This window comes from Schistocerca americana, chromosome 3, assembly GCF_021461395.2.
Source record: "Schistocerca americana isolate TAMUIC-IGC-003095 chromosome 3, iqSchAmer2.1, whole genome shotgun sequence".
Classification (NCBI taxonomy): domain Eukaryota; kingdom Metazoa; phylum Arthropoda; class Insecta; order Orthoptera; family Acrididae; genus Schistocerca; species Schistocerca americana.
The window spans coordinates 768,017,485-768,089,573 of NC_060121.1; the positions used below are offsets into that span (position 1 = coordinate 768,017,485).

At 43.0% G+C, this 72,089-nt stretch overlaps 1 protein-coding gene across 1 annotated transcript; it reads left to right on the forward strand.

Moving 5' to 3' along the window:
- Positions 1 to 7,316: 7,316 nt before the first annotated feature.
- On the forward strand, positions 7,317 to 60,697 carry LOC124606386 (UDP-glycosyltransferase UGT5-like). Its single transcript, XM_047138367.1, has 6 exons — positions 7,317 to 7,502; positions 17,179 to 17,363; positions 30,264 to 30,723; positions 49,942 to 50,164; positions 50,257 to 50,476; positions 60,206 to 60,697. Exons 1-6 carry the CDS (start codon positions 7,317 to 7,319, stop codon positions 60,480 to 60,482), a joined length of 1,551 nt encoding a protein of 516 aa, XP_046994323.1. The 3' UTR covers positions 60,483 to 60,697.
- The last annotated feature ends 11,392 nt before the right edge of the window (positions 60,698 to 72,089 follow it).

Sequence of the window (72,089 nt, forward strand, 5' to 3'; positions counted from 1 at the left end):
GCGGGCTCAATTCCTGTTAACAGCTCAGTCCGACAAGGGTGCCCACTCTCCATGATGCTGTCTGCGATAGCGCTTGAGCCGCTGATGTGTGTTATGAGGCGCTCACTTACTGGGATAGCGCTTAATGAGAACTCTTTCGTTTGTCGCGCATATGCGAACGACCTAATCCTTCTTGTCAGATCAGGACATGAAGTGCGTCAGGCTGTTGAACATCTAGACCCTTACGGGACGGCGGCAGGCAGTGTCGCTAACATGAGGAAATCCGAAATTATGCACATTGGACGGGGTCTGGAAGTCGTACCGGGAACGTTTCAGACGGTGGAATCGCTGAGATGTCAGGGGATTATATTTACCCGTTCACTACGGCGGTCAGCGGCGGCGAGTTCTCGGCGGCTTCTGCAGAATGTTCGTCTGCGATACGCAACAACTCACTGAGAGCGTTTGACATGATCCAACGTGTGGCATACACTAACGTGCACATAGCGTCACGACTGCCCCATTTAGCTCAGATCCTACCAATACCGAAGGATATTGCAGACCGCCTCATGGCTGCCTTTGGTTACTATTTTAGTACTGGGATGTTATTTAAGATCAAATATGATACGTTAACGCTACAGTTCCGGAACGGTGGCCTCAACCTCACAAACGTGCGAAACAAAGCTCTGGCGCTTTACATGCGAGCGATGATACGAAATTGGCAACGAAGAATGCATACCATAACGTCAGCTCTGATAGAAGTACTTGTTCCGCCTTCGTAGGAACCCCCTATTGCGGTGGGCAATATTTTGCCTTCTCTTGCACACATTGCCTCATTTCTTGTTGATTACAGTTATGTTCTTCTGAAAGTACCTTCGACGAGAATACCCACGACTCGGGAGATCTATAGATGCTTGATGAATCACCTTGGCCGAAACATAATGGAATTCAAATACCCGTCGAGAACGTGGAACCACATTTGGTGTGCAGTGCATACTCCATTACTGTCAACAGCAGCGAGATCGATGTGGTATATTCTTATAAATCGTAAACTTGTAACCAGGAGTCGATTACATACAATTCATATGGTCGATTCTCCTCTTTGCACAAACTGTGGACTGTTAGCAACGGAAGAACATGGTTTAGTGTGTGGCGCAGCGAGGGACGTCTGGATGCTGACGCGTCAAATACTGGCCTTCCTTCGGCGCACTAACAACACAGAAATCACATCGGATGTACTTTTTCCACCGGACAAGACCTTTTTTCCCAAACAAAAGACGTATGCGGTCAATTGGATCGCTGGACATGCGACGAAATATTTGTATTCGTACGATATTAAGTCCGTGATGGATTATTGGATGTATTTACAAGAACAACACGAGCTCATACGGAGTCTGGCTCAAATTTTCAACTCTTCCCATAGATTTAAATCGATGTCCACAGGCAGATAACATCCTTAATTAATTTGTGCCTTGATTCACCGTGGCTGTCCGAAAGAACAGATACCACACATATAATTAATTTAACACTCAGCGATACTGAGGGCAATTAAAGAGAGGAGAGACGGGAAGATTTGATTGCTAAAAACAGATACATTCTTTATCATCTAGGGTGTTTCAAAGTCGTTGAAACAAACGTATAGCGCACAAAATGCTCGCTGACGCTTCCCGACGGCACTAGTTATCCCTCCATATCGGTTATTTCTCTTGAGAGGCTGGTGGGAGTAAGCACTCTGAAGCCTGCTTCGTACACAATGTGTGTTACCTACCATCCAGTCATGTGCTCCACGTGAAAGCAGGTAGCCCGAGCAAATTTATGTTCCTGATTCACTTATAAAGTGTCGTTCTTCGTTTAGAGACACTCATTCTTATGATTTTCTCGTTGAAAATCACGTTGTCAACAGACTGGGGCAGGTAGTATGTGCACACCTGGTTAGTAGACAGTACTAGTTCAGAGAAATCTCGGCGTCTCAGGGCCGGCGAATATTAAAGGACTCCTAGCGTCACTGGAAAGCGTCTGTGAACGTTTTATGTCTAAACAAGAGTTGTTCCCCGTGACGTGAATTATCACCCCTAGACGTTTGTCGCAAACATTCTGAGACATCCATCAGGAACCAATACATAGGAAATGATGAAAACCATCTATGATCTTGAAAATGAAATGCTGTAGGGAGGTGGTGTTGAGTAGTAGGATACTGGGCCATAATTTTATTAACAAATTTAATAAAAAGTAAACCATTTTACTGTCACATCAAAAAGATATAAAAAAGTCTCAGCAACTACCACCAGAATTTAATTACTAGTGACCTTTTGTTTTGGAAGAACGGCAACTGATGGCAGAATTTACATAAGCGCTATAGTAACATTTAAGAAAAGATTTTAAGAAAACAATCTTAAGAAAAATTTTATGAAATGCTGACATTAAATCCAAGTCTTAACACAGATGTTTAATATCAACAATATGGCCTTTAGCAACACGTTCCAAATTTAAGATTTAGAAACCTATAGAAATAGTTAACAGTCCCTTAACATCGGACATCCATTGGCAAGTGAAACAGATGGCATATAATTTGCAAATACAAGCCATCCAATTAAATAGGCTTATGGATCGTTCAGATCAGGTGCCCGTGTAGGGCCAAAACAACATTCAGATTGATTGGTCAGCTGAGGTTTTAGGCTCTCGCTTTAGTACGATTAAAGAAAGAAGCAACTGCTTTAGAATGAACCATTTATTTTATTCGAGACCCTTTCAGCGGAGCTCACCATATAAACCACATGTGTACTCGAGCCATTCTGCAACATATAAAATACCATTTAACATGTTTAGAAAAAAGTACAGCACAGAAGACATTGGAGAAAATTCAGAAAAAGCCAGTCGCACCCTGAAATCACGTTATGTGCTGCTTAATTTAGATAACACCAGTTAGTGCGGCCAAATCCAGGCAAGAGGTTTCCAAACCGCCAGTTTAATAGTTTAAATTACACAGTTAAATGACTTTAATAAGATCACTTCAAAAGTTCACAAAAACTGCTTTACAGACGACGATGTGTAACCAAAAAGGTAAGTAAGAGAATGGTCTTTTCATACAGCAATAGTAACTGAATGCCTACGATAATTCCCAGGGAGCAGGAACATTAGTCAACAATCGTCCAATCAACAGCAAAGATGGCCGCCGAGTGAGATCACAGGTATTTTCTTCGTCCGCTAAAAGAACTTACTTAAGAGGAAATAGTGCCAAATTTAAATTTTCTTTCTTTTGTATACTTGCTGTAGTGTCCGTTCTTGCCACACAACTGAATATTAGCGCCCCAGCAGAGCTTGTTCTTGAAAAAACTTGTTCTTTAGCTGAATAATCGCAACATAACCAGAAATTTTCCGTGACGTAAACACAAAAAATTCTATTCAAGTTTTCTCGATCGTGAAAAATTCGTTTAAAAAGACAGCTGCTAGTTTCATCAGTATCTATTGTCGCAATATAAATGTAATTAAACGTTTCTAAATTGTACTTAACTAACACGTTTCGTATTGTTTACTAGTTAGATAGACGCGATCTAGTCCTAAATTTTCTGAGTTATAAACATTTAAAAACCTGACCAAACACGCCTGATAACCTAAATTCACTAAAAGCAAATTAATTACAAATTCATTCTTCTGTCATTGTGTCTCTAAATCAGTACAAAAACAACAACCACCGCACATAAGACCATTGTGTAGTTTTTTGTTTACAAACAGCCAATCTCGCGTTCTTGACAAATTTAAAACATTATTTAAACTTAATTATTCTTTCGAAACTGACCATTAGTGAGAAATGTGGGAGCTGTTATAGGGTAGTGAGTAAAGGGATTTGTTGCCAATCTTTTAGGAAATATTTTCACTGGGGCGGATGCAGTGGGGAGAATGTTGGGAGGAGAGAAGAGACTCTCTCCTGGAACTGCAGAGAATGCAGTAGGAACATTTTGATAGGGGAACAGGAAAGGAAAATCTGGGCCCTTCAGGCACAGTTGGAGGAAGTAAGGAAGGAACTCATAAGGATCAAGGGAGATGAGGGGGATTGCTCCTACTAACTTTCTTGAATATTGGTGTGGCCTGTACTACTTTTTACTGTCTTTGAGTATGGATCTTTCGTCGAGCGAGAGGTTGTATATGATTAAGTATAGAGCTATTGCATCAGCATGTTCTGAAAGGAACATAGTTGGTACACAGTCTGGACTGGAAGAATTGTTTTTATTAAGTGATTTAAGTTGCTTCACTACCCAGAGAATATCTACTTCTAAGCTACTCCTGTTGGCACGTGTTGTTAGTTAGATTTCGGAAATATTTACTTCATCTTCTCTGGTGAAGGAATTTCGCAAGGCTGTGATTAGTAACTCTGGTTTCGCAGCACTCTGGTCAATAGTATTTCCATTGCTATCGCGCATAGAAGGTACTGACTGTGTCTTGTCGCTACCATACTTTACATACGACCAGAATCGCTTTGGACTTTCTGTTGGATTTCGAGATAAAGATTCGTTATGGAAACTATTACAAGCTTTGAATTCCGCTCTAAATTTTGAGGTTCTGAAAAACTAATTTTTTGAATAGGTGTATTTTTCGTTTATTTTTAGGAGATTTGGGAGTTACAATTTTCAATATCGTTACGACGACCCTGTGTTTACTAATCTCTGTATCCGTTTTCATGTTCGTTATTAGCTCAGGATTATTTGTTGCTAAGAGGTCAACTGTGTTCTCACAACTGTTTACAATTCGCGTGGGCTCATGAAAACTTGCTCGAAATAATTTTCAGAGAATCCACTTAGCACAATTTCGGATTATGTTTTATGTGTACCTTCGGGTTTAAAGATTTATTTTCGCCTATATATCGAGGGTAAATTACAGTCACCAACAGCTATAATTATATGAGTCCAGTACGAGATTGAAATTAAACTCAAGTTTTCTTTGAAACATTAAGGAATTATATCATCTGAGGTGTGTGGTCGTAAAAGAATCCAATTATTATTTTATTCCGTTTGCCAAGAATGACCTCCGGCCATACTAACTCACAGGAACTATCTGCTTCAATTTCGCTACAAGGTAAACTACCTCTAATAGCAACAAGGACGCCACGGCCACTGTGTTTAGCCTGTCCTTTCGGAACACTGTTAGGTCCTTCGCAGAAATTTCGGCTGAGTTTATCTCTGCCTTTAGTCAACTTTCAGTGCCTATAACGAGTTGAGCATCAGCGCTTTCTGTTAGCACTTGGAGCTGTAGTACTTTTCCAACACAGCAACGACAGTTTACAACTGTTATACGGATGGTTCTTATACGTTCATCCTATGTTCGACATTAATCCTTTGAGATTGAAGCCCTTTTTGGATTTTCCCGAGACCCTCTGACCAAAAAAACCGCCTCGCACGCCCCTGCTAGCTATGTAACCCCGTCTTGCGTGTGGTGGACTCGTGACCTATTCAGCAGAACCTGAACCCAACTAACCTGTTGCGCAAGTCGAGGAATCTGCAACCTACATGGTCACAGAACCGTATGAGCCTCTGATCCAGACCCTCGATTCAGCTCGGTTCTGTACCAAAGGTCCCCAATTCCTCCTGTCGACTATGCTGCAATTTATGAGCTCTGCCTTCATCTCGCAAGCAAGACTTGCAGCCATTACCACTTCTGTCAGCCACTCGAAACCACAGAGAATCTCTTCTGATACAAAGTGACACATTTCATTGATACCGACTTGAGCCACTACCTGCAGTTGGCTGCACCCTGTGCTCTTCATGGCATCTGGATGAAAACTGTTCCATGTCTGGACTGACCCAACCTGGTATGCACACAGAGTGCACATTGGCTTTCTTGCCCTCCTTGGCAACCATGTCCCTAAGTGGCCCCACCCTGCATAACATGGGAGCTTCCAGCTGCCAATAATCCCACTCTCTACAATCGCCTGGATCTTGCAGGCCAAGAAGTTCCCTGTGAATAAGGAGAAACGACTGCATATGGCTGAGGAACAATGCCAGCCACAGACAGCACCTGAAATCTGTTTCTCACACTAACCGGCGAGTCCTTACATGTGGTCCGCTAGGAAGTCTTTCGCCACCTGCCACGCTCTGAGGCGACTTCCCACTCGACCACAGTGTAAGCAGTAAGTGGGTTGGTCACTGGTGGCGGCCGATTCGCGGACTCAGACGTGCTGGACATCCGTTGGATGCGCGCTGCTGGTCCATAACAGTGATGCCCATCCACTGCAGCTTCAAGCTGTGTAACCCAAGCCATCACAGCCTGGAGCTGACAACGAAGTGTCATCAACTCGGCTAGCAACCACATACAGCCATCACAGTCCCTAGCCATACTAAAGGCCATGGAAGACTACGCTACACAGACAAACAAGTACAATCGACATGCGCTATGGAACTCAACTGTGGATACGGAGGAAAACGCAAGAATCGTGTCCAATAAATTATATTAACAAGCAGAGAATCAAAAACTGAGCTACCAAAGCACTCAGGTGAGACTAAATAATTCGCTCCTGATTAGGAAATGGTAGTATGCCACAAAATCTGTTTACTTTCCGACGCAAACGAAAACGTGAGAACTGTGTCCAATAAATATTAAATTAAGATGCACAAACTCAAGAAACTAACCTATCAAAGCACACAGATGAAACTATACAATTCGCTCCTGGTTACGAACTCGTAAAATGTCACAAAATCGGTTACTTCCCTGTGGCTGCTTGTGTCTCGGTAGGCTACTACGACGTATTACCTGACTAACGCCAACAAGCTGTGACTAGCTTACAGAACAATTCTGTTCTGATCAAAATTCTTCGAGGTAGCACTCTTTCATTCCAGTAGATGTACGTCTTCTGTTTTCTCTTCTCTTGCTTTTCCTGCTACTGAATTCCACTTTTCTGACCCCTCTCATTTTGGAATTTTGTACGACCGTTTGTTTTACGATGTGTTATGTGCTTGTGAGCTGCACACTATTTGTTGTTGACACTTTGGAAAGTCTGCGTTACTACACCAACAAGACAGAAAACTTCATTCACAACGTGGTCATGGGCCCATCCGAACACAGTTACTCCTTTCTGCCATACTGTGACGTGTTCACATGGACTCATCTTACTGTGTTCATTCCATACAAACAACCAGTACAAACACACCTTTCCAGTGCCACGATTTACTATAGTCGGAAGCGTCACATGAGCGCCTGTTATCGGTTTTATATCACCTATGGTGCTCCAAATCATCCTCGCTGTTTTTTTAAGCAAGAATTTTATATTTTGTTATGTGAGCTTATTATTTTTATGTCATTGTTACTGTACATAGTGCTTTCTTCTCCGCCACCATTGGCAGCTGGCGATTATGAGGACAACGTTGCTGCTGACAGCCGCCTGCCTGCTGGCGCTGGGTGACAGGTGTCTGGGGGCCAGGATCCTGGCAGCGGTGCCGACCCCCTCCATCAGCCACCAGCTGCCACTGAGGACGGTGCTGCTGGAACTGGCCAGGCGGGGCCACCAGGTCACGTTCATCACGACCCACCCACTTCACGTAAGCCAGCCAGCATTCTGTGAATTCGTCTTTAACAAAATTCGACTTTTCTCAGTCTGTATGAGGGAAAAAAAATCAAGAGATCCATTAAATATTCCTTATGCGACAGTAACAAATGGCATTTAATCTGATGGAATTACATTTTCCTCGAGACATATGATGGCTGGCTCTGAGCACAATGGGACTTAACATCTATGGTCATCAGTCCCCTAGAACTTAGAACTACTTAAACCTAACTAACCTAAGGACAGCACACAACACCCAGCCATGACGAGGCAGAGAAAATCCCTGACCCCGCCGGGAATCGAACCCGGGAACCCGGGCGTGGGAAGCGAGAACGCTACCGCATGACCACGAGATGCGGGCGAGACATATGACCCTCAACTTTATCTTTATGATGGAAGCTGAAGAGATGAATTAAAGGATTTGAACCCAGGTCGTCTGTTTATTATGCAGATTGATAAACATTACATCACCATAACAGTATGGCTAATACCGCTGCATTGAACACTCTATATATATAATATATATATGTCGCACGGAAAATATAATTTCATGAGATCAATAGATCTGCTGGAATTACGTACAAAGCTGGGGTTGTGTTCCAATACTAGAGAAGCTCAGCAATGATGATAGTTTAAGAAGTGGGAAGTGACCTGAAGGCGTGAACTTGTGTTTTTGGAGAGCATTGGACTTGGGGGAGTCCACGCAGTTCCGTTAGCTGCACTGCTACGGTGGTATAATGGTTAGCTTATGCGTATAATAAACTGGGGCGCTGGGTTGCACTCGCGGCCATGCAACAAATTTTAGTCAAAAATTCCTAAGGGACCAAACTGCTGAGGTCATCAGTCCCTAGACTTACACGCTACTTAAACTAAGCTAAACTACCTTATGATAAGAACAGCACACACGCACCCATGCCAGAGGGAGGCCTCGAACCTCCAGGGAGTGTGGCCGCGCAATCCGTGACATGGCGACTCAAACCGCACGGCCACTACGCGCGGCAAATTTTAAACCATCTTAAGCTTCTATCATTATCTAATTCGCATTTGATTATTATAACGTATCCAGGAATAGGTCAAGATGTAATCTGCGTTGATTGACGCTGTGAGCAACAAAATACGATTGGAGAATGAGAGGTAACTTTACATTACCATTATGTTATAAAAGTCATATAGATGCCGTTAACAAATTTTAATCGGAAATGAACACAGGAGCTACTGCAGGCAGTCAAAGAATTTAATACATGAACAGAATGTTATATAACGATTTTAATTACACGCTGCAGGAAAAAAGTAGTAAACCCTTTTAGAGATTCCCAATTGACTCAAAATTTATTGTTGCAACAGTGACCATGGAGAACATTAAATTATTACATTTACAGATCAGTAGCACAACGAGTTCTGAGGTACCTGAAACAACCATATTAGTACGTGATGTGGCCTCCACGGGCGGCAATGCAGACGCTGACTTTGGCATCCAGGCGATCGTACAGATGGCCAATACTGTCCTGGGATCCGTTACGCCACGCCAGCTCGACCAGTTCACGTAGTTCTGTAAGAGTTGTTGGGTGGCGAGTCACGCGACGCACTACGTTCCCCATCATATCCCATAAGCGCTCAATTGGAGCCAAGTCCAGAGATGATACTGAACATGGAAGTTGTTGCACGTCTTACACATCATGTTGAGTTTCACAGGCAGTGTATGGCAGAGCATTGTCTTGTTACAACAACACATCCACTTCCTATAGTAAGAATGGCAAAAGAATGGGTCTAACAATTCTGCACGTACCGAGCGCTAGGTAGTATTCCTCCAGAAACACCGAAAGTGAAAGAGTTTTAGCTTATCGCATCCCAGATCATAAGGCCTGATGTGGGGCAGTATGTCTTGGACCAATGCACTTTATGAGACAGCGCTCACCAGGTTTACATCGTAAGCACAAACGACCATCACCTGCGTGCAGGTAAAATTTGCTTTCATCGCTGAAGACCACGGCTCGTTGATCCCTCTTCCAAGTGATCCTCTGACGGTACCTATGGACCCATGCAAGTCCATGATGTGGCAAGAGTGAAAGACGGTCTAGAGATGTGCATGCCTGAAGTCTCACTGCTAATAACTGGTTCGCAACAGTTCGTGTTGACACGTCTGGGCTCACAAGCCCTTCTATCCGTGCTGTGGTAGCTGTACGATCTGCCACAGCTGACCTTACAATACGACGAGCATGGCGAGCATCTGTGGAGCGTGGACATTCAGAACCTCGTCTAGGGGTGTGAAAATGCTCACGTGACCTCTGATTACAGTATCGTTTCGCAGCTGACACAGCACGTCCAACCTGTGTGGCAATTTTCCGAAAACACCATCCCGTCATTTGGAAGGCCTTAATTTGACCTCTTTAAAACTCGCTTGTTTGGCAGTAGGATACACGAGTGCGTGTCTGTGGCATGATTGCCTTCTTGCTTACACTTTTCCAGCACGCAGAGTCTTCTGGTTGTGAGCATTCCCTATTAAATGGTAGACATATATGTCGCCCTGCTAGCTATGCCACTACGCTATCAGTTGGCAGACGACATTGGAACCATTATCATTACACTACTATACTTCAGATGGCTTATTCCACCATTGGACCAACATCGATGTCTTCTCTCCGGGTGCACGAATATTTTTTCAGTAGTGCATAATCCTTAAAATATCAGTGATGCTATCAGTTAGGTATCATTATGAATTCCTTATTACTGTAGTAACGTATCGTGAGCAACGTACACAATGTCACTTGACGTAGTACACTGTCTGTTGCAAAGTATCAGGACACTCCTACGTGAAGCGGAATGAACCAGTAGATGTGACGAGAGGCGGACACATCAATATAAAAGGAGGTGGGATGTTGTGTGTCGTCAGTAAGGTATCGGTCGGTCGGGTGATCTCGGTGACTTTGAACGTGGACAAGTCATTGGATGTCACCTGAGCTACAAATCCAGTATGGACAACCAACCCTTTGAAAGATGTCCAAGTCGACTGTAGGTCATGTGACTGTGAGGTGGAAACGAGGAGGAACAACCACAACTACACCAAAACCAGGAAAACCATATATGCTCAAAGAGATGGACCGTCGAGCACTGCTGAAGGTGGTTGTAAAAAATCGCTTGAAATCAGACGAAGGAATCACTCGTGTGTTCCAGACTGCTATTGGCAGTCCAGGTTACACAACGACTGTGCGTAAGGAGTTAAAGCGAACGGGGCACGATTATCGAGTAGCTCCTCATAAGCCACAAATTTATGTAGTCGTTGCCAAGCGGCGCTTGAGGCTGTGTAAAGAGAGACGTCACTGGAAACGAGTGGTTTGCAATGACGAATCACACTATACTCTGTAAAATCCAAAGGAAGGATTTGGATTTGGGGAAGAATGATATCTGATATCATGTGTAGTGTCTAACAACCGTACCACAACAAAGGTCAAAAATTAATTATGATTGTAGTGTTGCTCACGCTGCTAAATATTGCATTTTCGGGCAACTATAAAGTGTCTTTAGAGCACAGTTAATAAAGTCATTTCTTGAAATAATGGGTAAACTGGGCACTCATCTTTTCGTGTTTCCCACGCTGGTCTCGTTGTGAACTCATGGCTCAATCGTCGAAAATCTAGGTAGTGGTGATTACAAGCTCGGGTACAAAGAGGCCTAGGTGTTATTCTGCGATATTCAAAAGTTTTATAGATGTGTTTCATAAACCATTCTTGAAGATTAAACTTTTGCAAGTTAGGACAATAGTGATGTAAAAAAGTAATCAGCACTCCGAATTTAAGTTACACTTATTTTTTATTACTTTTGTTGGAACATCACTTCACAATATAAAACATACTTGAAAATACCTTCCTCACTGTTAAAGTTCACATTTCATGAACTGACTACAATTTGCGTCTTTTCAACATGACGACCAAGACTTAACTCTCTAATAACCGCTTACGCGCCCAAAAATCAGGGTTACAAGTACGTCAAAGATCATAGTGACAAAAGAAAGAATACACATAAGAATAATATCATTGCAATATAAACATATCGATGTATCAAAGTACCTCTACACTAATGAAATCAAATCTGAATGTTATCACAGAAATATGTTAACTATTTTACAGAAACACAGTAGAATATTGCTGGTATCGAGAGGTTGAGGAGAGGTGCCGTAATGGTTACGTAATTCAAGTACCGTTACAAGTGGCAACAGCGAAATACGGGGTGGTGTAACGTTATGGTGCTGTTTTTCGTCGTTAGGTAGTAGTTTCCCAACTGCGTTTGAGAAAACGTTGAATGTGGGTAGATATGAACACGTTCTACAGCACTGTGTCTCCGTCTAGTAGAGGAACAGTTCGGAGACAATGACTGAATCAGCATGACAGTGCACCCTGTCATAAAGCAACATCTGTGGACAGTAATACTCCTTAAATGGATTAGCCTGCTTAGAATAGTGATCTGAACTCAGTGGGACATCTTTTATGTCGACTTTGCTCCAGATACCAGCGTCCAATATCACTAATCGTCTAGCTTCGGTTCTTTAGAAAGAAGGTTTTGCCATTCCTCCACAGACATTCAGACACGTCACTGAAAGCGTACCCAAGAAATTTCAATTGTGGACACATACCATATTAATGTCCACTAATATGTGTCCAGATAATTTTTATCAAATAGACCCAGCGGTTTACGCCCTCTGAGTCACACCTCCAGTGGTCCTGGACTACAAGTGCCTCTGCCACCGCGATCCAGAACGCCAATCGGCTGACACAAAGCTCACTCGCACTCAGAGCCGCTTTGCTATGAGATGCTACGCAGATGTGCCGCTACGCAGATGTGCCGCAGCTCTGACACCGCCCTTCGTGCTTTAGTTCAGAGAGCCTCATCGTTTTACTGTTGTAATAGCTGGAATTACTTCCGCCACATTGTTTATAATGACTCTTCGTATGCTTGCAGAAGTTAAACTTAAGTAAATCTTCTGTTTACCGTGTTAACTGGTTCACTAATTATTTTCGCTGCTGTCCAGCTTTCCTATGACGCACCATTCTGTAGCCCACCTTTCCTTACGTAGCATTCGAAGTCGTACACAACACTGGTCACGAGCCAACTGATGGTGAGTTAACAGAGACGCACATGTGGCCGCCCGCTGATGTTTGTGAGTTTGCCTGAGAGCATGCTGTACCTATACATCCTATTTTTGAACCTTCCCCGCTGCATGCAAATGTCGCACGATGGTGGAATGATCCCAGTTCATTACATTTGCCAGTTCTCGAGCACACTGATCTGGACCATTGGGGATTATTGTGTTTCAGTGATCTTCATTAAACTTCCAATGTCTTCCTGAACGCGAAGCCCCTTAAAACCAGAAAATCATCTCCTGTTGTGCTCCGTCCATACACGTACTCTGCCCATACACGGCACAAATATTTTTGGCTATCTCCTCTGCTGTCCCGCCCGCGCTGTCGACGTCCCTCTATTGAACTCAAATAGAAGATTATGTCGGAAATGTTATTTATTAATTTTTTTATCTTACGTGCCTAGTTCCGTAGCGTCAAATTTAGGAGTAAATCTGCGTGGTCATGGAAAGTGTCAGTACATGAAATTGCAACAGAAAAGTAATAATAGATAAACTAAAATATTTATAAAGCCTAAAAAGACGACAAACTATAAGTTTATATAAATGCAATCAACACAGGAATCAACTTAATTTTTCAAGGAAATTCCCGACAGAATAGAAGGAGTGACTCGTGACTAAAATATTCAGTTTTTATTTGAAAATTCCTGGGTTGCTGCTAAGATTTTTGAATTCTTGTGGTAGCTTACTGACAATGGATGCAATGGAATAATGCTCACCTTTCTAGAGAAGAATCAAAGAAGTTCGATCCAAACGCAGATTTGTGTCTCGTATTACCTGAGTGACAGCTGATAATTCTTGGGAAAAGCTGATAATGTTAACAAGAAACGGCAAAAACCCAGACTAATGAATAGGGGTCGATAAGAAGTTCGCGAACTTACACGAATTATTGCCATAATCACCCGTTTCTGAGCCAAAAATACTCTTTGAGAATGGAAAGAGTTACCCAAATATAATACGGTACGTCATAAGCGAATGAAAATAAGCAACGTAGACTACATATCGTGTTGAACTATCACTTACTTCAGATACCTTTCGAATAGTAAAAATTGCAGCATTAAGTCTTCGAACAAGATCTTGAATATCGGCTTTCCACGACAGTTTGCTATCTGAAAACCTAGAAATTTGAAATTTTGGGTCTAACTAATCATATACGCATTAAGTGTAATCAAAACGTCAGGTTTTGTTGAATTGCGTGTTAGAAACTGTAAAACCTGAGTCTTACTGTGATTCAGTGTTAGTTGATTTCCTACATGCCATGAATTTATTTTTTGAACTACACTATTTGAAACAGTACCAACATTGCACACACCGTCCTTTACAACCAAGCTAATGCCACGACCAAACAAATATTTCAGAATCTCGTGTGGTGCTAGAAGGCATATCATTTACGTAAATAAGGAAGGGGACTGGCCCCAGCACTGATGCCTGGGGCATCCTATTTAACTGTGCCCCACTCGGATCATTGCCATTCTCAATACTGATGAGAATGACCATTTTCTGTCTGTTCGTAAAGTAAGAGGTGAACTAATTGAGAGCTACTTCGCATATTCCATAACAGTGCATCTTCTGGAGCAATATTTTGCAATTAGCGCTATCAAACGCCCTAGTTAATTCAAAAAAGATGCCTAGCGTTCGAAACCTTTTGTTTAATTCATACAGAAGCTCACAGAGAAAAGATATTATAGCATTTTCAGTTGTTAAATCACTTCTAATACAAACTGTACATATGACAGCAAATTATGTGGAACGAAATGATCAGTTTTCCCTACATAGACATCCTTTTAAATTACTTTAGTAAACACTGATAGCGTAGAAATATGTCTAAAATTGTCTAAATTATCGTTCTCTCCCTTTTCATAAAGCGGCTTCAATGAGTGCTTTAATCGTTCAGGAAACCGACCACTCCTAAAGGAAGATTTACAAATATGGCTAAGTGCAAGGCTAACATGTGCAGCATAGTATTTTAGTACTCTGCTAGAAACTCCATCATATCCACGGGAGTCCTTAGTCTTCAGTTATTTAATTATTGACTCAGTTTCCCCCTTTGTCATTGTCATGGAGGCGTATTTCAGATATCAGTCCCGGAAAGCCGTTTTCCAAAACAGTTATATGATTCCCTGTAGAAACTAACTTTTTATTTACTATGTTCAAAAAGTGATTGTTAAATACACTGCGGATTATGATTTATCAGTAACAGAAACGTTATTAGTACATAGTGACTTTGTATCCTCGGTCTTGTGCTGCTGACGAGACACTTCCTTAACGACTGACCATATGGTTTTAATTTTATCCTGTGAATTAGTTTTTCTTTTTGCATGCCACATACTCTTTGCCATCGTAATAACAATTTTAGCACCTTACAGTACTGTTTGCGTTGGGCTACTGAAGCTCGATTGTTACTGCTTTTAACATTTTGATATAATTCCCACTTCGTTCCACATGGCATCCTTGTCTGACCAGTCAGGCTCCCGGGCTGCCTTTTACTACTACTACCATGCTTTCAAATTCTGCAGGTGGCAGGGGTAAAATACAGGCAGCGAAAGGCTATTTACAATTTGTACAGAAAGCAGATGGCTGTTATAAGAGTCGAGGGGTATGAAAGGGAAGCAGTGATTGGGAAGGGAGTGAGACAGGGTTGTAGCCTATCCCCGATGTTATTCAATCTGTATATCGAGCAAGCAATAAAGGAAACAAAAGAAAAATTCAGAGTAGGTATTAAAATCCATGGAGAACAAATAAAAACTTTGAGGTTCGCCGATGACATTGTAATTCTGTAAGAGACAGCAAAGGACCTGGAAGAGCAGTTGAACGGAATGGACAGTGTCTTGAATAGAGGGTATGAGATGAACATCAACAAAAGCAAAACGAAGATAATGGAATGTAGTCGAATTAAGTCGGGTGATGCTGAGGGAGTTAGATTAGGAAATGACACACTTAAAGTAGTAAAGGGGTTTTGCTATTTGGGGAGCAAAATAACTGATGATGGTCGAAGTAGAGAGGATATGAAATGTAGAGTAGCACGGAGAGCTGCCTCAAACCAGTCTCAGGACTGAAGACCACAACAACAACAACCCTGCTTTGAATGTTCTAATGGCAAGCAGCAATCAAAGAGCATGAGTAATGTGTCAAGGAAAGCAGTATATTTATCATTTATGTTATCAGCACTATAATCATTCTGCCACTTTTGTTCCTTAATGAGGTTTAAAAAACTCTCTAATGCCACTGGATTAGCTTTTCTACGCATTTCATCGTTATATACATCGTTTGTTTGAGTACAAAAGCCTTTTAGTGTTAAAATTTGTGCATCATGATCTGAAAGACCATTTAAATTTTTACGCTTTTGCGCAAGAAGAATGAATAGAAATATTGCGTATGGTTGCGCTACTGTTCCCTGCGCCCTAGTTGAAAAAAATACATTCTGCATCAGATCATATGAATTTAGATGATCCAACACCCTTTTTCTTGCTCAATCACATACAAAATTAATACTGAAGCCACCACGTACAATTTATTTTCGGTCTTCCTATAAAGTGAACAAAGAACCCTGTCTAACCTGAGCAGAAACGCTCTGAAGTCAGAGTTAAGAACTTAAAAAATAATAACAATTGAAAGTTAAGTCTCATTAAATTTAGCTATACCTGCACAACATAAAAATGAGTGTTCAGAGCAGTGGTTTGACACATCTATGGACTCAAATGGAATACTGCTTTTACTTACATGGCCACTCGCCCATTCTGCAAAGAACTTCTTGAAAAAGAACCAGCTAATCTGTACTGGTTAATAAAGCCTCTGGACTGTCATATTATTCAGGTGGTGCTCTTTTATAGCAATAATGTCAGAGTCAACATCTATAAGCAGTTCACTGTCTCAAATACCTCTCATATTTTGATGAAATATGCCAATTCCTTCACTACTTGGATACCTGACTTTCTTTGAAGGTGGTTCCTTTGTTAGAGAGACTTTCTTTAAGCAGCTGACTTTAGTCTAAAAAATGTGCATCTATAACACTAACTACTACAGGAATTTTCCCATGACTGGTACCACCAACACACACTACACTATCACCTGTAAGCTTTACGACCAAGTCCCATACCTACTGATGTGCAGGCCATGCCTAGTGAAACCCAATCTATAGATTTCCCCAATTGCTACTCCACTTCCTAGTGTCCACAGGTCCAATCACTATCTCCAAGCGGCAAAATAACAATATGTAAACTCAAACAGCAACAGTGAACTACAAATAAAAAAAACAATAGGTAAATAAATCCACAGCATACAGTATACCAAACTGCAAAACAAAAAATTTACGAAGTTTTGAACCAACCTTTAAAAATTTCGTTCTGCTGCTACAATATAGTGAAATAGTACATAACCGCATTTCAGAAACACGTCTGTAGACGAGTACAGTGAATAAATTAGTTATATATTGTACTGAGTTAAATTGCATAAAACATTTTTTTTAATATGTTGGTATATTATAGTTGATTGTTGTGTTCTCATCGTCTCAACTCAATATACATTTCCCTATTTGTTTCAGGCTACCATTGCAAACTACACTGAGGTTGACCTTTCAGAAAGTTATAGAAACTTCATAGAAAATTTTGACCTCAATGAACTGCCCGATCCAACGTCTCCTGTGGCATTTTTTCAATTGCTTCTTGATGGGGCGAGATATGGCTGCCAGTTTCAGTTTGGTTTGACACCTATGAAAGAGTTCTTGAAGTAAGTTCAATGATCTTTGTTTGCTGTTCTGCAAAAAAATAAAACATGGGACATCGGTAAGGATAAATGAAGTGTTCTGAGAGTCAAAATAGACCGTGCCCTGTTCCTCTACATGTTGTTGTTGTGGTCTTCAGTCCTGAGACTGGTTTGATGCAGCTCTCCATACTACTCTATCCTGTGCAAGCTTCCTCATCTCCCAGTACCTACTGCAACCTACATCCTTCTGAATCTGCTTAGTGTATTCATCTCTTGGTCTCCCTCTACGATTTTTACCCTCCACGCTGCCCTCCAAAACTAAATTGGTGATCCGCGATGTCTCAGAACATGTCCTACCAACCGATCCCTTCTTCTAGTCAAGTTGTGCCACAGGCTCCTCTTCTCCCCAATTCTATTCAATACCTCCTCATTAGTTATGTGATCTACCCATCTAATTTTCAGCGTTCTTCTGTAGCACCACATTTCGAAAGCTTCTATTCTCTTCTTGTCCAAACTATTTATCGTCCATGTTTCACTTCCATACATGGCTACACTCCATACAAATACTTTCAGAAACGACTACCTGACACTTAAATCAATACTCGATGTTAACAAATTTCTCTTCTTAAGAAACGCTTTCCTTGCCATTGCCAGTCTACATTTTATATCCTCTCTACTTCGACCATCATCAGTTATTTTGCTCCCCAAATAGCAAAACTCCTTTACTACTTTAAGTGTGTAATTTCCTAATCTAATTCCCTCAGCATCACCCGACTTAATTCGACTACATTCCATTATCCTCGTTTTGCTTTTGTTGATGTTCATCTTATACCCTCCTTTCAAGACACTGTCCATTCCGTTCAACTGCTCTTCCAAGTCCTTTGCTGTCTCTGACAGAATTACAATGTCATCGGCGAACCTCAAAGTTTTTATTTCTTCTCCATGGATTTTAATACCTACTCCAAACCTTTATGTTATGGCTGGGTGTTGTGTGCTGTCCTTAGGTTAGTTAGGTTTAAGTAGTTCTACGTTCTAGGGGACTGATGACCATAGATGTTGAGTCCCATAGTGCTCAGAGCCAAACCTTTATGTGGTTTCATTTATTGCTTGTTCAATATACAGATTGAATAACATCAGAGATAGGCTACAACCCTGTTCCACTCCTTTCCCAACCACTACTTCCCTTTCATACCGCTCGACTCTTATAACTGCCGTCTGCTTTCTGTACAAATTGTAAATAGCCTTTCGCTCTCTGTATTTTACCCTGCCACCTTCAGAATTTGAAAGAGAATATTCCAATCAACATTGTCAAAAGCTTTCTCTAAGTCTACAAATGCTAGAAACGTAGGTTTGCCTTTCCTTAATCTTTCTTCTAAGATAAGTCGTAGGGGCAGTATTGGCTCACGTGTTCTAACATTTCTACGGAGTCCAAACTGATCTTGCCCGAGGTCGGCTTGTATCAGTTTTTTCCATTCGTCTGCAAAGAATTCGCGTTAGTATTTTGCAGCTGTGACTTATTAAACTGATAGTTCGGTGATTTTCACATCTGTCAACACCTGCTTTCTTTGGGATGGGGATTATTATATTCTTCTTGAAGTCTGAGGGTATTTCGCCAGTCTCATACATCTTGCTCAACAGATGGTACAGTTTTGTCAGGACTGGCTCTCCCAAGGTTGTCAGTAGTTCTAATGGAATGTTGTCTACTCCGGGGGCCTTGTTTCGACTCAGGTCTTTCAGTGCTCTGTCAAACTCTTCACGCAATATCATATCTCCCAGTCCATCTTCATCTACATCCTCTTCCATTTCCATAATATTGTCCTCAAGTACATCGCCCTTGTATAGGCCCACTAGATACTCCTTCCACCATTCTGCTTTCCCTTCTTTGCTTAGAACTGGGTTTCCATCAGAGCTCTTGATATTCCTCTACATGTGGGTGTGTTTTTCGTGTTCTCCAGTTCAGTATCGCCTCAAGGCCGGTAAATGCCAACCAAGAACAGAAATAAATAATACAGAGATGTCACGCTGATACCGTGTACACCCCCTCCACCCTTGATAACGCCCTCAGTTAGGAGAGGAAGAGAGTCGACAAGTTTCTTCACGTATGTCATATCCGGTTAAGGCCGCTTATTGATGCTTATAAGGGAACCTCCCCATTGTACCCCCCTCAGATTTAGTTATAAGTTGGCACAGTGGATAAGCCTTGAAAAACTGAACACAGATCAATCGAGAAAACAGGAAGAAGTTGTGTGGAACTATGAAAAAAATAAGCAAAATATACAAACTCAATAGTCCATGCGGAGAATAAGTAACTACATGGAGAGCATGGGTTCCTAGAGCGCCGTGGTCCTGTGGGTAGCGTCAGCAGCTGCGGAACGAGAGGTTCTTGGTTCAAGTCTTCCATTGAGTGAAAATTTAAATTTTTTATTTTCGGACAATTATTATCTGTCCTTCCGATGTGAGGTAACTGCGACGTAGTATGGGGACGCTACATCTAAACAAACATCGAAACACACGACGTCAGTCGACTACAGCGCACGGAAGAGAGAGTATTCCTGCTAACGAGGCTCCCTGGCTGGCAGTTGACCGTTTGCTACTATGGACGGGAGTGCATTAAATACGTGAGATGTATTCCGTGGGCAATATGAATCCAGAAAATATAGCTCGCGACCTCAATAACAAGGTCAATGAATATTTTCCGAACTGTAAGTGTGCGGTGCGGTAGCAAAACACAGACACTAAACTTATTACAGTGAACAGAGACGTCAATGAACGAACGGACAGATCATAACTTTGCGAAAATAAAGAAAGTAAACTTTTCACTCGAGTTAAGACTTGAACCAAGGACCTCTCATTCCGCAGTTGCTCACTCTAACCACAGGACGACGGCGCTCTCGAGCTCACACTATCCTTGATGTTGCCTATCTTGCACATGGACTACTCAATTTGTATATTTTGCTTATTTTTTCATAGTTCCACACAACTTCTTCCTGTTTTCTCGATTGATCTGTGTTCAGTTTTTCAAGGCCTATCCACTGTGTCAACTTATAACTAAATCTGAGGGGGGTGCGATGGGGAGGTTACCTTGTTAGACCCGATCGAGCTGCCAGACTGAGAGGATGTTGACTGCTGCGCTTCTGTCTAGATAGTCCAACATTTTCTGTGGGATTAAAATCGGGTGATTTAGCGGTACAGTCGAGACACGATAGATTGACTGAGTAGTTGTGAGAACAGAAGCCTTTGCACGCCGATATGTGATCGTGGCAGTTGTCATCTTGGAAGATGGGAGTGTCCAAAGCATACTCGTCATGAAGATGCGTAAGGAAGGATAACACTTAGTCGCCGAAAATGTTGAAATAAACGCTCTCGTTTACGTTGCTGATTTTTTTACTGGTAAGTCGGATTTAAACACAGATTTTGACAATCACTTTCCGAATATAGCAGGTGAATTTCATAAAAACCTAGTTTCGGCAAAGAATCTTAGAAAATGGTTTTCCGAGACTGCCTTCTGAAGCTCTGTGATAATGACAAAGGGGAGATTGAGTCAATAATTAAATCCCAGAAGAGTAAGGACCGTCACGGATAATATATGGTATCTAGCAGTGTACTAAAGCACTGTGCTGCATATTTCTTTAGAAATGATCGGTTTCCTGAACGATTTAAGTACTCAGTAGTGAAACCGCTTAACAAAATAGGAGAATGGGACAATGTTGATAATTGTAGATGTGTTTCTGTATCATGGGTGTTTGCAAAAGTTGTTGACAGGGCTATGTGTATGTGGGCAATTCATCATTTCGGTGTACATAATTTGCTGCAGACCTACAGTTTGGTTTTAGAAGCGGTTTAACAACCGAACGTTGTATTCTTTTCTCTGTGAGGCACTGCACGGGTGAAACAAAATTACCGGCAAATTTACCGGCCGCTAAGCCCCTATGCTGTTTCGAATCCCGCCTCGGGCATGGATGTCTGTGATGTCCTTAGGTTAGTTAGGTTTAAGTAGTTCTAAGTTCTGGGGGACTGATGACCTCAGATGTTAAGTCCCATAGTGCTCAGAGCCATTTGAACCCCTATGCTGTTCATACACTCTAACGTCTTTGCGGCTTCATCCGTTGATGGCAATGAAATAAGATGTGGCTGATGTGTTGCCAAACCATTCAAACCTAGGTTTGTGCAGCATTCAGCATCCAACCATCCTCGAGCTCTAAAATGATGGTTGGGTGTCAATGAGACTGACGCCATAACCCGTGAGCGAGGACTGTATAAAGTTCTCTGAAGGTATACAGTGATCGTGCTGATGGATTGTGTTTGTCCAGCTGTAGGAGGCGGAGTCTTGCTGCCATGGAGCAACTAGGCAGAGCTGTCTCCGCTTATTGATGCTGTAGGGCACATAGTTAAAAAAGTGGTCAATGCTGTCCCTTCCTTCTCCTCGTGTAGGCTCTGCTCTTTACTAGACATTATACTGTCTTCCGGCCACCCAGAGAAATTAAAGAAATGTTGTGACCGGTCAAGGATAACCTCGGCCTGAGAGTACCGGGAATACAGGGTGGTTCATTGATCGTGACTGGGGCAAATATCCCACGAAATAAGCGTCAAACGAAAAAACTACAAAGAGCGAAACTTGTCTAGCTTGAAGGGGGAAACCAGATGGCGCTACGGTTGTTCCGCTAGGTGGCGCTGCCATAGGTCAAACGGGTATCAACTGCGTATTTTTAAAATAGGAACCCCCATTTTTATTACATATTCGTGTAGTACGTAAAGAAATATGAATGTTTTATTTGGACCACGTATGAGTACGTGGTATCACGTAACATTCCGCCAGTACGGACGGTATTTGCTTCGTGATACATTACCCGTGTTAAAATGGGCCGTTTACCAATTGCGGTCCAGGAAAAACTTTAAATCACGATATATTTTTTCCCGTGCTCCGCTTTGGATGAAATAAAGCCTATACGTTGCTAGAGCTATGCTCAACTTACCGGTGAAAACCCCATAATAATTTGTGTAGTATGTTTATAGCTTAGCGTATTCAAACAGACAAAAAGGCAGGTACGACAGTTTTAGGTAAAACTTTAAATCGCCATACCTTTTTATTAACCAAAGCCTTTGCATTGCCGCAAGCTACCCTCAAGTTACTTGGGTTTTCACAAGTAACCTGAAACCCCATAAGAATTCATCTAGTAGTACTGGTGTTTAGCATGTTCAAACAGACAGACACGATGGTTTTAGATAAAGCTTTAAACTACGATATCTTTTTATTTCCGTGATCCGATTTAAATGAAATAAAGCCTGTACACTTTCCGAAGCTAAGTTTAAGTTACCAGTGAAAACCCAATGGTAGAGGTTTTGGAGATTAGCGTGTTCAAAGTGACAAACAAACAGACACGAAAGTCTTAGAGTTTTAATATTAGGATAGAGCACAAACTTCTGGAGTACTCTGCATTCGAACGGCATCAACTTGCTACTACGTATAGTTAACTTATTTCGTAAGCCACAGCAATAAATTGTCACATCAGTGTTCACTGTAAGTACTTCACAGCACTCCAAGATGCAGGCAGTACTCTCGTTGAAGAATTTAGGATTTTTCAGAATTTTCGCAGTGATGCTACACAAGTCAGGCCACATTGTGCCGAAGTTCAGACAATACTCTAAACTCATTACTGTTTCATATCCTTTACTATTTGCAAATGTATCTAAAAGTTAAATCTATCTACCATAGGGTAGTGAAATTATTCTTTTGCTATAGGTTATCATTGCAATCATTGCAATCAACAGGAAAAAAATAAGTAGACCCTTTTAGAGGTTTCCAATTTACTCAAGATTTATTCTTCCAACAATGCATATGGAGCATATGAAATTACTGCATTTACAGAACAATACCAAAGCTGTTCTGACGCACCAAGTATCAACCTATACAGAAACACCCACATTAGTGTGTGGTGTAGCTCCATGGGCGACAATGCACTGACACCGGCTTCTAGTCGATTGTTCGGATGGCGAATACTGTCTTGGGATATGTTATGACACGACAGCTTGGCCTTTTAACGTAGTTCTGCCAGAGTTGTTGGCTGACGAGTCGCACGAGTGACTTCTCGTCCCATCTTATCCCACACGTGTTCGATTGGTGACAAGTCCGGAGATCGTGCTGGCCAAGGAAGCTTTGCACGTCCTGCAGAGCACGTTGACTTGCACGGGCAGTGTGGACGAGCATTATCCTGTTGGAACAACGCATCACCTTCCTGTTGGAAGAACGACAGAAGAACGGGTCTAACAAAATCCTGCACGTACCGAGTGCTGGTTAACGTCTTATGCAGAAAGACCAAATGTGAACGACAGTTGTAGCTCATCGCCTATGGCGGGGCAGTGCGTCTTGGACGAATGCACTCTACGAGACAGGGCTCACCAAGTCAACGTCGTACGCACAATCGACCATCACTTGCATTCAAGCAGAATCTGCTTTCATCGCTGAAGACGACAACTCACTAGTCCAACTTCCAACGACACCAGTCAAACCGCTCAAGTCGATGCTGTAACGTTTGAGGAAGACGGCTAGAGGTGAGCTTGCTCGCAGTACCAGTGCTAATAACCAGTTCGCAACATTTCGCGTTGACACGTCTGAGCTCATAAGCCCTCTTATCTGAGTTGTGGTAGCGGTAAGATTTGGCAATGTTGGCCTTACGATCCTGGTGGGCGTCTGTGCTGCGTGGACTTCCGGAGCCTCGTCTACAGGTGTGAGAATGCTCACGTGACCACTGGTACCAGCGTCATTGCACAATCAATGCAGTACGTCCAAACTGTGTGGCAATTCTCCGAAAGGACCATCCCGCCACTCGGAAGGTCACAATTTGACGCCTTTCAAACTCGCTCAGTTGGCTGTAGGAAACCAGAGTGGGTCCCCGCGGCATGGTTGCCTGCTATCTTCAATTTGAACCACAGTTAGCCTTCTGATTGTTTTTTTCTATATTGTATTTCAATTCCCCATCGGGGCGGGCTGGCAGCAGCATATGCGCTGCTCTTCAGCAGAAAGACACAGATCATACAAAAGAAGACATAAAAAATAACATATAGGAGAAAATACGTTGTACATAGATATAAAAGAAAGGGGGGAACATTATGAAGCCTCTTGGCTGTGAGCACTCCCTATTAAAGCACAGACACAGATGGCGCTCTAGTAGCTATGCCGCTACGCTATCTATTGGCCGACGACACTGAAACCATTATGAGTACATCGGCTGTCCCCCAGGTGGCATATGCCGTCATCGGATCAAAATCGACGCCGTCTTTGCAGGTGTACTATTTTTTTCCGGCAGTGTAGAATGTATCCATCTGATGATGAAGAAAGTGTTCGAACCCGATAATGGCGAGAAACAATGAAACTTTTTAAAAACATATCATCACTTATTCTTCAAAAAATGGCTCTAAGCACTATGGGACTTAACAGCTGAGGTCATCAGTCCCCTAAACTTAGAACTACCGAAACCTAACTAACCTAAGGACATCACACAATCCATGTCCGAGGCAGGATTCGAGCCTGCGACCGTAGCAGCCACGTGGTTCCGGATTGAAGCTCCTAGAACCGCTCGATCACCGCGGGCGGTTCACTTATTGTGCCAAAGAAATTCGTGTTACGTTGACAGACACAAACAGAATCTTGATTTAGCTACCTATAGATCCCATAATACCAACACAATCAGTGCACGTGTTTAATTTATCCGTGGCCAGTTCCCGGGCTTAGACTGTGAGCTAATTGTCCGATGGCAGCTGCCGCGTACCCACCATGTGAAGCGTGATTCCGACGTACGCACGTCTAATGGAACTTAGTGTGGCAGTCCTGTGCACCCTGTAAAAACACTGGTGGCACTGTGATGGCTATTCTCCTGCTGTAGCAGACATACCTAAATTTTCAGTTAGTAAGCGTGCTTACTTAGTACAGCTGGAATTCATATCATTGCTGTTACGCAGATTTGCATAAAAGGGAAGTGCCGACCAGTTCGACACAGTTCACTTGATTGTCTCCATGTGGTGCTTCCATAGACTGTACGGCGTGATTCAGATCCACACCGCAGGTCGGCATTCAGTGCAGCACCGGTGATTATGATGTTGTATTATTATCCTATTTGATTCCAACGTCGTAACATCTGATTCTTCGCTTCATGATAGTATCATGACCATTTAGTCCACGTAAGTAATGTACATCTTGAGATCACAATAAATACGTTTTCACTGTTTTTTCAGAGGCAGCTCTAAGTCATGCTTGTTCCTGGGTTCTAGTCATCAGCATTTCGTGCAACCATCAGTCACATCACTACCCAATCTATCAACCTATCTTTTCCGATTATTCACACGATGACTATAGCACTTAGGAGAAAGAGAGAAACGAACAAATGGTCCAGAAGAGAAATTGCAGAGGAAGACGTATTTCCAACAATAATAAAGTAAAAATGGAGATGTGTGCTTCCCTCTAGCTATGCAAACGGATGACACTTTAAAGGATTTCCTTGCGATATTATAAAAAAAAAAAACCATGTTGCACCAACAGGGACGTGTATAAACTGTAGAGGATGCCTTTAACCAAAAGATCGTGTCAGTTGCACAATGATATTTATGTATGTGGCTGCGACGTAACAAAAACGTACCCTGGTCTCACTTAAAGTCTTCGTAGTAATACGAAACATGTCATGATGCAGTGAGGTACACTATCTACTCAGAAGTATATGCGCACCCGTTAATGGATATTTATGTGCTATATGTTTCCGCCCATCGCGTTTGTGACGGCTTCAACTCTGCTGGCGTCACTTTCAATGAGGTGTCTGAATGTCTGTGGAGGACCGCCAGACCATTCGTTCTCAACACCCGAAACCAGAGAACGCTCGTGTCTGAAGCGAAGTCAGCTTTCTAACGCATCCCAGATCGGGATTCCGGGCAGGCCAGTCGTTTATGGAATGTTAATGTCCGCAAACCAATACATCGCAGATGTTGCTTTATTAGAGCGGGCACTGCCATGTTGACAGGGACAGTTATCGTCTCCGAAATGTTGCTCCACTGTATGCAGTACATAAGGCTGTAAATGAGCTCATATCCGACCGTATTTGTGGTTTTCGTAAGCGCAATGATGAGACTTCATCCTAATCACAGAGAACGCGGCCATGCCGTCACAATGCCTCTTCCGTTCACTACACATCACGACAGGTAGCGTTCTCGAGGCATTTCCCAAACCAAAACCCTTCCATCGAACTGTCACAGTGTATAGCGTCATTCGTCACTTCAAATCGTTTGTGTGCAGTAATCGATTGTCCACTGACGTCGCTCTTTACTCAACATCAAGCGTCGCTTAGGACTGACGACAGAAATGTATGGGGAGATGCGCGATCATTCTAACCTATTGTTTTTGACTACTTATTGTCAGTCAGTGTGCTAGCTTGACTACTGCTATTACTTTGAAAGTCGCAAGTGATTTCTTCCGCTAATTTCGTGCTACTTTTCCGTTTCACAACAAAATTCTTCAATGCTCCATGGTTCCTATTCGTCAGCACGCGAGGCCTGTCTGTTCTTGGTTTCCTGAAGTTACTCCTTGGCATTTCCACTTGACAGTCACGTCGCCAACAATTGATTTTGGCAGCTTTAGCACGGCTGAAATGTACCTGATGCATTTGTTACTCAGATTAAATCCATTGACCGGTGCGTGGTCCAAGCCATTGTGCAACCCTAGACGACCCATTCTGGTGTCGCTACTTCTCAACTGACAACGCAGTACTCCCCGTCTGGTTTTATACTAGCGTGTTCACAATTCGTGACATCTAGCGCTCCATCCCTCATCACATACAGGTGTTCGGGTATTTCTGATCAGATAGTGTAGATTCGGTATCGATATGGAGCACGCATCGAACCTCACACCTTCATACTGCAGTAATTAAATGATCTTCACCTGTGTGTTAATATAGTTAAAAAACATTGCTGATATATGCCAATAAAAAAATTCAAAAGGCGAAACACCGCTTAATCAGCTTTCTGTTGACGGCGTACATACACACTATATATAGCCTAGTTACAAACTGGCCAATTCCATTTCTTAAAATTTTTCAGGAGAGGCAAAAAATAGTTTTGCACGATTATTTTAGCCTTCCGAGTTGCAGTTTCTTAGCATCATCAGAATCGTATTTACATCAATAATTCCATATGATCTTGCATAGCTAACTAGAAAATGACTGCTGAAATATGGAGGTGGCCATGTTTGCAACTAAGGAATGGAGTTGACCGTGTAGGTAAGAACTTTAACTGAACCCCGCAAATTGCACTGTTTTAACATCGGAAAATCCTCACTGTTGTTCAAATTTGCTATAGGTACATTCAACAAAAACTCAAAACTTCCAATTTTATTGAAGAACATGAGATTATTTTACTTACGAAAGTGGTTCAGTTAGCCTATACATTCCGCAAAGTGTTCATTTCGTGAAATTATACAATCACTTCCACGTCATAATCAGCATTACGATTCTGAATTAGGCAGTCACAGCGGTCAGCTTCTGCGGGTACCTCTTGATTGGTGTCATTTTCATCAATGATCTTCTAAAACCATTTCAGTTCCTCACTTTTGTTCCATTGCTCCCCGTAATGTGTTGGAAACAGCTTTGTGACATCTTGTACCTTCAAGGAATTTACTCTGATGCCAGGAACTAGTTCTCTAGGATTTATTTCATTCGGCCTTCACTTTTCATCATAATTCACGAAGGCGCTGCAATCTCGAAATTAGAGTTGAGCTCTCCACTAACAGTGACAGAGGTTGACTTCCTGATGAGCACAATTTGTGAAAGTTTAAAGTGAACTGTTCCTGGATCTTTCACACATGTTTTAGCTTCAGCTTCCCCATCGACATCATTCCATCAAGTATTCAAGAGCTTTACTTCACGATTCCATGTTTTCTAAAAACTTCATGGTACCCTTCCAGTTGAAGAATTTTCTCCTTTTTCTTTAAATATCTTTCATTTATTCCAAACACTATCACTCGGCATGAATGAATGATCAGTGACAGAGAAAACAACTTCCATTTTCTGAATGTTTGGCTGAGTGCGGGATAACTAGGAAAGACACATCTCAAAACTGTGGTGTTCTTATTATGTCCCGGGCAGCCATCCGCTACAAGACGTACACCACTGAAAGTACCAGATTCTACTATACTCCGTAGTTCATGAAACGCTGCAGAAGCCACTTCATTAGACGACTTTTCATTTCGTGTTCTCCCCAAGGAGTATATCGCAACATCCTCTTTACTTAATGCTAGTTTCCCAGTAAATGTCCAGAAACAACAGTCAAATTATAGTAATACAACTGTCTGGAATAGTATGCAATTTGATCAGGCAGCTTTGGTATGGGTAGATTATTCTACATGTCGAACGATACGATGTACACGCCAGGGGTTTCCTCTTTTAGAAGTTTGTAAAATCCTTTAGCTTGCAATTTGTGCAATGTCAAACCTGTCTGTAGTTTTTTTTACTTACGCATCATTCTCAAGCTTTATTTTCTCTGTTAGTTGCAGGCAAGCAGAACAAACATCTGTCGATGGGGCTTTGAAATTGATATTAAAATTGGTGACAAAACCTTTCCAGAACAATGATTGTGTAACTTTTAGATCGTCAGAAACCGATTTCTTGTACATTTCCCAAATTTTAGCTATACTTAGAACTTCTTGACCTACAGTAATGTGATTCACTTCCTTTAAACTGTTTGATAAAATTTTCTACAGACCTAATTCTAGTGCTGTAAACAGCCGTCTTTCTATAACCTCCATGAGTTTCAACGGGTATAAGGCATCCTTCTTTCTTGAAACGTTTGAAAATGCCTTCAACGTGATGTTTTGTAATGCCAAGCACTCCTAAAAATGTATTTCTGAAAACCTGTTTTCCATTTGCTGGCATGTTCTCAATGGAATAGTCAAATGTGTAGCCTTTCTCACCCCGATCTCCACCACTTGGTCGGAGTCTAACTGAACAATTTTATGAGCAGTATTTCATTATGAAAGCATCCTGACTCTGTTTTCCTGATATAGCATAAAATGCTCCGTGAAATTGCTCGACGTCCACCATTTTTAGGAGACTGCAGCTCTTCTTTCCACTATGACCACAACTTGGCAATACTGTTAATTTATTCGGTTCTTACCTATATCCCAACAATGACGCTAGACACTAATAAAAACTCATGTTGTAACTAGGTCGTTATAACAGTTGCTTCTGAAGGAAATAAGTTGTTATTTACTAACCTCACTTTCTTCTCTTTTACATGTTTCCATTCCTCTCGTCTGGTGACTTTCTTCCTGTTTTCACCAGGTGGCGTTTCTTCTATACTTTTTTCCACGTTACAGAGCGATGTTAACAACAGCCATTGTTAACTCCCAGTTTCCATGAATACCTGGGCCAGTCACGTGACCAAATCGAATATTATGATTGCTGGCTGTGAAGGTGGTCGATTTTGTTACCAATGTAGTAAGGCGTTGGACGTTTGTGTAACGTAGGTTGATTGTCTACTGCAGACTTAACACTGTTCTGGCCGATTTTGAAACAAATCAACACCGTCATCAGATTCCCCGTATTCTTAACTATGTAAATCAACCATAACCCCGCTTTAAAAAAGATTGAGTTCGTCATGTTTGTAATTAGGCTACTGATACTCGTGTGTATATATATATATATATATATATATATATATATATATTCCTAGTGAAGATTATTGTTTTATGAAAACACTACAGATGATTCTAGCTAATCGGAACATTAAAATTTTATTTGTGTCTGTTTTAACCATGTGTGGAGGTGATGTTGATTCTTTTTATTGTCTGTGCGTCATGGAATTATTTCTTTTTATGTAAAATCTGTAAACTGATTCCTTCGATGAACATGTGCCGTTAAGGTGTCATGAAAATTATTTTTTGTATTTCAGATTGGAGCAGAAGTATGATGTGTTCATTATAGAGAAATTCGGCTTCACTTGCTATTATGGCTTAGCGCACAAATTGGGATCTCTACCGTTAATTGGATACACTTCTCTTGGACCTACGTCACTTATTCGGAAGACCTTCGGCAGTCCTATTAATCCTTCTTACATTCCTGACTACAATCTTGGATACACGGACCACATGACCTTCTGGCAGAGACTGTACAACGCCTACATCTTACTGCGGTCGCTGGACATTGGACAGAGAGTTTTGTATGCGAGAGAGGAAGAGGAACTCAGGAAGTATTCCGGTCCGAACCCACCTACCCTGAGGGAAATAGATCACAATTTCAGCCTCATGTTGGTCAACAATCACTTCAGCGTGAGCTACCCTGTGCCGAACACGCCAAATATCGTCGAATTAACTGGACTCCACATCCAGAAGGAGAGGAAGCCGCTGCCAAAGGTATTTACAGTTGTGATATAGAAAATGTGAACTGTTTCTTTTCAGATTCAGCTGTTAACGCTAGGAATGGTCCAGGGTGGTGCAATAATGTCCTTAGAAAATTTTGAAGGTTTTTTGAGGAAATATTTAATATTTATTCACTTTTTCCCATTTGCTTCAGAATTACGAAAATTGCTTCTTCTTACAATGATAACAATCTTACAGTGTTTAAAGTCTGATGCATGGCTCCACTTTGATCTCAAAAGGAAGCAGTCAATGTGCCGCGCGGGATTAGCCTAGCGGTCTCGGGCGCTGCAGTCATGGACTGTGCGGCTGGTCCCGGCGAAGGTTCGAGTCCTCCCTCGGGCATGAGTGTGTGTGTTTGTCCTTAGGATAATTTAGGTTAAGTAGTGTGTAAGCTTAGGGACTGATGACCTTAGCAGTTAAGTCCCATAAGGTGTCACACACATTTGAACATTTTTCAAGCAGTCAATGTGAGCACGTATGATAGCCAAATACTTCATTGTTTTGTTTTTTTTTGTAAGTCAGGGGAGGGGGAACTTGCTTCACATCTACTCCCTATACGTACACTCTGGAAATGTTCAGATACCAATCCAATAAATGCTTGGACAAGGTCCATCATTCCTTTTTATGGCTTTCCATCTCTTTAATTTTGCACACTTGCCATACGCAATGTCCTCCAAAATCCATACAGTTATACAAGAAGTTTATCAATGGACGATAAACTGAGGATAACCGGTTTCATATAGAAAAAAGAGATATCTACGAATTATTGATGACGCATTTAAATTATTTTATTATAAACAGTCATTAACGGCCACGAAATGCTGAAATACTGTCTTCATATGGTTGCATGCGTGACATCATCATCAAGTGGCTGTTTTACACTTATGAAAAACCAGTACTTACCGTTGTCGATGATGTTTGTTCAAAAAATGGTTCAAATGGCTCTGAGCATTATGGGACTCAACTGCTGAGGTCATAAGTCCCCTAGAACTTAGAACTACTTAAACCCAACTAACCTAAGGACAACACACACATCCAGGCCCGAGGCAGGATTCGAACCTGCGACCGTAGCGGTCGCGCGGTTCCAGACTGTAGCGCCAGAACCGCACGGCCATCAGCGGCTGGCGATGATGTTTGTGTGTCGTGATACGCTAATATTAAAGAGACTTCTAAGTGATAAGGGCTGGAAATGAAAACGTAGATCATTGCTATTCAGAACGCAAAAATATGAGAATAAGTGTATGATCCATGCCCTTTAATGATACTGTTCTATCTTTTCTTTCAGACTTTCCAATAAACATGTAATATTACAGCATTGAAATAAACTAACAGAAAAAATCCCAATACCAACAAGGAATTGTCACATAAACGAAAGAATCTGCCACGGCACTTAGATAGGTGAAGAAATTGTTGTGGCGTAACAAGACAGCTACGCCACACTGAAGTAGCCGAAAGGCACGCGTAATTTCAAGGAGCTAGATAGAGGTCTGAAACACGATACTTATTAATGTTATAAAGAAAAGTATGTAGCTACTAGGACACTTAACTTGTATATCTTCATTGGTTTACAACGTTCTTGGTGATACAAGTGAGACTCTATCTTGAGGTACATGCAATGTTACAAATGGCACCTTGCTAGGTCGTAGCCATGGACTTAGCTGAAGGCTATTCCAACTGTCTGCTCGGCTAATGAGCAATGCATGCTAACTATTTCCTCGGCTAATGAGCGATGCTTCGTCCGTGTAGTCGCTAGCAATGTCGTCCGTACAACTGGGGCGAGTGCTATTCCGTATCTCGAGACCTGCCTTGTGGTGGCGCCCGGTCTGCGATCACACAGTGGCGACACGCGGGTCCGACATGTACTAAATGGACCGCGGCCGATTTAAGCTACCACCTAGGAAGTGTGGTGTCTGGCGGTGACACCACATTCCTCCCCCGCAAATCGGCGAACGGTCGTGTTATAAGGCTTCCGCCCGCCGTGGGGAGGACCCCATGTTGACATATGCGATGAGGTGGGGAGCCTAACAACAGGCGAGGCTGTGCCACCCGCACCCGGCCATTCGGTCCGAGGGGACCTAGGAAACGCCTGAAAACCTAGTCCAGGGTGCACGTCAACATGCGGTGTCTGCGCCCGTAATGAGACAGGAGGGGCCGAAGGGTCGACCTCCATTGCGTCGGGGTACCCGACGCGCGATGACGTCATGTGGTCCGGAGCGGGCAAGAGGTCCATGGCGGAGGACAGCTGGTCACGGGTAGCGATCGGCGGCGCGTGACCCAGGGAGGCGCCCGGCGGCAGCAGCGAAGCGTCTAATGCGGGCGGCGCCGGCTGGAGGACAGGCGGCGGCGGCGGCGGCTGCGGCGGCGCGTCGCCATGGGGCAAAATGGAAGGCATCGTCGGTAACACCTGGGGATGAGGCGAGCCAGTAGACGGGTCCCCAGGGCGCTGACCGGACGGCACCGTCGCTGAAAGCAGACGGGGAGCGGCAGAACACGTGCGACGACAGAGGCACAACTGATTGAGATGCCGACGCACCTCACCAGAGGCCCCCAAAACCAAATACATCGTGCGGCCGAGGCAGCGAAGAATGCGCCCTGCAAGCCAACGCCGTGAACCTCGATAGTTGCAATAGAATACAACGTCGCCTGGAGCAAAAGCAGAAGTCTGCCGCTGCACAGGAACCTGATGCGGCGGGTGCAGCAAAGACATCAAGGTTCGATGAGGACGACCGTGGAGCAACTCAGCCGGCGAGCGACCATCTCGGGGCTGAGAGTGATACGAAGACAAAAAGAGCAACAAGGCGTCCTCCCGAGAATGCGACTCTTTCATCTTCAACATCTGTGACTTGAAAGTCCGGACCAATCGTTCAGCGGCACCGTTTGACTGAGGCGAAAACGGCGCGGATGTCAGATGTTGAATACCATTGGCCTGGCGGAATGACTGAAATTCTGCGGACATGAATTGCGGGCCATTGTCGGAAACAATAGTCTGCGGAAGACCTTCAATGCAAAAGATAGCAGACAACGCTTGGATGGTGGCAGAGGACGTCGTGGAAGACATCCGGACAACAAAAGGAAAATTACTGAAGGCATCTACCAGAACCAACCATCGAGCATTCCAGAATGGACCAGCAAAATCGATGTGCAAGCGTTGCCAAGGGGAAGTGGCATTTGGCCATGCAAAGACTTTCCGTGGCGGTGCGGATTGTTGTTCGGCACACGCCATGCAAGAAGAACACATATTCGTAATCGCAGCATCGATTCCGAACCAAGTACAGTGCTGACGAGCAAGTTGTTTCGTTCGCACTATACCCCAATGTCCTTGGTGAAGAAGCCGTAAAACAGAGGACTGTAACGAACGTGGGACCACGACGCTGGACTGATCATTATCAGAACGCAACAACAAAACACCACGTCGAACAAAAAGTCTCTCCTTGTGAGCAAAAAATCGGCGAACCAACGGATCCTCGATCCGTGACTTTGACAAGGGCCATTGCGTAGCAACAAAACGCAAAACGGTAGCAAGGACAGGGTCAGCAGCTGTGGCTGTAGCTACATGACGAAAATCAATAGGAAACGATTCGACCACTTCATCTGTTTCCGAATCAATGAACATGCAAGCAAGTTCGGAAGAATCGAATGCTTTATCCGCAGCAACAGGCAAACGGGACAACGCATCGGCGTTTCCGTGCTTAGCAGTGGACCGATACAAGATATCGTAGCGGTACTGCGAGAGGAAGAGAGACCAGCGAATGAATTTCTGCACTGTACGCGGAGGTACAGGCTTGTGCGGATGGAAAAGCGACGTCAAAGGTTTGTGGTCTGTGATGATGGTAAAGTGACGACCATACAAGAAATCATGGAACTTAGTAACACCAAACACGAGAGCCAAAGCTTCTTTCTCTATCTGTGAATAATTTCTTTGCGCAGACGAGAGCAATTTGGACGCAAAGGCAATAGGGCGATCATGCGAGCCAACTTTGTGCACAAACACAGCACCGATCCAGAAATCCGATGCATCTACCATCAACAAAAGGGGTTTCTGGGGATCGAATGGCGTAAGGCAAGTATTAGAAAGCAACGCCGATTTCAACTGGCGAAAGGCGCATTCGCATTCCGTCGTCCAGACGAACGGAACACCCTTACGGCGTAAGCTATGAAGCGGAGCTGAAATAGAAGAGGCATTGAGCAGAAAGCGATGATAATAGTTAATTTTACCCAACACACTCTTTAGCTGTTTCATATTTTGTGGCGAAGGCAAATGTTGAATGGCACGGAGGTGCTCTGGACTCGGATGTATGCCTTGGGCATTGATGACATGGCCCAGGTATGGTAAGTCACGAGCAAGAAACACACATTTGTCCTTCCGCAAGCGAAGACCATGTTGGCGCAATACCTGAAATAACGTTCGGAGGTGTGCTAAATGCTCGTCTGCCGTCTTTCCGGAGATCACAATATCGTCCAGATAGTTCGCAGCAGTAGGGACCGACGCACAAATAGTTTGTAAATATTGCTGAAACAATGCAGGGGCGGATGCACACCCGAATGGCAGTCTTTTCAAGCGGTACAAACCAAGATGCGTGTTAACCACCAAGATGCGATGGGATTCGGTGTCCACTGGGATTTGCAAGTACGCATCTGCTAGGTCCAACTTGGAAAAGTATTTACCCGGGCACAGTTTATCAAAAAGATCTTCCGGGCGGGGTAAGGGAAAAGTTGCAATCACGAGTTGTGGATTCACTGTTGCCTTGAAGTCCACACAAAGTCTCAATTTTCCGGAAGGTTTTGGCAAAATTACTAAGGGCGAGGCCCAGAGAGATTCTAAATCAGAGTGATTCTAAATCGTGTAATGTTCTTGCGACCTCATCACGCAATGCGTGAGGAACATTGCGCGCTCTGAAAAATTTCGGTTGCGCGTTTACTTTCAGTTCCAAATGTGCTTCATAGTTTTTAGCGCAACCTAGGCCCGGTGCAAAAATGTCTGCAAATTCTTCACATAACCGAGCAACACTGTCTGAAGGCACAGTCTGATTCACTGATAGGACCTGATTTACTATAGACATGTTAAACAATTGAAATAAATCTAAACCAAACAAGTTCACTGCAGTAGACGAACGAAGAACGTAAAATGACACAAGTTTTGTATGTTGCAAGAAGGCTGCACTGTCCGAACACAGGAATTTTCTGTCCTGAATATGTACTGAGCTGAACATTTGCGGCACGCAACGGAGGTTTGCCCAGTTGTTTGTACGTGTCGTGATTGAGCAATGAAACTGCAGCTCCGGTATCGAGCTGGAATGGAATAACCTTGCCATTAAAGTCCAAATCTACAAAAAGTTTATTGTCCTGCTGACGGCAAGAGTGACTGTCTCGAGCAATTTGAACTGATACAGGTACAGCATCACTTGCTAATTGACATGATTTCCGGCGACGTCGACGCACACTTTTTGTGGGACGAACACAGTCACTGTGAGAGAAAGTGACACTGGACAAAGTGGAATTAACTACATGAATGTCCATGGGTGAAGGTCCACGATCCTGAGTGTCCTTGGTTCGATTCCGGCGCGAAGCAAAGGGCCTGGAATGATTGTGATTGTCTGATCTGAGCTTTTTCTGAACATGCCCTTTCTTATTACAGAAAAAGCAAATAGCTTGGCGTGACGGGCAATTTTCACGCGAATGTCTAGTAGCACACCGCGGGCATGATTTCACTGCATTTGTGTGCTGGCGCGGCACACCTGGTTTAGAGCGTGGCAGCAGCTGCGTTGATGTGCGCGAGGGCAGTTGACCGGGCCGCGCAGCGCGCCCGGCAGGCCGGTTAATGTTACACACGGCTGGCGAAGTTGCAAAAGATTCCTGAGCACAGTCAAGTGTGTCTTGCCTGTCCAATATGTCTATCACTTGTTGAAGGGAGGGATTAACTAGTTTCAAAATCTGCTCCCGTATGCGAACATCAGAAACGTTCTGTGCAATTGCATCACGTACCATTGTATCTGAATAAGGGAGGCCACATTCATACTCAAAATCACACTCCCTTGTAAGGCCTTGCAATGTGGCAAGCCACTCTCTATTAGTTTGACCAGCCGTACGTTTTGTACGAAAGAACGTATACCTTTTTGCAACTACATGAACTGTTTCTTTGAAATAGGCGTCCAATGCCGACAAAATGTCTTCGTAGGACAGAGTTGCTACGTTGCGTCAGGGAAACAATTTCACTATCACACGGTACGCTTGCACGCCGACACAAGACAATAAGTGAGGCTGCCGCTCGTTACCTTGAATTCTGTAGGCGGCGAGATGAAATCCAAACTGGCGTGACCACTCAGTCCAGGATTCCACGTCAGGGTCGTAGGGCCTAAAAGGCGGTGCAACTGCGAGTTGTGGCTGTGGGAGTGGTGAAGCGGCGGCTGCCGCATCGGTTTGAATGGCATGTTGACCCTGGACGAGCTGTCCAAGGGCATCCAATAACGCCTGCGTCTTCTGAGTCTGTTAGCGATAAAATTCGGACAGTACATCTGGCGAAGCCATGACACAAATAAATTTAAGCAATTAGAAAGAACAAGACCCTTTCCGTTGACTTGTCACCAACTGTTGTGGCGTAACAAGACAGCTACGCCACACTGAAGTAGCCGAAAGGCACGCGTAATTTCAAGGAGCTAGATAGAGGTCTGAAACGGGATACTTATTAATGTTATAAAGAAGAGTATGTAGCTACTAGAACACTTAACTTTTATATCTTCATTGGTTTACAACGTTCTTGGTGATACAAGTGAGACTCTATCTTGAGGTACATGCAATGTTACAAATGGCGCCTTGCTAGGTCGTAGCCATGGACTTAGCTGAAGGCTATTCTAACTGTCTGCTCGGCTAATGAGCAATGCATGCTAACTATCTGCTCGGCTAATGAGCAATGCTTCGTTCGTGTAGTCGCTAGCAATGTCGTCCGTACAACTGGGGCGAGTGCTATTCCGTGTCTCGAGACCTGCCTTGTGGTGTGCGATCACACAGTGGCGACACGCGGGTCCGACATGTACTAAATGGACCGCGGCCGATTTAAGCTACCACATAGCAAGTGTGGTGTCTGGCGGTGACACCACAGAAATCGTCGTCTGTGGTCTGTGGAACAGAGAGATAAGATCTTAGAAGAAGATGAGTCAGATAACATGAACGGCACTGTTGTCACATTTGAACTATAGCTATCTGAATGTCTTCTAACAATAGGGAAATTCATCGGAGGGGTGTTGTGATAATCTGGGGATTTTTCCTTTGTTTACACTGGGGTGATTACGTTTTGGTTGAAGGTAAAATGAAAGTAGGCATCTTTGACAAGATTTAAGAAACGATATGCGTCCCATACAATGACAAGAGTTTGGAGATGACACTTTGTTTATCAGTGTAATGTCACTCCTGTCCACAATACAAGGACCAATGCATCTTTAGCCTAAGAAACTCCAGTGGATATAATGGGGAATCCTGCTCATACTCTTTATCTGCATGTAGAAATTAATATTGTTGTTACAATAACATCTGTCTTAGTAACATTGCATTAAGTCATTTGCTCATGACATATTATTCCTGTCGGAGTAATGACGTACTAACACAGGCTGCATACAAGCAAGTACAGAGAGAATCAGATGTGGAGAAGCTGGCTGACTGAGGAAGAGCCAGAAATAATTGAGTACTTTTAGCAAATGAGATGCAAAATAACTTAAATAGATTATGAGGAAGAGAACATAGATAGTGTTGATAGTGTAGCACATATTCTCAGTATCTGTCAGACAGAAGAAAGACAACTGGGTATCCCAAATATCAAGCTATGGAGATGATAAAAAAATCTTTATTCCTCTCTGGAACACCGAGTGACTTTTTGCAGCATTGTAGTGCTGTTTCAGAGTCATCTAGCTGAAGCACATTGTTAAAGCCAAAGTATTGGATTTCGTATGGCTATGATGGACAGATGAAAGGAATTTGATTTCAAATCAAATGGCTCTAAGCGCTACAGGACTTAACATCTGAGGTCATCAGTCCCCTAGACATAGACCTACTTAAAGCTAACTAACCTAATGACATCACACACATCCATGCCCGAGGCAGGATTCGAACCTGCGACTGTAGCAGCAGCGCGATTCCAGACTGAAGCGCCTAGAACCGCTCGGCCACAGCGGCCGGCGGAATTTGATTTGCGAAGAGAAGTGTTTAGAACACTAGTTACTACGAAACCCAGGAAGACAATATTGCATCTGAAACTTATATCTCTTATCTGAAGACCCATCAATCCTCACTGAGCATAGGAAGGTCTGATGTCAACCTATGTATTAAACACATTTCTTACCCAACCATTCATTGCTATCTCGCATTGTATAGTGTCCGCTTTTTGTGCAGTGGTGATTTTCCTCAATTTTATTGAACTGTGTGTAGTCAAGACAAAGATTTAGTGGACAAAGTGTTATTTTGTTCTTCTCGATTTGGATACTTACCCACCGTCAAGCCAGTTCTGTTTGCCATCGACAAACATGGGAAGAATGTTTTATAAGAACGTTCCATGATCTGATTTTGGTGCTACAAAGGAGGAATGAGGACGAGTGATGAATTCTATAGGCGCTGTGGTTACTCACTAACATTTAAAAAAATTCAGTACAGTAAACTCAGATAACACATTTATTCACATCGTCAATTACAAACTCATTTACACTTTTTCACGCACGCTGCAGAGGGCAACACAGTGTACAGTTTTTGTAAAACTCTAACACGTTGTGTACAAGTGTCTTATTCACCAACTTCCTCACCACCCTGGTATATCTCAAGGGGAAGAACATCTGGATGGATCAATGGATCCTCGTGCCACCCAGGTGCCGGAAAATGGTGAATCTTATTTTGTCATCTCTCCGGCGCCAAACCTCTTCTATCATCGCTCTCTTCCCCTTCCCCAACTATCGTGCTTTGATATCCTCCTGAAGTACAATTACTTCTTCAGTTCTTGGTTTTAGTTTTGAGGGATATCCCTTCACCTTGTGACAGCTTCCTAGCAGCAGCAGATATTCGTTATTTGATCTACCCATCTAATCTTCAACAATCTTCTGTAGCATCACGTTTTCAAAAGTTCTTTTCTCTTCTTTCCTGGAGTGTTTATGTACCACATTGCCGGCCGGGGTGGCCGCGCGGTTCTAGGCGCTACAGTCTGGAACGGCGTGACCGCTACGGTCGCAGGTTCGAATCCTGCCTCGGGCATGGGTGTGTGTGATGTCCATAGGTTAGTTAGGTTTAAGTAGTTCTAAGTTCTAGGGGACTAATAACCTCAGAAGTTAAGTCCCATAGTGCTCAGAGCCATTTGAACCATTTTTTTGAACCATATTTCACATCCATACAGGGCTACACTCCAGACAATACCTTCAGAAAAACTTCCTGATAGTTAACTCCATATTCAATGTTAAAAAAAACTGAAACAGGAACACTTTTCTTACGAGTGGAAGTTTACATTTTACACCTTCTCTACTTCATCCGTCATCAGTTATTTTACTGCCCAAATAGCGGAACGTATCCATTGTTTTTAGTATCTTATTTCTTAATCTAACCCCTGCACCACCTGATTTAATTCTACAACATCTCTTTACTTTTTCTGGTTTTGATAATGTTCATCTTATATCGTTCAAGACGCTGTCCATTCCGTTCACCTAATCTTCGAAGTCCTTTTATATCTCTTTACAGGAATACCACGTCACTGACCAACTACGAAGATTTTATTTGTTTTCTCTGAATTACAATTCCTTCTCTAAATTTTTCTGTGGATTCCTTTACTTCTTGTTCAGTGCACAGACTGATTAACATCAGGGATAGGCTACAGGCACGTTTCACTCCCTTCTCACCACTGCTTCACTTTTATTCCCCTTCACTCTTTATAAAAGTTTTTGTTGCCTGTAGTTTACTCTGCTACGTTCCAAATTGTGCATCCCAATTGACACTGTCAGAAGCTTTCTTCAAATCCAACAGCTATAAACGTCGGTTTCCCCTGCCTTAACCTGTCTTCTAAGATAAGTGAAGGAAAGACAAACCTACGTTTATAGCTTCTAAGATAAGATGTAGTTTCAGTATTACCTCATGTGTGCCTATATTTTTCCGAAATCCAAACTGATCTTCCCAAAGATCGGCTTCTACCAGTATTTTTCAGTCTTTTGTAAATAATTCGTGTTACTGTTTCGCAACCATGACTACTGGTAGTTCGGTAATATTCAACCTGTCAGTACATGCTTTCTTTGAGAATGAAATTGTGAGATTCTCTTGAACTCTGAGGGTATTTTATCAGTCTGAAACATTTTGGAAACCAGGTAGAATAGTTTTGTTATTGCTGGATCACCCAAGGATATCAGAATATCAGAAATCTATCAGCGGACATATAGGTGACTGTTTCAGTATTAATTGTACGTGTAGTGGTACACATGAATAGGACCATGTCGGTTTTCTTGGTTTGGTGTCCTATTTTAACATATAATGGTGAAGTGAAATCAATTCCCGTTATTGCAAACGGTCTTGTAGGTTGAACTCTATCCAGTGGTAGTGGAGCCCTCATATCTTCATATCAGCGACTGTGTGTTATCTAGCAGGGTAAACAACTTTCCGAACAGTTTACCGTCCTCGCAGTGGCCTAAATTCTTCGCGCAGTTCTCCTAGTGCAATGCGTACACGGAGATGAAGCATCGTTATGTGCATGTGTTTGATAAGTTGATTCATGAAATGCTGAGGTCTGTCCAAAAGAAATGGGTGCTTTGTCTTAACTGAACAATGCATCACATTGTATTCTACCACCAGGCCAAATCACGCCATCGGACAGGAAAGGATTGCATCGAACAATTCTGATATTTTTGTTGACTGTTCTCTCTTACACAAAGCAGATAGTTCTGCAATGATTAGCTCCTTTTTAACACTTCTGGCACAGTATATTCAGGCGTTTTGTAATTACAGAGCACGAAAACTGCTAGAACTTCTAATCCTGTTCTTTGTTATGTCAACAAATCGAAATACAAGAGCCGTGATGTGCAGTATTTGCCAGTATGAACTAAATTTTCATTGTTGAATTGGGTGTAGGGTGATAGTGACAGTTGCTCGTGTTTTTGTTTCTGCCATTGATTTCCGTGTAGCTGGGATGTCCTGGGGCAATAACGGCTTGCCTTCAGAAAGCCATAGTGGGCTACACCACCGGATGCCAAGCGTCCACAGCAGATCTATTTCAGGTCCCTATCTGATGTGAGGTGCAGGATTTTGACTTCCAGGACAGTGTCTCCATTGGCTTGCTGTAGTTTAAGAAAATATTTCTATCACACGGTTACAGATGAAGATTTTCTGTTTGTTTGGATCATTTGGTGTTCACTTCAAGGTGACTGTCAAGTCGTTCCACAAAGTATCTCTGTTGGTATCAAACCCCGTTGCCTGGCAAAAGGATTGAAGGTGTCGGAAGCCGACCAATGTGGCAAGCAATTCCGACCCAGGCAAGGTTACCTTCTTGACTGGTGCCAGCCTGTTCTTGCTGCAAACGTACCCATCCACCTGCGATTGTGCAACAAATGATGAAACTTTGAGACCCAAGAGTGTAAACAACAAGCAAGATCCATGGGAAAAATTTCCTACCATGCAAAACCACCCAGCACAAGTAATTAGAAATTAGTTTAGCGACAATCCCAAAGGAGTGGACAGAGCAAGAGGCTCATGTAACTGAGCGACTGGTCAAAGACCATTTCTGTTGGCTGCCAGTTAGTCAATGAGGCCTTCAGCTATCCTTTGGTAATTAGTACTAAAATTATTCCCAAGATCTGCATTGAGGTCTTGATTCCAAGGTCTTTGCTATGCCATATTGCCTTCAGTTATTTAGAATTAGTCATCCATTTGGAAAGAGGAAAGCTTGTCTGAAGAAGAGTCTTAACAAGACTCTTCTTGAGAATGCAGAGTCGTCACTGTCTCTACCATTAGGCACAAAAAAATGGTTCAAATGGCTCTGAGCACTATGGGACTTAACATCTGTGGTCATCAGTCACCTAGAACTTAGAACTACTTAAACCTAACTAACCTAAGGACATCACAAACATCCATGCCCGAGTCAGGATTCGAACCTGCGACCGTAGCAGTCGCGCGGTTCCGGACTGAGCGCCTAGAACCGCTAGACCACCGCTGCCGGCATTAGGGACAAAGTCGTCCAAGGACAAGAACTGTCAATGTGTGCTGACTCTTGCGGGTGTTTGTCAATATTTAGTACTGCTAGCTCTATTATGATTTCTGACAAAAGAAATGTGCTTGGGGCAAATCTTAGTGGCAAACCTTTCGAGTGATATGTTATGACACTACTGGCCATTAAAATTGCTACACCACGAAGATGACGTGCTACAGACGCGAAATTTAACTCACAGGAAGAAGATGCTGTGATATGCAAATGATTAGCTTTTCAGAGCATTCACGCAAGGTTGGCGCTGGTGGCGACACCTACAACGTGCTGACATGAGGAAAGTTTCCAACCGATTTCTCATACACAAACAGCAGTTGACCGGCGTTGCCTGGTGAAACGTTGTTGTGATGCCTTGTGTAAGGAGGAGAAATGCGTACCATCACGTTTCCGACTTTGATAAAGGTCGGATTGTAGCCTATCGCGATTCCAGTTTATCATATCGCGACATTGCTGCTTGAATTGGTCGAGATCCAATGACTGTTAGCAGAAGATGGAATCGGTGGGTTCAGGAGGGTAATACGGAACGCCGTGCTGGATCCCAACGGCCTCGTATCACTAGCAGTCGATATGACAGGCATCTTATCCGCATGGCTGTAACGGATCGTGCAACCGTCTCGATCCTTGAGTCAACAGATGGGGATGTTTGCAAGACAACAACCATCTGCACGGACAGTTCGACGACGTTTTCAGCAGCATGGACTATCAGCTCGGAGACCATGGCTGCGGTTACCCTTGACGCTGCATCACAGACAGGAGCGCCTACGATGGTGTATTCAATGACGAACGTGGGTGCACGAATGACGAATAACAAAACGTCCTTACAGCATCATGATGGTCGCATCCGTGTTTGGCGACATCGCGGTGAACGCACGTGGTAAGCGTGTATTCGTCATCACCATAGTGGCGTATCACTCTCCTTGATGGTATGGGGTGCCATTGGTTACACGTCTCGATCACCTCTTGTTCTCATTGACGGCACTTTGAACGATGGACGCTACGTTTCACATGTGTTACGACCAGTAGCTCTACCCTTCATTCGATCCCTGCGAAACCCTGCATTTCAGCAGGATAATGCACGACCGCATGTTGCAAGTCCTGTATGGGCCTTTCTGGATATAGAAAATGCTCGGTTGCTGCCCTGGCCAGCACATTCTCCAGATCTCTCACCAATTGTAAACGTCTGGTCAATGGTGGCCGAGCAACTGGCTTGTCACAATACGCCAGTCACTATTCTTGATGAACTATGGTATCGTGTTGAAGCTGCATGGGCAGCTGTACCTGTACACGCCATACAAGCTCTGTTTGACTCAATGCCCAGGCGTATCAGGGCCGTTATTGTGGCCAGAGGTGGTTGTTCTGGGTACTGACTTCTAAGAATTTATGTACCCAAATTGGGTGAAAATGTAATCACATGTCAGTTATAGTATAATGTATTTGTCCAATGAGTACCCGTTTATCATCTGCATTTCTTCTTGGTGTAGCAATTTTAATGGCCGGTAGTGTATATAATCCATGGCGGTGTAGACTCCATTATCAGTTTGTTCAATATAATATCAAAATAGCCTAGTGATCTCTCTCTCCTCTTTGTGAAGGGCAGTTTTAAGAAAGATAGGTCCACATCTCAAACTAGTCGTCTCGGGAGTTTGCGGAATCGTAACAAGGTTAGGAGTTTGTCTGACAGTAAGTCAGTAAATCTGGTCCTGTTTCAAGGCCATCATTCAAGGACAGAAAGTGTGGTTCATGTGAGGAAGCATCGAACACTATCCTGTATCCGACGCCTTCATTGTTACATTTCTTCATACGCGATGTGGCAAGTAAAATATGTTTCTAACGGTATAGGCCCCATGTGCAACTTGTACTGATCCCGTGAAACGTAATTTGATGTGGTCTAATGATAAACGACCTTCGGTTCTTCACTTCCTTGGAGCTTGTTTTGTAAGGAACGAAGGTGTGTTTCTACAGCAGTGTGATTGCTGGAGAACAGTATTTCCTTCTTCCGAGGCAGGCATACAAATCTGCAGCCATCTCTCATGTGGTATGACTCTCAGAACGCTTGCAAGGCTGGGTGGTGCTTGGATGTCAACGCTCACTTTTACTGGTCTGTTATTCCAGTTGTGCCCAAGTCCCAGAAGCCGTCTACTGACTCGTCAGCCCATTGAAGCTACCCTGAATGAAGATAATGGTTAACTTGTTAACCGCAGTACCAGGTCTGCTTTCACTAAGAACAAATCCAAAGATTGCTGGAAGAAGAACCAATGAAGATGACACTTTGAGTGTTCAAAGTCACCAATTTGGAATAATGATGAGCTCCAGTTAGGGCTCCAATAGGCAGATCTTCAGTGTCTCTTCTCGGATCTGCCAGCCATATGCCATTAATCATATGTTCCTTCGTGCGGTACACCATCGTACCAAAACGGATCTTCCTCTTTGAAAGGAATGAAGTGCAAGATGACTCAAATGTTATTATCTCCAGAGTTGTGTTTCAGCAGACAGTCGATCAAGGAATGATGGATAATCTTGACTGACTCCCTGTGTGTAGGATGGCAAGTGTCGGCATACTCCTAGAACTGGGCCTTTGACACTGACATGAGTTGTTTGCAAGTGTGTGAAACTGGAATTAGTCGTTTGAGTCATGTTCACCGTCGTGAGGTGGTTACTAGATGGAAATACGGTGCTCACCGTTACGTTTTGCACAGGGTGCCTTTCCTCGTTTAAAGCACTTGACTCTTTTGTGGCCACATTTGAGACATAAGAAGCAGCGGTTCATTTTCTCCAGGGTATCTATTCCAGCCCCTGTAAGTTTGAAACCTTTCGGAAATCTTGGCCCCAGTGCTCCCTTTCTTTGCAGCAGACACAGAAACGGCCTGAATTTTGATATTTCTTCTTCATTCCACCTTTCGTTTTAACTTTCACTTGAAAATCAGATGGTATAGGTTTATATCTGTCTCGTGGAGAGGTATCTCCATGTGTTTTGTGTGTGGTGATGGTTACCCCAACTCTTCGTTTAGAAACTCTGTGTTGTGTCCGATTTCCATCTTGGATCTTTTGCCTTCATCCATGGATAAATTACTTTCTGCAGATCTCCTCTGGGAATGTATGTAGATTTTTGGGGACGAGCACTCTCCAGTAAGAATCCACATCCACTCTTAATGCTTGGTCCGCTTATGGCACACAGTGTGGGTGGTATTGAGAGCCCCTGAACTATGAGATTCTCAGAGAATGAAGGTGGCTTCGGATAAGTCTATTCTTATCGCAGTATTTAGTTTTCAAAATTTGCATCGTCTGTATATATACAGGGTGAGTCACCTAACGTTACCACTGGATATATTTCGTAAACCACATCAAATACTGACGAACCGATTCCACAGACCGAACGTGAGGAGAGGGGCTGGTGTAATTGTTTAATACAAACCATACAAAAATGCACAGAAGTATGTTTTTTAACACAAACCTACATTTTTTTAAATGGAACCACGTTAGTTTTGTTAGCACATCTGAACATATAAACAAATACGTAATCAGTGCCGTTTGTTGCATTGTAAAATGTTAATTACATCCAGAGATATTGTAACCTAAAGTTGACGCTTGAGTACCACTCCTCCGCTGTTCGATCGTGTCAGCCGGGGTGGCCGAGCGGTTCTAGGCGCTACAGTCTGGAACCGCGCGACCGCTACGGTCGCAGGTTCGAATGCTGCCTCGAGCATGGATGTATGTGAGGTGCTTAGGTTCGTTAGGTTTAATTAGTTCTAAGTTCTAGGGGACTGATGACCACAGCAGTTAAGTCCCACAGTGCTCAGAGCCACTTGAACCCTGTTCGATCGAGTGTATCGGAGAGCACTGCAACATACATCGCGTTTCTACAGAATGTTCTGCCAACGTTGCTCGAAAATGTCCCACTGGAAACGCGTCGACGTATGTGGTATCAGCATGATGGTGCACCTGCACATTCCGCAATTAACACTAGGCTGACCCTTGACAAGATGTTCGACGAGCGTTTCATAGGACGTGGAGGACGCATAAATTGACCAGCCCGTTCTCCTGATCTTACACCTCTGGACTTCTTTCTGTGGGGTACGTTAAAGGAGAATGTGTACCGTGATGTGCCTACAACCCCAGAGAATATGAAACAACGTATTGTGGCAGCCTGCGGCGACATTACACCAGATGTACTGCGGCGTGTACGACATTCATTACGACAGAGATTGCAATTGTGTGCAGCAAATGATGGCCACCACATTGAACATCTATTTGCCTGACATGTCGGGACACACTCTATTCCACTCCGTAATTGAAAACGGAAACCACGTGTGTAAGTGTACCTCAATCCTCATGGTAATGTACATGTGCGTCAGTGAAAAAGACCAATAAAAAGGTGTTAGCATGTGGACGTAATGTGCTGTTCCAGTCTCTTCTGTACCTAAGGTCCATCACCGTTCCCTTTGGATCCCTACGTAATTCGGTGCTCTCCGATACACACGATCGAACAGCGGAGGAGTGGTACTCAAGCGTCAACTTTAGGTTACAATATCTCCGGATGTAATTAACATTTTACAGTGCAACAAACGGCACTGATTACGTATTTGTTTATATGTTCAGATGTGCTAACAAAACTAAGGGGGTTCCATTTTAAAAAAATAGGTTTGTGTTAAAAACATACTTCTGTGCATTTTTTTATGGTTTGTATTAAACAATTACACTAGCCCCTCTCTTCACGTTCGGGCTGTGGAATCGGTTCGTCAGTATTTGATGTGGTTTACGAAATATATCCAGCGGTAACGTTAGGTGACTCACCCTGTATATATTTCAGCTGTAACAGCAAACCCATCGACGAAATATTAGGGTTTCCCATTTAAATATCTACGGTGGATTATATGCTTATTCACCACCTACACCATGGGATTTTCCTTTATGGAAGATACGAACTGCTCCCAGAATCGAGGTCATGCTTTTATGTCCCCTGAGAAAGAATACAGTTTGATATTGGGCAACCTGATATCCATGTAGGCATGAGCTGCTGAGGCTACCAAATGCGCATCAGCTGTATTTATTTCCTGGAAGTGCTCCCCCTACAAGTTCTTTTACCTTGAAGATAGCTCGTTTGTATTTGTCGGTGTTGTCTTCGCAAGCTTCTGTGTCGGCCCCGTGTTTCCTGCCATGCAGCAGGTCCTGTATTGAAACATTGTGTGTGGTCAGCTCATCTAAGATTTCTTGCATGCGTCCCTGACAGTATCCAGCTTCCTTTTCTAGCATGGAAACATGGAACATGTTTATCTGTCAAACAAAACGCGTCGTTATAGACAGCAGAGTTTTCTGCTTGTGTCGCAGTTTGGACAGAATCGTAGGTGTTGCCTCGGTCATGTTTTTGCTTATTGCCGGGAGGTTGGATCTGTACTACAGTCCTGTAACTGGATGGCGGTGTTGTACAGTATTCACCGTTAGCAACCCTTTGGGATGTTCGCTGTTTCGTAACAGACGGCGCTACAGCATACTAATGTTTTAGCAGACTGCACAAGATTACTCTGCTACCAACAAGCATGCGCGAAGTAAGACCAATCACAAAAATAATCAATCAATAAGTGCAGTCCAACAAATGCTGCGACTTACTTGTATGAGCTGAACGAGACATGACGTTATAATATGTCGAGATTTAAATCGCTCAAAATCTCCGTCGACGTCGAAACCTCTTGAACGTGTAACAGCACTTAATCTATTCATATGCTTATCTGGTTTCGGCGTCAAATCTTTTCTTCTGAGTATTATGTAAATCAATTCAACAAAGTAAACGCTGCTCACACATTTAAACTAGTATGTCAGTTACAATTATGTACATATGCTGTAGAGGGAAGCACAGTCTAAAGTTTTCTATAAAACATCAACAGATGGCGTACAAGTCTCCTATTCCCCATCTGCATATGTACTCCGTGAGCCATTGCACAATGCTTGGGAGAGAGTATGTCGTGCCAATAGTATCGATTTCCTTTCCTCTTCCTTTCATGATCCCTACATAAAAAGTACGATACTGACAGAACAATTGTCGCAGAGATTACTTTGACTACAGATTCTCTAAATGTATCCAACGAGAGAGCTAATTCGCCTTTTTCCCAATGTTTCCCGCTTAGCACCCCTAGCATTTCTGATTCAGTTTCATATCAGCTATATCGACTTGTTAGCAGCACGTCTCTGAAATGGTTCCATATCTGTTGACATGCCTACTTGCTGAGGACTCCATATAGCGGAACAGCACTAGCGGCCTGTATGTGTGTGCTGATAAATTGTATTTTCTCAAGATCCTTTCAACAAATCTAAATTCTTAGTTCACCTTCTTTAACAGTGATATGCCTCGATAGCCTCAATTCACATCACTTGTTAGTGTTAACCCTAGAGATGTATTACTACGTGATGTTCTCAAGATGGTCATAATTAATCTTCTAATGAGATACCTTCGGGTTCTTTGTCTCTGTTAGAGAGAAAGAACTTGAAGGTGCATTCCATTCATCTGCATTGGAAAAGAGCTGACATTCGTATCATAAAGCGGCATTTTTGATCAAATCACTCTGAAATTTCTAGCAATTATCCAACGACGAAATAATACTGAACATGACAGGTCCATTAAAAGAAAATCTTATAGTGTTCCTGTAACTTTGTGCTAAATCGTTCATATACGTTCGTGTGTAACTTAAAAATCAGAGTTTGGGTCCGTACCAATCCTCGAAGTAGATCATCGTTCATACTTGTTATTGCAGCAGCAATGTTGTTAGGACAAACTACTATTATTATGATTCTGATGACATGAAGATACTGCTCTTTCACTGTTCAATACGTTAAGGATAACGCATCTGTGAAGAGTTGATGGTATTGCATTAGTATCATTTACTGTATTAATTATATGGCTGGTGCAACTGAAATAAACAGCAATGTTTTGCTAGAGATATTTTCCCCGTGTAGTGTAGCTTTATGACTTTTAAGTATTAAATATTAGAGGCAGACATGAAGCATACCTGTGTCAGGATGTGGGAGATTTCCTGGACGGCGCGAGGGACGGCGTGGTTTACTTCAGCCTGGGCTCCAATGTGCGAAGCACCGCCATGCCCCCAGAGAGAGTCCGTGCCTTCCTGGACGCTTTCGCTGGAATCCCGCAGCGCGTGCTCTGGAAGTGGGAAGGTGATGGACTGCCCGGTCAACCGAGCAACGTGATGACCGCCAAGTGGCTGCCGCAGCAGGACGTCCTGGGTGAGTGTGCGGACGCCCTCCACTGTAACGGCCTGCGAGGCTGCCGGGTGTAGTCACTACTGTGGATAAGTGACGTCATTGTACTGTTGCAGCTCATCCGAACGTACGCCTCTTCATCACTCAGGGAGGACTACAGAGTTGGAACGAGGCAGCTTATTTCTCTGTGCCCGTCATTGGGATTCCCTTCCTAGGAGACCAGATTTACAATGTTGAAAAGATGGTCGGTTTAGGCGTTGGACGAAGGCTGGATTTAGAAGACGTCACGAAAGACAGTGTGATGGAAGCCTTACAGACAGTTCTGGAAGACAAGAGGTGAGAGAATTGGTTTTTTAGCTATCCAGAAGCTGGAGTATGGGAAACATTGTTCATATTTCTAATGACAAGATTACTCACGTTATCATTTTTACTATAACAAAATACAAGGGACGTTAGCCTCAAGACTTTCATATAGCTAGAACTGCAAAGGCACTCGGCTATTCTGATTTCGTGTAATCCATAAGACAGTTGAAGAGGTTGTTTTCCCGTGAAAATTGTTGCACTTTTTAATAGAATATTAATAACAACCTTCTACACCTACATCCCCATCTAACTTCGTAAGTGTGGCAGAGGGTACTTTGTGTTCTTATCTTTCTTGGTCAGGTCACGATAGTTCGCATGAAGAGCGATTACCGGGAAGACTCCGTGTATACTCGAATCTCCTTAATTTTATTTTCGTGGTCTCTTCGCGAGATATTCTCAGGAGGAAGCAATACATTTATTGACTCTTCTAGTAATGTACGCTCTCGGAACTTTAGCAATAAACGACTCTATGACGCAGAACGACTCTTTTCCAGCGTCTACCACTAGAGTTGGTCGATCGTCTCTGCGACGCTACTGCGCTTATTAAATCAGCCTGTAACGAAAGGGGCCTCTTTTCTTTGATCTTCTCTATTTCCTGTTTCAGTCCTACCTGGTACGGATGCCATAATAACGAGCGGTATACGGAGTATTGATGGAACGAGCGTTTCGTAAGTTAGTTCCCTTTGTTGACGGACGTTTGTTTATGTGGAGGGTCAGTTGCCACTCCCAGCACCAAGCGTCTATCTTCTACAGGTCTTTCTTGCATTCCGCTACAGTTTTCTACCGTCGGGACTTCCCTGTATACAACAGTACACTCTGCGAATAGCCTCACGGAACTTGCGACGTTATCTACAACAATGCCCTGGGGCAGACTCGAAGTTACTTTTAGATCTGAAGACTTCTGTCCATTGAGAATGACGATGACGTGCTGTGTTCCGTTTGCTTGGAACTCTTCAGTCGAACCACACATTTGGTCTGATATTCTGCAGCTTCGTATTTTGTTCACTAGACAGCAGTGCGGGACTGTATCGAATGCCTTCCGGAACACGATATCTACCTGGGTGCCTGTATCTACTGCTTTCTGGATCTCGTGAGCAAACAGAGCGAGCTGGATTTCACAAGATCGTTTTTTGCGGAACACATGTTTATTCCTATAGAGAAGAGTTTCGGCCTCCAGAAATGTTATAATACGAGAGCACAGAACATTTTCCAAAAATCTACAATCGACCCTCGTCAGAGATATGCGACTATAGTTTTATGACCTGGGCTTTTCTCCAATCATCAGGAACACTTCGCTCCTCCAAAGACCTGCTATGGCAGGGACAAGTTCTTTCGTACATTATGTGTATACTATTGGTCCAGTGGCCTTCCATCTATTGAGCGAATCCAGTTGTTTTCTATACCGTGGTCACCTATTTCGCTATCAGCCATTTTGTCACTTGTGCTCTTGACACAGTGGATCTCCTTATACCGAATACCCTAACGATTTCCGAAATGGAATGTCCCATGCATCTAGCTCCAACTACCAGTCCACATGTAAATCCTGTTAATTCCAGTTGTGAAGCGGTAATCACGACAGAACAATTTTTACATGAATCACCTGAATACAAATGACAGCTCCGCCAATGCACTGGCGTTTATACCCTTTATACACGATACTATCGCCATCTGCACGTGTGTATATTGTTATCCCATGACTTTTGTCACATCATTGTAAGTAAATGCAGTCGACAGAGAGGCGAAGTTAAAATTATGAAGTTGTGAGATGTCGCTGCTGACTTGCCAGCCACAGGCTAAATTTTACACCTTCTGAAAGCTAGAAACTACTACCGGCACACTCACCACTGACTGCAGACCGAAGTACTCCCATGAAGGCCACACTAGAAAAATCCCCGTAAACATCAGTGCTGTCTGTTTCAGTGCTTGGGAACGCATACCACTTTAGTCGTCTTACAACTTCTTGCGAACTTACGTTAAAGTGATTATACCTTAAATACCAAGCATTTTCTTCATACTACACATATTGGAATGAGCGTCTCCCAGGGTCTGGTCTTTTCGGTCCTTACAAAATATTCTCATAGCTATGATAAACATCAACCAAATCACGACGTATTACCATTATGCACTATTGTTAAAAATGGGGAGTGTAAGTAGATATTTTTATACACATACATCTTGTGTATCAAATCAGAACGTATTTTACTGCTCGTTTGCAAGATACTATTTTCTGCTATATATCATTCGCCATTTAAATTACTACTCTCTTAATTGCAGCTCCGTTTCACTGACACTGATTAATGTTTAACACAGAAATAACTTACATATCTAAACATAAATAATTTTACCAAAGGAATCAAGGGTAGAGTATTCCTGATTCATGTCATAATACTTATAAGTGCGGAGTACTTTTATTTCCGGTTAATTTGATTGAGTGTTTTTATGAAGTGCCAGTATTCTTGATGAGCCTACATTATGGGCTTTCTGCGTCAGTTTGTATTCACTATATAGGTCAGCTAGTGTTTGACGTAATTTTTATCATTGTGGCACCTTTGGTTTGCCTGTAGCATAGTTTAAAGTGTATTGGTAATCACTGCACATAAAGTTAAAATTACAAGTTAGTGTTAACGCAGTGTCGTGTAATGTTGCACAGAAACCGTGGGATCCAGATGCACAACGTGATATCGTCATTTATTATCTAGCTTAATAGCTTTAAATTGTAGTATTTTTTTGTGAAACATTTGAGAGTAATATCCTGTCGCTATAAGAAGACATCTCGACAGTCGGACGTTTGCTTGTCGCGGATGCGTTCATCAGCACGCTTCCTGGAACTTCTAGGCCGTTACTTCCAATTTATAATAGAATATTAATAACACTTCGCACTCATATCACACTTACAGGACCATACCCACACAAAGTTTCGGTTGGATCCTCACATAGACCAGCATTCATACTTCACAATTACATTTTTAAGTTTTGTTACAAACAAAGTTGTCGTGACGTATTTGGCACGCTAGTAAGATAAGCATCAGTGGGAAATGCTTCACAGATACTGTTGCCCCACGAATAAGTACAGACATGGATTTAGGGAATTCTTGTAAATTTCGCTCAGCTATGGCTGGAAAGTAATAGTTAAGAAACCGATTGTCATATCGGATGGCTGGCGAGGGCAATGCTGATATTTCTCAAACGAGTCTGCGAGGCATGTGTACGAGGCCGCTCGAGGGCGAGAAGACACGACCCGGCGCGCACTGTATACAAATGTAGTCCGGGCAGCACAGGGCACTGAAGTGCTGTAAAGAACCTGTCCGTTGCAGTTACAACACCGCCTAGTGACCTGTGTGAATGGGCCAAAGCGAAATGAGGAAAGCTGATGTAATTATTAAAGAGCGCTCCACTTCTCTCCTACAGAGGATCTGCGTCAGCCGTTGATGCTTGCTCTATGAAAATTAAAATTAGACGAGTCCATTTAATCCATAGTGTTTTTTAGCTTGTAAGAGTTAACAACAGAATCTACCGATCTAAAAAACTTTTTTTTTTATCTCGTTGCTTTCTCTCAGTTCTTGGAGCTCTGGCGATCAGACCATGCACAAACAATAAATCTGGAGTTAGAGCTGTTGAGCGTATATTTTAGCGGCTATAGCTGTCACCTTTTATAAAAAAAAAAAAAAATGGTTCAAATGGCTCTGAGCACTATGGGACTTAACATCTGAGGTCATCAGTCCCCTAGAACGTAGAACTACTTAAACCTAACGAACCTAAGGACATCACACACATCCATGCCCGAGGCAGGATTCGAACCTGCGACCGTAGCGGTCACGCGGTTCCAGACTGTAGCGCCTAGAACCGCACGGCCACAACGGCCGGCAGGTAACGGTTTCGGACACAGGTTTCCAAGTGCAGTTTATTTTTATCTCGGAATAATTTTAATTCTCCAGTGCTTTTCGGTATACAGGATAAAAATAAACTGCAGATGGAAGCCCGTGCCTGAAGCTGTCAGTCATCGAGGCAACAGAGTATCGCATTCGTACGACACAAGACCTGCTTAAGCAACTAACTCCATCTTATACACTGGCGATCGCGGCACTCAGTCACGACCACTGAATAACAGACAATATTGTGACACGTTGCACCTATAGTTCATCAGCGAAGAAAGTCACGTTTGTTGCCGAAGGGATGGTCTAGTGGTAGGCGGCAGGGCGGCTTTCGGCAAATGTTAGCGCGTTGAGGGGCACGTATCGTGTTCTCTGTCAGTTGCAGTCCTCTTTCTTGTCCCCTGCTTGACATTCAAGCAACCTGTCCGCACTAGCATCTTCATAATTCGTGTAGCAGCCTGGCGCGTCGGACGCTGGCGATCCGCATAGATACCCCCATACCGCTGTACTGGTTTTACGGCATTTCTTTTACATTCACCATATTAAAGCAGTATATCCAATTTCTCCTCACTGGTGTTCACGTTTGCACCGAACGATAGCTGAAGCGGAAATGAGCGTCCTACAGTGCAGACAAGTAAACAGGTAAATGTGTTGACATTCTGAGAGCGTAGCATGCGAGCTCTGCTCGACGCTATTTGCCCGAGAATTATAGGACATTTCTCGAATTTTTTTTACCACACGTTTCAACGTCAACATTAGCTAACGCTGTATCACTTTAATTGTCTTCTCAAGAGCTATCGAATGCAATTACATGAAGTACACGATTCCATTTTTAAAAAGAAAAGTACTTGCTTCAGTATATCTGTTGTAACCGTTCACGAAATAAGAGGGGTGTTACGTCTTACGTGATTCACCCACACTTGATGGTCGACATGCGAATCATCGTCGCATTTGTAGACAAAATGTATCTTGCAGAACCTAGCCCCAGCAATAGGTTTAATAGAAACGCGATTTGAAAAACGAGGCTCTGGAATGCTCTAACCGTGTGCAATGTGGCTAAAAGGGTAGCGTGAACACTGCGTTGTCCCATTAGGTTCATGAGATAAAACAGTGGTGCCCGTAAATATATACAGCCTCGCCGATGTACGAATGACACTCGTGCCACACTTTTTCAGATAAAGCATTAAACTGTATCCAATTTACTCCTCCACAATGCGGCATCTCGTGTACTTCTTTCTGTTGCTGTTATCTTTATTTAAAATTTAGGACATAACATGAACATTTTGCAGACGTAAACAACTAATTTGTTTCGTCCATGACACAAATAAAGTCAGCTTGTTCCTTAAAGTGTCGTCAAAAATAAAAATCAACTGTAGTAAGATCCGGGGAACATGGAGGCCAGAATATGGAGCTTCTACGACCAAGCTATTCTCCCGGAAACGTTTCATCTACATAATTAGGCACATTCATTCCAAAGAGTGGCAGCACGCCATCCTGCTGAATGTTTTCTAATGTGTCAGGCAAGATGTTGCAAAGAAACGAACGTTACAGGGCACAATCGACTTGTCCGGCAATAGGTTGAAAATACCTCCACGAGTGAAGATAGATTCGTCAGTCCATTTCGAAATAAGTGTCCAAGGAATAGAAAAGCACCTGAAATCACTCAACAGAGGAAAGTCCACTGGACCTGACGGGATACCAATTCGTTTCTACACAGAGTACGCGAAAGAACTTGCCCTCCTTCTGACAGCCGGGTACCGCAAGTCTCTAGAGGAACGGAAGGTTCCAAATGATTGGAAAAGAGCACAGGTAGTCCCAGTCTTCAAGAAGGGTCGTCGAGCAGATGCGTAAAACTATAGACCTATATCTCTGACGTCGATCTGTTGTAGAATTTTAGAACATGTTTTTTGCTCGAGTATCATGTCGTTTTTGGAAACCCAGAATCTACTCTGTAGGAATCAACATGGATTCCGGAAACAGCGATCGTGTGAGACCCAACTCGCTTTATTTGTACATGAGACCCAGAAAATATTAGATACAGGCTCCCAGGTAGAAGCTGTTTTCCTTGACTTCCGGAAGGCGTTCCATACAGTTCCGCACTGTCGCCTGATAAACAAAGTAAGAGCCTACGGAATATCAGACCAGCTGTGTGGCTGGATTGAAGAGTTTTTAGCAAACAGAAGACAGCATGTTGTTATCAATGGAGAGACGTCTACAGACGTTAAAGTAACCTCTGGCGTGCCACAGTGGAGTGTTATAGGACCATTGCTTTTCACAATATATATAAATGACCTAGTAGATAGTGTCGGAAGTTCCATGTGGCTTTTCGCGGATGATGCTGTAGTTTACAGAGAAGTTGCAGCAATAGAAAATTGTAACGAAATGCAGGAAGATCTGCAGCGGATAGGCACTTGGTGCAGGGAGTGGTAACTGACCCTTAACATAGACAAATGTAATGTATTGCGAATACATAGAAAGAAGGATCCTTTATTGTGTGATTATATGATAGCGGAACAAACACTGGTAGCAGTTACTTCTGTAAAATATCTGGGAGTATGCGTGCGGAACGATTTGAAGTGGAATGATCACATAAAATTAATTGTTGGTAAGGCGGGTACCAGGTTGAGATTCATTGGGAGAGTCCTTAGAAAATGTAGTCCATCAACAAAGGAGGTGGCTTACAAAACACTCGTTCGATCTATACATGAGTATTGCTGAACAGTGGGGGATCCGTACCAGATCGGGTTGACGGAGGAGATAGAGAAGATCCAAAGAAGAGCGGCGCGTTTCGTCACAGGGTTATTTGGTAACCGTGATAGTGTTCCCGGAGATGTTTAGCAAACTCAAGTGGCAGACTCTGCAAGAGAGGCGCTCTGCATTGCGGTGTAGCTGGCTCGCCAGGTTTCGAGAGGGTGCGTTTCTGGATGAGGTATCGAATATATTGCTTCCCCCTACTTAACCTCCCGAGGAGATCACGAATGTAAAATTAGAGAGATTCGAGCGCGCACGGAGGCTTTCAGACAGTCGTTCTTCCCGCGAACCATACGCGACTGGAACAGGAAAGGGAGGTAATGACAGTGGCACGTAAAATGCCCTCCGCCACACACCGTTGGGTGGCATGCGGAGTATAAATGTAGATGTAGATGTAGGTAAGAGCCCAAATCAGTCCTCCTGTCATTCCAGTCCATAGGTATATGCCAAAGCGTACCTGAAAGCCCCGTTCACGGGAGATATGTGGGTTGTGTTCCGACCAATAACGGTTGTTGGAGGTTGAAAATACCTTCACGAGTGAAGATAGATTCATCAGTCCATTTCACATTATTTATAAAATTGTTCGTTATCCTTCACTTGGTGCAAAAGCCATTGACAAATCTGTACTCGTCGTACGCGATCTCCTGGCTATTGGTGTTGAGGTGACGTTTAATGATATGGATGCAGTTCTTCATCGTGCAACGCTTCAACAACCAGTCTTTTAAAAGTTTGGAACCGCGTAACACTATCACGGCTAGTTTGCCGAGTTGACTTCTGAGCGGTTTCAAGAATCATGTACTCGTACGTCTAGACCTTGGACGACCTCTGTCCATTTCTTATGGACGAATATTATGGATTTCCGAAAGTGGTTGCACCAGGTGACGAAAGACATTTCATTGGGCTGGCACATTTAAGGGTGCCTTGCAACAAATGCATGAGCAGCAGCAGCTTGGTTATCGGATGCCCAGCACCAAAAGCGTATATTGACGTGTTCATCATTAGTGTATTCCATCGGGAAGCTGCTCTACATGAACTTGACAGGATCAGTTGTGGTCGTGTACTGCGCAGTAAGTAGATACATACATGCACTTTAATGGAACCCACTGTGATATGCGAAGATACTGTCATGCAACAAAATAGTGTCCTGCTTATAAACGACGAGAACTAGGGAATGGACATCTAAAAAATAAAAAAAAAGGTAGCTCACTGGTACTCGAACCATATCTCTGTGGTGGACCTAGGTCCACTGTCCCAGCAGTCTACTTATTCAGCTACGACGGCTGGCGGAGTAGTGCGGGGTGATCGCGTTCCTCTGTACATTCCAGTGCGCTGTTCGATGTGACAGTCTTGCCAGCTCCTCGTTTTCATACTTTTTCAAAATTTACCCGATCTGATTTTGCTAGATAAACTTTTGATTTACATCTGGATGAGGAATCGCAAGCCGACCACCAAGTCAGCACTCATATCCATTAAATCCCTATATATATATATATATATATATATATATATATATATATATATATATATATATATATATATATATATATATATATATATAGTGGACGTGAGTTCAGATTCTATTGGCGACTGAGGGCAGCGTACGGAACAACATTAACTCAGTATTTACGTCATTTGCAAACTAATAATTATAACTATTACATGTCATATGATTTTAGGTTGGGTAGTACCTCCTAGTAGATATGGAAAGAGTGCATATTTTCCCCCAAGGCAGCAGGTCAGATGTTGAAGTGTGGACGAATGGACAAAAAACGGTTAGCATCTACTGAGAGGCGCAGTCCAATTAGTGCTACAGTTACGACCATGTGTAAAACATGAGGTGGTAAGTTACGTAGATTTTCGAGGGAAGAGTGTTCAATGCAGAGAAAAAACCAACACACTGAGGTGTATACATATAAAAATATCTGCAATTTTACCCATTACATCGTATATATGTAATGGCGGCAGGTGTAATGCAGGGAAAAACCACCTCTTAATGCTTTGAAGATTTGAAAAATAGAGTTACATTTACATTTAGTATGGGACATCTTATTATCTCCAAAACACTGGTTTAATTAGAAGAGGAAGGGAATTGGCTCTGGTCTTTTTGAGAAACAATCTTAACACACGAGTGCATTTCTTAAGAGGAAATCATCCGCCGGGCGGATTCGAACCAGGGCCGGCGCGCCTACCTGAGTCCAGAAAGTAGCACTTTAGCACTCTCGGCTACCCTGGCGGGTTTCTGCGAGGAATACCTGTACGGCATAAATAGAATGCTGAAAAAGGAAGTCTTTCGACTTTGATTTGAAAGCCTGAGTTTCTAGAGGTCTCCTGGAAGTATGCTGTGTGTGGAACTTGCAGAGTAATATACTGCATTCTGTGCAATGGTTAAAGAAGAGTTATCCAAATGCCAATCGTTATTATTATATAGTGCTCAACGAATTACTATGGCAGTTCCTTCTGATGGAGTACATAATTATTTATAACAAATGCCACAAGGGTTTATATGTGCATAAATGTCAGAGTTGAACTGTAAAATGCTTGAACAATGGCATGAATGAAGACCGCGAACTGTCGCTGCAGATCGTTCTGATTGCTCTTTTTCCGTTCTGAGAATATTTTTTGTGGCTGCACAGATTTACCCAAAACTGTCAAATAAATGAACTTTTGTGCCTCAGTGTCTGAGGCAACGTTAATTATTCTCAAAGTTAATTTAGCACTAGTACATTTCTGCTTGATATCCCGAAAGTAATAGTTCTAAGAAATCTACTTGCCGACGTGTAACTGTGGCTACACACAGATTCCTCTCAAAAACTCCAAAATTGTCTGTTCTTATCCGTTTCCACTCTCCCTGTGAACCGTTCTATAAACGAAATTTCAGTTATCATTGAGTTCAGATCATGTGTTTGTCGTCAGTTTGTTAGTGATGTAGGTAGACAACATTTACGAGAAAGCACATATAATGTTCACAAAAATTCTCTTGTTGTAGCAAATAAAATATTTTATACAGCTCAAAGGTTCTGCTTGGCAGAACCACTGCTATGATAATTTGAACAAATTAAATTCCTTTTCCCTGCTGCAGCTACCAGGAGAACATGAAGCGCTTCTCCGCCATCTACCGAGAGCACCAGAGCACGTCCCTGGACAGGGCGGTGTGGTGGGTGGAGTACGTGATCCGCCACCAGGGGGCCCCTCACCTGCGCAGCGCAGCCCTCGACCTGCACTGGTGGCAGCTGCTGCTGCTCGACGTCATAGCCTTCATACTGGCTGTGGCGGCCGTCGCGGCGTTTCTCCTCTACAGGCTGACTTGGTGGCTGTTTACGTGGCTCGCTTGTCGCAACAAACTAAAGAAACAGTGAGACTCTTTGGGTCTCATGTGCCTTTATCTTGGCAGTTACCAGTATCTGTGAACTAGTCTGCACACAACCCAATGCAATATGTATTTCGTGTAACGAAGCTACTATTGAAATCGAAGAACCATGACAATACTTTATCAGGAACTTATAAGGTTTCATAAGAAATGTGTTAATTACAAGCATTTAGAAACCAGTTTTCTACAAAATCAAATCATTGTGTGCTGCCATATATATCGCTGAGGCTGCATATAGCTGTAGATGTGAACAACCAAAACATGCGTGTTGCCCAGCATGTGGACCTTCTGAGTATATATTTGGTTAGCATAATATAAATCAATGTCTTGTCTACCATGTAGAAATATGTTGTCACTGAAGTAATCACACCTCGTTAGTTCCGCAGCTCTCCAGATAGCCCACATTACTGCCCTTATTATCACTGGAGCAATCTAAAACGTCTCTGTGCGTGAAACTGAAGTTATATTTATTTTATGTTCCTTGCTTTGTTGCCTGTAATATGTGACGCCAGTTGTGTTGCTGTGGTACTGTTCAGAGAACTCACCATAGCAGTACGTGGCTGCGCTTACTGGAGCTCTGTGAAAACCCTCATACTTTATGAGGACGTGGCTTCGTGCTTTTTCTCTAATTTCGTGAGTACTGACCTTGTTTGTATGCTGCTTTTCACACTAGTGAATAACGGAACTGGAGACACCCAGCGAGCAACGTATCGCATCTCCACTCAACTTGATGATAGCTGTGACAAGTCATGGCACGAATTCATGTGCCACCGAAATCATTGTAGCTCTGTTGTGATTGAAGACCTTTCAACCTCTGTCCAAAATTTACAGGGATTGTCTAAAGGCGTGCAAATCACGTTCGATGACGTCCCAAAAGTCAGGTGATTCGCAGGGGCACATAGTCACTCTCATCTTTGTGGACTGATTCTCCAAATATTGTAACATAATGCAGGAGCGATGAGGTGGTGCAGTGTATTGCTGATGGTAAAGGTCACATGTGATAGGCTGTAGATAAATAAAAGGAAGCTTATTATTAGACTGTTGTTTTCTGTAAAGTTTTTCAGAGAAAGACAATGACACAGTATCAGAGGTTACTTATCCATATAAACATCGAACAGACGATAAAATACCGACGACCTGTCTGAATAGCATGCTGTTAACAAGCAGGATTTATCACTTTTCTTGATTTTGAACGTAGTCTCATATTGTAATGGTTACAGAAAACAGAGATCGTATTTAATATTTCAATAAATTACAGTTCAAATCGTAGTTAATTTCTTTATAATTTTATTTAATGATTTCGGTCTATAAGACGTTTCTCAGACCAAGGCTCTAAAATATATAGCATTTATAATGGCCTATACATGACATACCTTACACATGTTGAATTTATCATAGTAGCAACATTAGTTCCTATAAAGTGATGTGATATTCAGATGAAGTGCGAAGCCAATGGAGCCAGCTGAGGGACTGAGACGCTGGAGGGACAGCTGACTAACTAACAAATGCTAGGAGTTATAAAAGGGAAGGTTCACCCACTGATCCTGAAGTGATCCGTATAGAAACCCTCCTAATCCACACACAGTTTTTGCATAAACAGGAAACCCCCGTATTACACAAGAAGAAACGTACAATTTGTTTACAGTGTACTAATCAATTCAAAACTTTTAGAAGGCCAATAGCAATAGTCAGGACATTGAAAACTGCCACCTGTCACGTACTTCACCGAGATCACAGGCTGCCATAGAGACTAACACAGAAAATAATTTCTGCTCAACGAAGATTATACCGCGCAAGATGCCAAGGGACGTTATGGAGCCGCAAGGCAGCTTGTGCTGCCGTCCCACTCGTAGCTTCTCCTCCCGCTGGGCCAGTGAAACAATGTGACCCGTCCAACATCCGGTACTATTCTCTGTCTAGGCTCGACCTGTCCACTCGCATACATAGACATCGCACTTATTAAAACTGCGGAAAACATTTTAAGACTTGTTACAATCAAACATAACAAAACGCACGAGTGAAATACTGCTGCCTGTTGGTTGTTAACGGAACAGTTAAGTTGTGTTCAGTTTGTCATGCTGACTGGCACGGTTTGTCCTTTCTGTGGAGCGCTGAGCAGTGCACAAATGGTCGCAGGGAGACGCAAATGAGCCGATGTTATCGTCATAGGAGCAACACTTCTTGCTGGTAGGTCGGAGTAGCGTTGTGCGGCGTCCAACGCTCGGCATTCGGAGGTGTCGTGCCACTGTAATGTGTGATCACAGCCTTTGTACTTGCCTTCACAGAGAGGCGGCGTCTTCTGTATCTCCTAAGCACGGCGACTAATATAATAACAATTTAAACGAATCATGTCATATGAATACAGTGCTTGGGTAACAGTTTCAAGTGTCACTGCTATCTAATCCTACAAATGTTAAAAGAAACAGTAATTCGTTATAAAACCACTCTTATTTACACACATGTTATTTAGAGTTTGACTAAAACCAAGTTGAGGTTTCCTGAAATTGCTGCAACCAGTTGGCTTTTGTTCCGTTCTTCAATTTTTCTTTTCCATTACCGGTTTCGAATCGCCTAGAAATTCATCATTAGATGGTACATATTTACTGTAATGCAAATTATTACATTTTAAAAATTGTGTGTAATATATATTTGTACCATCTGGTGATGAATTGGTAGGCGATTCAAAACCGGTAATGGAGAGTAAAAGTCAAAAAATAATCCAAAAGATGACTTGATAAAACAATTTGGCTCCGTATTCGTAACGCATGAAAGTTGGAAAACCATGTTGCTCTAAGTATGCCAAACTACTTACGAGTACATTACAGAAGATACTAAAACCGTAAAATAAAAGAAAAAACAGAGGATCGGTTAGTCAAAGCTACAACAATTTAGGAAATAAGTAGTAGAAATACCTTTCTTGAAGTCTTTCTGCTCATTTAACGAATCTTGAGACAGTCTCTTGTGGTGTCTATAAAGTTCTATTTCTTGTAATGTATTCAATAATAACTTGTTTGGAACGTTATGCAATTTTTTTAAACTGGCATCTATATTGCTACCTAGTGCTCCTTATTTGAGTGGCGCTAACCAAATATGGATTTACCGCTTGTTACTCCTGTGATACGGGTTTTGAACGTATTGCAGAAAATGCAGTATTATTTTTCACAGTATTTACATTTGATATTGTAAACACCAGACTAGTAAAACACCTTCCGCTGGATACTTACAGCGTGTTTCAGTTTCATCTGTAAAGAGTTCTTGCTAATAATATCTGTATTTCGAAATAACTAGCTATCTTGTTTGAAATACTGCCCATATATGTCATACTGATCAAACTTCAATATTGCGGTCAATGGCTCTCGCAATTTATTTCAAAATTAGAATTTCTTTTTCAATTTATACGGTTTTTTAAAGATAACAATAAAATTGTGTGGACGACAGATATAAAGAATGCCTTTATGTATTCATACAGATGATGTGAATTTGAATTAGTGACTGTAACTACAGTAGTGGATTTTCTAAATATTCTGAACTGATGTCTACATTTATTACTTATAATTTTCAAGTTTAGGAAATTAATTAATCTGCCTACTTCATTTTCGTCTGTTAATTTAATCTTAGGAGGTTTATGGAATATTATCGATGTCAACTGTAGTCCCTTTGTACAGTATTATTGTGTTATCAATGTACCTTTTATACTAAATAGTTTTCGTTCTATTTTCTACTTTTCTTCAAAGAAATTACATCAATATAGGTGACAAATACACTGCCGGAGGACAAAATTAATGCCTCTGGAAAGACGAGGCCGATTTTGATCTGATGACACCAGTTGCCACCTGGGGGATAGTAGATGTACTAATAATGGTTTCATTGTAGTTTGCCAACAAATAGCATAGCGGTACAGTTATCTGAGCACCATCTGTGTCTAGACTTTAATAGAGAATGGCGAAGGCCAGCCAGAAGGCTCAGCGTGGTGCAGACGTGTGAAACAAACAGGTAGGCATGACATGGAGAAGCGCTCATGCATCCTAAAGCCAACTGAGCAAGTTAAGGGGTGAAACTGTGGCCTTCCGAGTGGTCCATGTAGTACAGACGCCCTGCAGGACCGTTGTATTGTATGGGCAGCTGCGCCAGATCGTGTAGCTACCACAACACAGATAACAAGCTTGTGAGTCCAGACGCGTCAACACGAACTGTTGTAACCCAGTTGTTAGCTGTGGGACTACGGGCACACCCACCTCTAGCCCATCTTCCACTCACTCCAGAGCATCGAGGTACAAGATTCGAGTAGTGCGGTCAGAAAATCCCTTGAAAAATTGCGTGACGTGAAATGAACTTCAACGATGAAAGTAAATTGTGCCTGCACGCAGGCCATACAATGTAGACATGATGAGCGCTGTCTCACAGAGTCCACTTGACCAATTCACACTAGCCCCACCCCAGGCCTTATGCTCTAGCGTGTGATAAGCTTACAACTCTCTTTCACCTTTCGTGTTTCTGGAGGGGACACTACCCAGCGCTCAGTACATGCAGAATTTAGTTAAACTCATTCTTTTGCCTTTCAGCTGGATAGTGTGTTGTTTCAACAGGATAATGCTCACCCACGCACTACCAGTGAAACTCAATGGACTCTGACAGACGTGCAGCAACTGCCCTGGTCAGCAAAATCTGCAGACTTTACCCCAGTCAAAGACAGGTGGTATATGACGGAACGAGAAGTGACTCGTGTGTCTCATTAACCAACTACCCTTACAGAATTACATGAACAGGTCAAGCAGGCCTGGCATAACTTGTCTATTCGCCATCTGTAAGATCGACTGGATGCCAAAATCTGCAGCTGCGTTGTGGCCCATGGAGACTACAACACATACTAAAATGGGTGTTTCAGCTTATGTCGATACCTGGTACTCCAGAAAGCTTGTGTTATTGACCTGTAAATGTGCTCATTTCATGTATAGATATGCACTGTTGCAAGAATACATCTTGAGTGAATTGGAAAATCTGAAAGGGTGTACTACTTTTTTTTCTGGCAGTGCATAGCCGCTACTGTGGTGGTGGTAAGTTCCAATGGGACCAAACTGCTGAGGTCAGCGGTCCCTAGGCTTGCACACTACTTAATCTAACTTCAACTAACTTAAGCTAAGGCCAACACACACACACACCCAGGCTCGAGGGGGAGAGCCGCGCTAACCGTGGCAAGGCACCTGAGACGGCGCAGATACCCGCGCGACACAGCTACTGTCCCAGCGAGGAACTCCCCATAGGCAGTCCATTTTTTTTGATATCATATCTTATTAAGTCACCCACATTCTGCATTCTGTGTGTAACAACATATACAATGTCTCAACACTCTAAGTGTCTGACATGAATTGAGGATCCAACGACAGTGGTTATGTGCACATGACAATCTTACCCGCATCTTATTTCATGAACAGCGGTACCTGTGTAGGCCATGTACCACAGAGTTGAAGTGGGCTTTGGCATTACAGCTGCATACCAGTTGTTGTAATTGTGCACCTCTGATTTTGATTTGTTGCACAGCAATACACTTACCTGCTGTTTCAGTTCACTGTTCTCTGTGGCAAGTCCCTCTGTGCCCATTACAGTCGCCTATGCCCTCAGCAGTTTTCCCTGATCAGATTACGTGACACCGGGGCAAATGAAAAGTCGATACATTGATGGCTGAAGATTTACTGTCATACGCATGCTTCAGGTGCCCACCATCTGGTATTGATCTCATACACTGATATAGTGTGCCCTGTCCAGCTGCGTATGGTTACCAGTGCAATGTGTGACCATCTTCTGGTAACAACAAACCTAAAACCATCGCACTCGCCATTGCTACAGCAGAGATCACTAACACAAGTGGTCAAGCCTGGGACAAAGGATGGTGGGAGTGAAAAGTTTGTATGCGAGTGTGTGTGTGTGTGTGGGGGGGGGGGGGGGGGTGAAGGAGGGGGGCGGTAATCCTTAACAATATTTAAATATTTATGGACTGACTCCGAGGCCCCACATAAGATGACAAAATTAAGGTATGCAGCGTCAATTTCCCAAAATGCAAAACATAATATCTAACAGAATAGCACCTTTGAATTTCACTAACTTTACAATAAAGGGAAGATGAAATATTGTACCAAAAGTAATAAGAAATAGTGAAAGAAGAACAAGGGTACAGACAATAATGAGTCTTATCCCAGGATACAAAAGCCTAAAATATACCCAAGCAAAAACTAACACCCAGCTACCTCTAAACAAGAAAACAACAAGAGAGCGAAAATCAGCAACAAAATACACCAGCCCTAGTTACTGTGCGTTGGAGCAATAAATGAGAACAACAAAACAATGAATGCCAGTAATTAGGAGAGGTTAAGCTTTCACTGAACACAATAACAATAAAATATAATTTTCAAATTATAAATCAGTAGGCCAAACAGCTGCAGTGATGTTGAAAAGTGTGATCTATTGGTAACTTACTGGACATACTCATCTTCACTGTACACTGCACTAGTCGCAACTGGCACCCTTATTTAACCACTGTGGATGGAAACACACTGCAGGTAACAGCACTAGCCTCCTGACAGCTCTACTTCCCCTGAATCTATGAAGCTAAGAACTGTCCCCTGTTCTAGACTGGCATGATGTCCTGTGTTGATAGCAAGCTGTGTTATCTTCCAACTGGCTATTTTATACTCTCGTCTACACTGAGGCTCTCCCTTGATGAGGATATCAGCCACCTCATCCTGCATAGGGCCGCTATCATGGTCAACGCCGCGGGGCTACCGACCCTGGGACATAAACAAACTCGGCTGGCAAGCCATACGTGGTCCAGCGCTGAGTAAAAAGTCTCATCTGTCACTGCCCTTGGCTCCCTGGCACAGGCACTTAGTAGATGCCGCTTCCTTCACATAGCTGCAACTCTTGTCTTTTTTAACTTCTGGTCCCCACTATGACAATGGCCATCCTGTACTTAACGGCATCACTGCTCCCCAACCAACTGGCCACTCCAGGACATCGACTGGGTATCAGACGTTTCATGTAAAGCCTTCGCTACAGTCCATGGCCTCCAATCACTTACACTAAGTTGATGTAGTTGGTCACTCCTGTAGACCTGTGTGCCTTGGCGTTTTGCTCTACAGAGTCTCCACATAATGATGACACTGGCAATCCCATCCACCATCTACACAGGATCATGGTTGCAAACCAACTTCGTTGGCCAGTCATCCTGGGACAAGAAGCATCTCTACTAGCATGCTATGCACAGCCTGATGCCAAACACGAAGACTCGTTCTTCATTGTCAATAACACTCGGTGCTGGCTCAAAGCTGATCCTGCCATTTTACGTCCGTATGCCAGACTGCTCCTTTCTGTGACAAGACACCGCTCCATGCCTCACCATGACGCAGCGAGTCGCTACCCGCTATTGCAGGTATGCACTGCTGTGACGGAAAGCAACACCAGCGTTGGTGCCAACTAAAAGTGGACGAGAATACAGCCGTGTTGTCTACCGCTAATTCATAAAAGTAACACTTATTGGTAAGAACTGAAACTGCAAATTACTGTAACCAGTCACACTTCATTATTACATGTTTCAGTGGATGGATTTATGTCAGTAAGTCATAGGCTTGTATGCACGACATTTGGGTAATCTGTGGCAATGTATTTAAGAAGTTAGGAGCTGTTAATATGCCATGTTTGCTTATTCAGCATATGTAATGTAAACACGGACAGAAAAGGAACGTGTGAGCTCTGAAATACAACGACGCAGGTAACCTAAAATTTGATCATACACTACAGACATCTACATCTACGTATATACTCCGCTAGCCACCAAACGGTGCGTGGCGGAGGGCACTATTCGCGCCAAAGTCATATTCCCGCCCCCTCTGTTCCACTTGCGGATCGCGCAAGGGAAAAACGACTGTCTAAACGCCTCAGTACGAACTCTAATTTCCCTCATCTTTGAATGGTGATCATTGCGCGATTTGAAAGTTGGTGGTAATAAGATATGCTCTACGTCCTCGGTGAAGATAGGATTTCCGTATTTAGTGAGCAGCCCCTTCCGTTTAGCGCGCCGTCTATCTGTGTGTGTGTCCCACTTCAAACCTTCTATGAGATTTGTAACGCTCTCACGATGGCTAAATGTACGTCACGAATCTTGCCGCTCTTGTTTGGACCCTCTCAATTTCTTGAATCAGACCCATCTGGTAAGGGTCCCATACAGACGAGCAATACTCTACGACTGGACGAACTAACGTATTGTAAGCTATTTCCTTTGTTGAAGAACTGCATCGCTCCAGGATTCTACCAACAAACCGCAATCTAGAGCTCGCCTTACCCGTTAATGGTGTAATCTGATCATTCCATTTGAGATCATTTCGAATAGTCACACCCAGATACTTGACGGATGTCAGCGATTCCAAAGACTGGGCATGTATTTTGTACTCGTACATTAATGGGGATTTTCGCCTCGTTATACGCAGTAGGTTACACTTACTAATATTGAGAGATAACTGCCAGTCATTACATTACGCATTTATTTTCTGCATATTCCCATTGATTTGTTCACAACTTTCGTTTGACACCACTTTCCTGTAGACTACAGCATCATCGGCAAACAGTCTAATGCCGCTGTCAATATCATCAACCAGGTCGTTTACATAAACCGTAAAAAGCAGCGGACCTATTACGCTGCCTTGGGGCACACCTGAAGTTACGCTTGTTTCTGTTGGAGTCACCCCATTCAGGACGATATACCGCTGTCTGTTACAAAATTTTCTATCCAACCGCATATGTCATCGGATAGACCATTAGCGCGCACTTTTTGAAGCAAGCGACAGTGCGGAACTGAGTCGAACGCCTTTCGAAAGTCGAGAAATATGGCATCAACCTGGGAGCCGGTATCTAGAGCCCGTTGTATATCATGCACAAAGAGGGCCAGCTGTGTCTCGCATGACCGATGTTTCCTAAAACCGTGCTGGTTTCTGCTGATGAGCTAGAAAGGTCATTATGTCTGAACACAAAATATGTTCCATGATTCTACAACAAATCGATGTCAGTGAAGTTGGTCGGTAATTATGTGCATCCGATTGTCTACACATTTTATAGATTGCTATGACCTGGACCTTCTTTCAGTCCCGTGGAACTTTCCCCTGTTCCAATGATCTATGACAGATGATGGATAAGAATGGTGCTATATTTGTACCATAGTCGACATATAATCTTACGGGGATACCGTCTGAGCCAGATGCCTTCCTGGCGTCTAAGGGTCTTAACTGTTTTACAATCCCAGATACACTAAACACTATGTCAGCCATTCTTGCGTTTGTTCGATAATTGAAAGGTGGAATGGTGCTGCAGTCCTCTACCGTAAACGAGTTTTTGAAAGCTGGGTTTAGAATTTCGGCCTTCTGTTTATCATCATCAGTTGCATTACCCGTACTGTCCGCAAGAGAAGGCATTGAATTATTTGTAGCGTTCATAGATTTTACGTACGACCAAAATTTTTTTGGGTTATTTTTAGAATCTGCAGATAAAATATTGCTTTCAAATTCGTTAAAAGGATCTCTCATTGTCCATCTGACAGCTGCTTTCATTTCGCATAATTTCTGTTTGTTAGAGGGGCAGTGACTACGTCTAAAACGACTGTGCAAAATTCTCTGCTTTCTCAACAACTTCCTAATATTTTTGTTAGGCATATACTTCTCTAGCACATGGTCGACAATATCTTTAAATTCCGACCAAATATACTCAATATCTTTTTGTCGCGTGGTGAATGCTTGGAGCTGACTATGAAGATTTTCATTAATGACACTTTTATTTGCTTTGCCAAACAAGAAAACTCTGCGCTGTTTCTTTGTTATTTTTTTTAATTTTTTTATTTTTTTTTAATTTTTATTTTTTTGCGACTTCCACTGACATAGAAGCCACAACGAGATTAAGCTCGCTAATACCTTCTTCTAGATTAACTTCCTCAGAAAGATCAGATCTGTTTGTCGCCAAGATATCTAATATATTCCCATCTCGAGTTGGTTTTCTAACCAATTGTTCAAGGTTGAATGTAGAGGATGCTCCTAGAATAATCTTTACTTCTGTCCCCTGTCATAAACGTGTAATTTTCCCAACGAATGAATGCCAGATTAAAGCCTACACCTACAACTAATGGATAATTTGGATATTTACTTCCTAAGAACTCAAGACTTTCCGTGAAACGTTCTGCGACGTTTGTTGCGGATGCTGGTGGTATATAAAAACATCCTAATACAGTGGTCAATCCTTGTCTGATTGACAGCTTATCCACACTGTTTCACAGTCCGGCCCAGTATCAATCTCAACTGCGTTTAAACAGCTTTTAACTGCGATGAACACACCGCCTCCGATAGCATCAATCCTATCCTTCCTAAACATTGTCCAATCCGAGTTCAAAATTTCAGTGTTTTTTATGTCTGGTTTCAACCAACTTTCGGTACATAATACAATATTGGCATTGCTACTGTTTATTTCGGAGTGTAGGTCTGGGATCTTACTACAGACACTTCGACAGTCTACTAACATGAGATTAAGCGTATTTAAATCCTTTGGAATGACCTGTTTAGGCGAACTGACAATTTTTGCAGTTGACACACCCACATCAGTGTCATGAACTGGTAATTTTTCAGGTCAACTGTTTGTTTCCCGTTGGGAGGAAGCTAATCTAAAAAAAACCTATGTGCACGCCACAAGTACTGTGCTACCCATGTAGCTGCTTCCTGTGTGTAGTGCACCCCTGATCTATCGAGAGGTGTCCTACAACCTTCCATTCTATAGCGTAGGTCGAGGAATCTACAACCATTTTCGTCACAGAGTCGACGTGGCCTCTGGTTTAGATTCTCCACTTGACTCCAAACCAGAGGACCCCGGTACACCCCGGGTATGATGCTGCAGATCGTCAGCTTGGCTTCCACTCCTCGAGAGATGGAGGTCGCCATCGCCAATTTAGTCAGCCGTCGAAAGAACCCAAGGATTTCCTCAGAACCCCGGCGACAGGCATCGTTGGTGCCGACATGTGTGCAACAATCTGCAGCTGGCTGCACTCCACACGCTCGGTAGCCGCCGGAAGAGCCTCTTCCACATTCCAGACAATGCCCTCTGGCAAACACACCGAATGAACGTTGGACTTCTTCCCCGCCCTAGCCGCCGTATTCCTGAGGGGCTCCATGACCTGTCTAACACTGGAGCTCCCAATAACTAACTAACCCCTACCCCCGCGTGCCTGTCCGTACCTTGCTGAAGGAGCGGCCACTACCCTGGCAGAAGGTGCATTCTGATCCGGCTCAGCCTCCCCCTCCCACCCCAGCATCAGATAGCACACTGAATCTATTAGCAAAGTGCCTGGGATTCGGCAGGAGCCTGAGGCTGGAGACCTCGACACAGTCCGCCACCCGCACTGAGGTGAGAGCGGGCCGGCCGGCTCAGTCGCACCTGCCATGGGCTCAGTAACGGAGAGCTGTGACATTCCCCCTGCACATCTAGTACAGCAGAGGCTGCCCCAGGCAACCAAGCCCCGTCGCACCTCAAGGTGACGCTCTGGAGCCTGACTGTTGCCAACAAAGCTTCCAGTTGT

Coding starts and splice junctions, on each gene's coding strand:
- LOC124606386 (XM_047138367.1), top strand. CDS start 7,317: ATGAGGACAACGTTGCTGCTGACAGCCGCCTGCCTGCTGGCGCTGGGT. Junction 7,503..17,178: donor TCACGACCCACCCACTTCAC/GTAAGCCAGCCA, acceptor TATTTGTTTCAG/GCTACCATTGCAAACTACAC. Junction 50,477..60,205: donor ACAGTTCTGGAAGACAAGAG/GTGAGAGAATTG, acceptor TCCCTGCTGCAG/CTACCAGGAGAACATGAAGC.